Source organism: Nuphar pumila, chromosome 2 (genome assembly GCF_984573655.1).
Source record: "Nuphar pumila chromosome 2, dmNupPumi1.hap1.1, whole genome shotgun sequence".
NCBI classification, from domain to species: domain Eukaryota; kingdom Viridiplantae; phylum Streptophyta; class Magnoliopsida; order Nymphaeales; family Nymphaeaceae; genus Nuphar; species Nuphar pumila.
In genome coordinates this window covers 83702370-83774458 of record NC_143250.1, presented here as the reverse complement: position 1 = coordinate 83774458, position 72089 = coordinate 83702370, and the positions used below count along the sequence as shown (strand labels likewise).

Sequence of the window (72089 nt, the reverse complement as noted above, 5' to 3'; positions counted from 1 at the left end):
AACTCTTAAATTCTAAATTCAAAGTTCAATTTTATTCCAATTTCAATTCTAATTCTGATTTTCAATTTCAATTTTAAATTCCAAATTCAATTTCAAAATTCAATTTTTAAGTTCAATTCTGATTTCAAAAATCAATTTCAATTTCAAAATTTCAATTTCAAACTCTGATTTTCATTTCAAAAGTCAATTTCAAATTCCATTTCAGAATCAAACTTAATTTTCAAACTCCAATTTTGATTTCAACTTCAATTTCAAAGTTCAAACTCCAACTTTTTCAATTCAAACTCAAATTCATTTTAGTTCCAAGTTCAAAATTCGTATTCAATTTCAAGTTCAACTTTCCACTTTATTTGCAATTTTAAAAATTTTCAATTTCGATTTCAAAATCAATTTCAAGTTGTAATTTCAAAATAATTCTAAGTGATTTTAGATCAATTTTTAAATCATTTTGAGTTATTTCCAAATAACTTTTCCAAATACATCTTCAAATCCATTTCAAAAACACTTGAAAAATCCAAATTTCTGAAGTATTTCTAAAAGCTTAATACTTTCAAGTTCAAAAATCATAGCAAAAGCATGATTCTTTGTGCATTTCTAGGACTTAGAATAATTTCTTAGACAAATTTAGGCAAAGTAAAGGCATAATATTCGCTCATTGGTTCAATTACCCTTGGTAAAGGCACCATGAACGGTTGAACCTCGTACCGACGAGAGAGCCCTGTCACCCCATTTTTCTGCATTTTTTAAAAATAGAGGTGAGTTATTTTTTCAAAATCTTTTCAAAAGGTTAAGTGGACCGTGCGAGAGTTTTCTCTTTCCCTAAAAAGAAAAGGAAATTTTTTGCAATGATCACACAAAGTCTCCGTGAATCTTTCTGCTTTGAGTTCGATTTGTCATAAGCTTACTTTTTTAATAAACCAGTGTGGCACGACGGTTCTTCCTTACTGTCGCAAGCCTTCTTATCACTCTGTCATGGGCATAGAATTTCTTGCAAACCCGCGACGTGTCAAACTGCCCAATCTAAATAGCTTAACGGCCAAAGGCTACACACCAACACTTTTTCAAGTGTTGAATCATTTTCATTGGCCCTGCACACCACATCGTGCACAGCTGCCTAGCAGAAGCTAATCAAGTGCATCTTCAAATGCATATTCCATGTAGTCCATGTTGCTTAGTGCATAGTCGTCTCATACTAGCTATCACTTCTAAAAGGGGCACAAACTTGCCTTAGCCTTGCATGCCATGGAGCGCATTGTGACTCCATACACACGCCATAACAAAACCTTGCCACTGAAGAAACAAAGCCTTGTGGCCTTGAGTTCGAATACCAGTTGATGATTGAACACTATAGCGAAGAGCACCACCCAGACTCATTCGTCGGCACCTAGGCATTCACTCTCCTAGCCCCGAGTCACCATACTCGATTGGAATCACCTAATGTGATCTCTGGGGAATTATCTCTAACCCACACGCACCCCCGTGCATCCAACCGCTACGCATAGGACATGCAAGCCGAGAGGTTCTTAACCAAACCTCCAAAGGCAACATCCTTTGATCCACTAGCACTGCTTAACCAAACAATGCTCCACATCTGTGCCGCCATACAATGATGCACTAACAATGATATTATTGCCTATCGCATGTCATGCTACCACCGCACATCACCAGTCATGCCAACACACACCACAAATTCCTAGAGTCGATGCATTTTCCACTTGGTAGAGCTTCGCACTGCAACTTGCTTTATTCCAAAAAATTGGCCCGAGACATTCTCTCCCACCCAAAACCAGTGTCCTCCTCGACAATGCCGGTACAGGTAAGAACACAGTCTTCACTGATATGTCAATTTTCTTTTGTATTTATCTTTGATTTACTCTTTCTTCAGCCAACTCAACTTGTTCTATTTTGCATTCACCATCGCTATAAGTTTTAACACTCCAAGTCTCATTCCTTAACGCATCACCGATCACTTACACAATGGTCTTTTGCTTTATTAACATCGAGCATTCTTTGCTCGTGAGACCCCAGTGCAGTCTCATACACAAGCAGGTCATCATCGTCTGCACGATAAACTTATCGTCTTTATGCATATGGCAGAGGTGCCTTCCAACCCCAGCAAGGGAAATTGAAAGCCCTTCATGCTCCTCGTGGATAAAGATGACCACCAACGCGTGCTGCAGGGATATCAACTCTCTTAAGCACCAACTTGCAGTTTTTCAACGATCCAAACTAGTCTTCAAGTGGGGGCACACCATCTTGCGTATCACCCCAAAGTGGTCATTCAAAGTATTTTCCTGGGCACCCATCCTCACAAGGGCACCTTGGCCCAACACTGCAACTCTCCTCCAGAAGCCAGCATGCTATAACTCTCTCTCAGAGTTAGCAAAATGTTCTCACTGGAATCGATGAGCCACGAACAATAACTTTTTCTATACACATGATCCATAGAGGATCTACCAACTCAATGGACCAAAACAACGAGCATTCTGCTCAACATAGGCACCTCGCTATTCCACAATCTTGGAAAAAAATCTAGAAGTTTAGTTGAGTCTCCTATACCTAAAAGTGCAAATCCATCCAACCGAATCCAACGTGCATTCTCTGCATGCACAAGGCAAACGTTACGTTCCACTTGTAAGCCTAACACACAACTGGTAGGAATCCTTGTCTTATCTACGTTCCCTTAGCCAACTTAATAACAACCTTACACTTCTGCTTATCATGATCAAGATGTCTCATACTATCCTACCAACATTTTGCTTTTGTACTTGGTCGACCATACTTCAGTTGCGCAAATTTGCGTAACCAAGATAAATCATCTTTGTCCTCTTCAGTGTCGCACACAATGAACAATAAGGTCTCCGTGAATCGTTCTACTCTGAGTCCAATTTGTCACGGGCTTACTTTTTTAATAAGCCAATGGGGTGCGATGGTCCTTCCTTACTGCCGCAAGCCTTCTTATTGCTCTATTACGAGCATAAAATTTCTTGCAAACCAGCGATGCGCCAAACTGCCCAATCTGAACAATTTAATAGCCAAAGGCCGCTCACCAATACTTTTTCATGTGTTGAATCATTTTCATTGGCCTTGCGCACCACCACGTACGCAGATGCCTAGCGAAAGCTGATCAAGTGCATCTTCAAATGTATATTTAATGTAGTTCATGTCGCTTAGTGCATAGCCCTCCCATACCAGCTATCACTTCTGAAATAAGCACAAACTTGCCTTAGCCTTGCGTGCCATGGAGCGTATTGTGACTCCATGCGCACGTCACAACAAAACCTCACCACTGAAAGCACAAGGCCTTGCGGCCCCCAATCTAAAGACTAGTTCATGATTGAACACCATAGCGAAGAGCACCACCCAGACTCATTCACCGACACATAGGCATTCACTCGCCTAGTCTTGAGTGACCATACTCGATTGGAATCACCTAATGTGATCTCTGAGGGAATTAGCGCTAACCCACACGCATCCTTGTGCATCCAACCACTACACATGGAACATGCAAGCCAAGAGGTCTTTAACCAAATCTTCAAAGGCAACATCCTCTAATCCACTCGCAATGCTTAACCAAACAATACTCCACGTCTGTGCTACCATACAACAATGCACTAACGACGATATTGTTGCCTATCGTGTGCCATATTACCACCACACATCACCAATCAAGCCAACTCACACCGCTCATTCCTACAGTCGATGCATTTTCCATTAAGTAGAGCTTCACACTGCAACTTGCCATATTCCAAAAGATCGGCCTGGGATAGTTTTAATGCTTTTTTTAAGTCATATAGGGATTTATTGAGTTTGCAAACCTGAGGCTGCCTGTTGGGAGAATATTAGGGTGGCAACTTCATATAAATGTCTTCATCTAGATCTCTGTGCAAAAATGCATTGTTCATATCCAATTTATTATAATGGTCATTGATAGACAACTGCTAGAGAAAGTAAACATTGCATTGTGACAAGTTTTGCCATAGGGGCAAACATGCCATGGTAGTCCAAACCTTACTATTGTGCGTATCTTTTTGCTACTAGCTGCACTTTATACCATTCGATGGACCCATTAGACTTGTATTTAATTTTGAAAACCCACTTTAATCCAATGGCCATTTTCTCCCAGAGAAACTTGGCAATAGTTCAAGTATTATTTTCCTCAAGTGCCTTTATTTTAGCTTCCATGACATGTCTCTATTTCTCATCACTCACGGTCGATAGAAAATCTTTCGATTCATTGTGGGATGCAATGGATGCAAGAATTGCTAGGTGATTTTTTATTTTTTTTGAAAAAGATAAATAATTGCAAAGTGGAAAAGATGAGCCACTTGAATCAAAAGGTGATGTATGTGTGTAGAGTGTTGCATGTGGGCATTCATAATCCTTCAAGTAAGTGAGGGTAGATCTAACATGTGTTGATCTCCTAAGGTTGTCATTGGATCTATTTGTTTTAGAGAGATCATGATTTTCACAAGAGCTATTTTGATTTGAAGTTTCAGGATTGAATCTCGAGTTTGAATGTTATGATTTGGAGCCATATTTGGACCAATAGGAGAAGGCTCATCAATGGGAAAAGGAATCACAAAATCATATAAGGAATGATTAATACTTTGCTGATAAGGAAAAAAAATCATGGAATATTATATCACACCTTATAAATATAGATTGGGTTTCGAGGTCAAAGACTTTGTATTCTTTTTTACCAAATGGATACCCAACAAACATGCATTTACGAGCATGATTATCAAATTTATGCTTGTAATGGATGTTATAAGCATAATGAACACATCAAAAAACATGCAAGTGTTTATACTTGGGTTCAGAGTTATAAAGAAACTCATGAGGCGTCGTATCTACTTCTTTATTTAGAATGAAAGTGGGAATATGATTTATGAGATAGGTTACAGTGATGACATATTCACCCTAAAATTTTAATAGAAAACTAGATTGAAAACGCAAGGCTCTTGCAACTTCGAGTAAGTGTTTGTGTTTGTGTTCAACGATCCCATTTTGTTGGGGTGTTGAAACACAACTATGATGGTGTAGAATCCCAATTTCATGAAGAAAGGATTGAATATCATGAGAAAAAAATTCAAATTCATTATCTGATCGAACACATTTAACTTGTGAATGAAATTGAGTTTTAACCATCATGATAAAGGTTTTAAAAAAAAAAATGGGTCTAAGATTTGAAACACATGAGAAACACCCAAGTGGTTCAACCATAGTCATCTACCACAGTCAGAAAATAATAAGCTCTAGTGATAGATGGTGTATCATAGTCACTGAAAATGTCAAAATGAACTAATTCAAAAGGATACAATGAACGATTTTACTAAAAGGAAAAGGTAAATGTGTCTGGTTAGCGAGGGGGCAGACTTGACAATAACAACTATTAAAAGAAATAACATTATTAATCTCAAACAAAGTTTTATGATGCTTAATAGAAGGATGTCTCAATCTTCAATGCCAAAGATCGAACATCAGAGCTTGGTTAATGATGGTGGCAGCTACCTTATTCAAATCTACATCAAGATAATATAAACTTACACGCACTCTTCTCACTCTAATCTTCCTCTTTGAGTGAAGGTTCTGAATTTCACAACGATAAAAAAAACATTACAATCAATGGATTTAACAAGTTTATTGACTAAAATTAGATTGAACTTGAAGGAGGGCACGTAAAGAACATCAATGAGTTCAATATTAGTAGTGACAAGAGTTTTTCCTACATGGGTGACTAGAGAAAAAGATTCATCTAAAAGTTTCACAGGTTTGGACGATTTAACAACATAGAAAGCGAACAACGCATGTGGCTTGTTTCTCCTGTGTCGAGAATCCAAAAACTATATAGGAAAGAATATGAGATTAAGAGATTACTTGACATGTTGGCTGTGGGTTGCTGGTTACCTGCCAGTATGAGAGAAATGAGATTATTGACATGTTCCACAGTAAGTTGGGTTGAATAGCACTGCTTGGGGTGTTGTTTGGCACTTGAACTTGGGCTGCATTAACTTTCCATTGGGGATAATTGTGCAATGTGTAACATCGATCTTTGGTGTGACCTAGTTTCTCATAGTGGTCACATTTTGGGCATTCACGAAAAACTTTTCCTTTAAAACATCATTCTTTTTGAGATTTAAAACCTCAACTAGCACTCTTAACCATGGCAACTATGTTCACTTCCATGTTGTGTTCAACATGTAGTTTTCTCAGGCATTCTTCTTGCAAAACAAGTTGTACGTTTTATTGATTCTCAACAATAGATCTATTATAAGAATCAAGCTTTTGATGAAAGCATATGATTCATTCAATCTCATGAAGAATTGAATGAGTCTTTCTTGCTAAAATATATCAGTGATAGCCTTGGCAGTCCCACATGCACATGCAGGAAGGATAACATGCACAGACAACTCGTCCCATGGAATTTTCATTTTTGTATAGTATGCTGCCATTGAGAGATTTTCTTGTCGGAGAGTTACAATAGCCCTTTTGATTTAATATGTTTTGGGTCTAATGGTTTGTGAAAATCTTTCAGGGAGATCATTCCAAATATCAACAGTAGTCTCTTTTATATTATGGATTTGGAGTATTCATGGGATAAAGAGTTTAAAAGATGGGAAAGTACCATGTTATTGCAGCTAGGAGTGTCAACGGGTTAGGTTTGGTTCAGACCTAGGTGGAACCAAACTTGAACCAGTTTTTTGGGTATGGTATCGGGTGCAACCCTGGTTGTAATCGAGTCTGCTATAAGAAAAATCATACTCAGACCTGATAAGAACAATATGAACCAAACCCAGACCATACTCGGTAGAACCATATTTGTTATCATTTTTACATTGAAAAATTGAGGGTTGTAATCGAAACTCGGGTTGAGTCCATATCTGATATAAAATTTCACAAACTATACCTGGGTCCATATATTAGTTGGAGCTTTGGGTCCGGACCTGGGTCTTAATCAGGTCTTCTTACTTATCACCATACCTGGATCCTATAGGGTTTGGTTTGGGTTGGGTCTGGGTAAATCAGGCTCGTTGACACCACTAATTGCAGAGGATCCATGTTGCAAAATTTTGTGTCGTTGAAACCGGTTTTATCACAGAACCATCTATGAACCCCATCTTATTCTTTGGACAACAATGATAGCATGACTCCATGACTTATAGTTGTCTTTGGTGAGCACACTCGATACTAAAACCTGCTCTGGGTTGTCTGAGTGGTGCAAATAGAAAGGATTATCGATGGATTCCAAAAGGTAGTGAACTTCGGCATTGCTTTCACTGCTCATGGTGAAGAAGATGATGAATCGATCTTATTCATATAACGTCTACTCTGCTACCATGTGAAAATCAGAGAATGTGAGGATGAGAGAGTAAGACATTACGTGAAAGATGATTTCATTGATTCACGTGTGAGAACATGAGATATTTATATCTCAGTCAATGAGACAAGTTACAAAAAAATACAAAAGGAAAGAATAAAATAAAATGCACAGATATGAGCCATTTGGATCATCATATCGTCTGGGATCAAATGGTTGTTGCAGATTTTCTTGGGATATAACTTACCGATTTTATCTTGAGATATCCATGTAAATTGGTTGACCATTTAACTTACCGATTTCATCTATTTACCTTATCGATTTTATCACCTACTTTAAAAATGAGCCAATTTGAGCTTAGCTTAGCAAGTTTATAGTCCAAATTCTATTGTTTTCAATTTCAAGAAATGTGTTTTTTGTTTTATTAACAAGCCATCTTGAGCTCAGTTAGTTTAACTCAAGCTTTTCCATGAGCTCAAGCTCAGCTTAGCTCATCACAAGAATGAGCCTAGCTTGAATAGCCTCTCTTCAATTCATTTTATTATCAGACCCAACGGATCCAGACCAGTTCTACACATTTGGCGTGAACAGATGGATCACGATAGAGATAACACCACCCATATTTGTCATGAACAACTAGAGGTCGATTGGTCTCTCAAAGATATCGATAACCACATTTGGTCTCTCAAACATATCGATAACCACATTTGCTTAAGCGATAATTTTGGAGAGAGAGAGAGAGAGAGATTTTTCCAATAATATGGAGGAAGTTAGAAAAGATAAGAAGCCTATCTTATCTCATAGAAAGGATCATCAAGATACAAATATAATGTATATAACATGTAAAAACATTTAATACACTTAAGGAAGAATGCATTCTCAGCCCATGAACATAGGCATCATTGCCGAACCACATATATCATGTGTCTATTTTTTCTCTCTCTCCCTTGCTTAATCTTATTATTTTTCTTATTCATTGTTGGCTTTCAAATTTGTTTATGGTATCAGAGCTATAACCATGAATTCATACAGTTTATTTTCATGGTTGTTGTTGCTTCTTCAATGAAATTTTCATATCCTACAACTTTGAACGTTGCTAATTGTGTGTCATTAAAATTGACGCACACTAACTATCTACTCTAGAGGATGCAACTATTGGAGTTGATAGAAATTCAAGACCTTCAGGGACTCATAGGCCATGAACCCACGTCTCAGAGCAGTTCTGGTTGATGATAATGGAGCTCGTGCTAAAAATCCAAATTTCGTTGCATGGAGAAAATCATATCAGTTACTACATGGGTGGATAACTGACACCTTATCTGAGGACGTTCTCGGATTCATCGTTGGGCTTGACACTGCTGCACAAGTGTGGTCGACTCTTGAAGAGGCCTTTGCTCTTGATTCTCAAGAGCGTGAATGTTAATTACTGTAGAAACTTCAAACATTTTGGAAAGGTAGTCTTTATCTCTTCGAATACATAGCCGCCTTTAAAATTACCTGTGATGAGCTTTCCGCCATCGGCAAACCTATTGATGATAGAAACAAAGTATTCTTGATGTTAAACGATCTTGGACGTGAATACAAAGCATTCATCATATCCATGATGAAGCTGCCAATCCCTATATATAAAAAGCTAATTTCTTTGCTCTAGTCTTATGAGACTTTTAAAACTCTCTAGATGCCTGATCAAGATTCTCGTCCTAATCAAAATATGGTTTTCGTAAGCTAGCGTCAAGATAAAAATCAAAACAACAAGAGATGAGGTTATAAAAACTATTTTTCATCATGAGGTCATGGTTTCTCTTAAATGAGAAATCAATCATTGTGCCAAATGAATCAACAATTCCAGAATAATCAAAACCACCAAAACAAGCAAGGAAAGCAGTAGAAAGATAAGCATGTAGTCTGTCAAATTTTTTCAAAATTGAATCACACTGCATTAAAGTATTACCACATGTTTAATCAAATGTACCAAGTCGGCAACATTCTCCAAGCATGGGCAGTTATGACAGTCTTAGATAATCAAGATCATGCTTGGTTCCCTAACACAGGTGCAAGTTTTCATGTCACAGTCGACCCATGTATACTTTATAATCTTAATCCCTACTTCGGTCATGAAAAATAATGGTGGAAAATAGAGAAAAACTCTCGATAACCCATGTTGGCTCGGTTGATCTTAAAATTAGTCAGGAAAAACTTAGACTTGATAATGTTCTAGTTGTTCCTGACATGAAAAAAAAATTGATTTCTATTAGCCAATTAACATATACTCATCTTTTATTTTTTGAGTTCTATAATGATTGGTTTCATATAAAGAACAAGGTGACCAAGAGACAAATAGCTTCAGGGCTTAGAAGCAACAACCTCCACATCCTAGAATCGATGAAGAAAGAGGCTTTCTTTTCGAATAGACAGCACATTGTGAGCAAAGAAGAATAGCATCGTTGGTTGGGACACCCGAGTATGAAGATAGTTGATTTTTTGCAAAATAAAAGTTTGATTTTTTTTCTACAAATAAAAATAACAACAAAGCCATTTACTAAAAGATACTCCCATTTACTAATTCTGAAGTATCTTCTAGTAAACCTTTTGAGAAGATACATTATGATATTTGGAGGCCCGTACCCGAGGTTTCTCTCCAAGGTTTCAAGTATTATGTCATTATGGTCGATGACTTGTCTAGATAGGTTTGGCTATACCCATTGAAATTGAAATATGATTTTCTTAATCGATTTTATGAGTTTCATAAGTTGATTTTGAATAGATTCAATGCCTCCATTAAAAAATTTCAATTTGATGGTGGCAAAGAGTTTATGGGACATAAATTTCAACAATACTTAAAAGAAAATGAAATTCATCATAATATTTCTTGTCCTCACACACCTGAACAAAATGGACACACGAAAAAGAAACATCGTAGTATTATTGAACTGAGCCTTGCCATGATGTTTTATGCTACTTTGCCTACAAAGTTTTAGGTAGAAGCTTTTCTCACGACCGTTTAGTTAATCAATTGCTTACCCAGCTTCACATTAAAAATGGTGTCCCCATATGAGAAGTTATTCGCAAATGGCTTGAATATAGATATCTTGGTGTTTTGGGGACAATTTTTTCATATTTGTGTGATTATGCTAAGAACAAATTTTCTTCATGGTCTATACCATGTGTGTTTTTAGGCTATAACAATAACTATAAGGGATATCGCTGCCTATATGTTGATACTGGTCAAGTTTACATAAGTCGTCATGTGATTTTTTATAAAAGTTGCTTTCCTTTACAAGGCAATTTGTATCATGGTCATGATATTTATCATTGGGAGTGAGTCAACAAGCATCCAACCGTACATATTGATGATTAAAATCGAAGCACCATCCTCGATCATCTGAAGCACATTGCTTAACAGTAGTTGCCCATGGTGTCTTCACACACCAATCCCACAAAAACCTCAGCCTCCCCTGCCACTCCTCTACCGACCCCTGCCCATGTTTCCTCTCATTCTACTGCCCTCCCTAATAATGCTCATCCTATGTTGACTCGTGCCAAAACCTGTGTTGTCAAACCCAACCCAAAATATTTTTTAGCCAAGCTCGACATTCCTTTTGAATCCAAAAATGTTAAAGCGACTCTCTCTCACCCTGGTTAGCTTTGTGTCATGAAAGACAAAATAACTGCTCTTTCCTATACTAAAACTTGGGAACTTGTTCCTAAGACCCCTGACATGAATATTGTGGGTTGTAAATGGGTTTTTAAGACCAAACTTCATGCTGATGGTTCCTTAGATCATCTCAAAACTCACTTGGTCACCACGGGTTTTACCCAGCTTTCCAGAGTCGATTTTCTTGAGACTTTCTTCCCTGTTATCAAAACCACCACCATTTGCATTGTCCTCTCCGTTACCTTAACTTTCTCTTAGCCTATTCGTCAACTTGACATCAAAAATGCCTTCTAGCTCACTTATTGAACTCTTTTTCATGGACCAACCCCCCGATTTTCGTGATCCTTCCAAACCCATCCATGTGTGTAAACTTCACCATGCTTTATATGGGTTACGCGGATCCTCTCGCACATGCTTTGACTGCTTCAGCTCTTTTTTGCTGGGTATGGATTTCTTTTACAGTGTGGTTGATTCATCTCTTTTCATATGCTGCCATGCCCGTGGATGCATTTTTTATTATTGTATGTCGATGACATCATTATCACTAGGAGCAATCTTGCTTTTCTAATTAATGTTATTAAGCAGTTGAGCACAGAGTTTGCCATGACCAATTTTGGTGATCTTTGCCATTTTTTGGGAGTTCAGGTCCAATGGTTTGATGCAGGTATTTTCCTTGATCAGACTCGCTATGCTTATGAGATTCTTGATAAGGCTCAAATGAAGGACTGCCACCCCATCTCCACTCTTATGGTCGGCTGCCCGTCATTGCCTGCTTCTTCTCCTCCCTATGCTGATGTTCGCTACTATCAGAGTTTAGTTGGGAGCCTCCAGTATCTCACTTTCACTCGACTGGACATCTCTTACAGTGTTAATTATGTTTGTCAGTATATGTATGCTCTTACTGAGTTCCATTTTCAGCTTATCAAGCTTATTCTTTGATACATCAAAGGCACCATACATTTTGGCATCCGCCTTCTTGCTCATAATCCTATCGTTCTCTATGGGTTTTTGAATGCTGACTGGGTCGGTTGTCCCACCACCCATCAATCTACCTCCGATTATTATGCTTATCTTGACAGTAGTTGCATCTCTTGGAGTGCAAAGAAGCAACCAACGGTCGCTCGCTAGAGCACTGAAGCTAAATATCGCTCTTTAGCCTCTAGCACTGTTGAGCTCACTTGGATCATGTTTATCCTTCGTGATCTTGGCCTTTACATTTCACAAGCTCCTACAATTTTCTGTGATAATCTCTCCGCCTTACATATGACCATGAACCCTGTGTTTCACAATCGCTCTAAGCATATCGAGATCGACTACCACTTTGTGCGTGAGAAAGTTCAGCGTCAGCTCGTTACCGCCTTCATTTCATTCTATCTCTAGGTTGCTTGTATATTTACCAAGCCATTGACCAAGGTTGCCTTTCATTCTCTCTGACTCAAACTCAGCTTGTGGACCACACCATCGCTCAGATTGAAGGGGTGTACTATCGGATTCAGACCCGTTCTACACATTTTGCATGAACAGATGGATCACGATAGATATAACGCTACCCACATTTGTCGTGAACAACTAGAGGCCGATCGGTCTCTCAAAGATATTGATAACCACATTTGGTCTCTCAAAGATACAAGAGATAATTTTGGAGAGAGAGATTTTCTAATAACATGAAAGAAGTTAGAAAAGATAAGAAGCCTATCTTATCTCATAGAAAGGATCATCAAGATACAAATGTAATGTATATAACATGTAAAAATGTTGAATACACTTAAGGAAGAATACATTGTCAGCCCGTGGACGCAGGGGCCATTGCCGAACTACGTATATCATCTCTCTCTCTCTCTCTCTCTCTCTCTCTCTCTCTCTCTCTCTCTCTCTCTCTCTCTCTCTCTCTCTCTCTCTCTCTCTCTCTCTCTCTCTCTTAATCTTATCATTTTTTCTATCCATTGTTGGCTTCTGAATTTGTTTACGTTTGACTCGTTTATCGAAGCTAGTGATAGTAGTTACAGATAATTCAAAAAATGAAAAAAAAATGGAGTAATAAAGAAATCACAAACATTATATACGAGCTTGTTTCAGTTTTAATTTTATAAAGTGAGGTAAATAATGAACATTTATGTGACATTTTTCCTTAAAAACACTTGTTGGATTATAGGAAACTATAATCCACCTAAATGTGATTTGAACCCAGATCAAGTAAAACTGCATCCATATTAGATTTTTTTTTTGTCGTTTCTCAAAAGTTATCCTTGTAGATATGATATTTTTTTGCACTTATCATTTCCCAAAAGCACAAGTTTTCTTTTTTTCTTTCTTTTTGTATAACTTATGGGTGCAAATGGATTGGATAGGGCCTGCTTATGCAATATATGAATCCAAAAAATTCAAAGAGTATCGAGTCCAGATTCGAATCACAATTAATAATTTAGGATTGAGTTAGGATCCCAAATATAAATCCTGTATCTACTAAAAAAAAGATTTAAAACATGCTCTTTATATGTAAAAGTTGTAACGTGGTTGAACTTTAAGCCAATTAAATGCTGATCTGAATCCAATTCGAACAGAAAAAAAAAAAAAGAGTAAGAAATTTCAAATCCAATCCCAATGCACATTCAAATCTTATTTTGAATGTGAATCTGGAAATAACGTGCCAGATTCGAATACGATACTTTACTATATCCTATGTCACAAGGACACGAGACACACCATTTTTTGTGCAAAGTTCTATTAAAAATAGTATACAAAGTGAGACGACACGAAGGTAAGTTGAAGAATCCCCCTGTGAAATAGACTATACCCTGTCCTTTTGCACCTTAACTTTACAATAAATAAAAGAAACTTCCTTTTTTCGTTTTCAATCTTTTTATTCAAAAAAACGTGTCAATGGATTGGATCTATGTCGCAGTGATGCGCTACCAACTCGCAAGTTTGATGTTTTTTGACAAATAAGATACAACGACACGGATTATTTTTGGTTTTTTAATCAATAAGCTGTTTCCTGATATTTTATATTTAAAAATTTTTATTTTTCATTGAAATATTATGATACAAAAATAATATAAAGAACATCAAAATAGTGTATATGAACCTGATCTGGTTCAGCCTAGAGAAAAAGGAAAAGGAAAAAAGGTAAAATGGAAAAAAAATGCCGGGCCCACTATGTCAAATACAAGGTTCCATGCCATCCGATCAAGTTCACCGCCAAACTGAATCAGATACATATCAAAACCTAATCCAAGAACCCACATGATCAAGTCCAGACCTAGGCCCACTACGGTGTGACCTACAACCGAATTGGTAGGCTCGACAACACTTCACATCAACTTCGTTCAAGCGACCCCACCTTAAAAAGACGTCCAGATGATACCTGCACAGCGTCGACCTCACCCTGGCTCAGTGTCACAGATCTTGACATCGGGATTTTCACGAAGGAAAATTTCGCAATAAATTAGAACATTTTTTTTAAGTCTTGAAAAAACATTAGTAAATACGAAATATTAAAATAAGTAAATATGTGAAAAAATATAAACATTTACAAATTTTAAAACGGGATTTTTGTTGGGTAAATATCAAGCTAATTATCATGAATGCTTTCAAAAGAAACGTCACTTCAAAGTTATCACATTTTTTTTTTCGATTGTATTGGTGTTTGGAAAAGATGAATCTCTAGGGACAAGACAATCTCTCTTGCAAAGAGATGCACTTTTTCGTTAATTATAAAACTCCTAAAAAAAATTTAAGTTTTGCTCATCATTATTGAGGTCATGGATAGGTAAAATTTCCTCATTTATGCTTTTTCAATTTTTCTATAATAGGGATGCATGCAAGGGCTCTGCTCATCTGGTTGGGGCAACTCATGAAAATCACCAAGCTAGAGGGACGTCACGAGCTCAAAACCCATGAGTGTGCATCCCGTGGTAGGCTGCCAAAGGTAGGTGTACTTCCTGGTGGGCATGGAAAGCCGGGGGTTTCCATAACAATGAGGTCAATAGTCATCGAGGTGATTTTCCCAATTATCGAAAAACAAAAATTCCATTACTGTTTTTTTTTTATTTATAACCTGAAGAATATTATGGTTTTAAATAATGTATGTTAAATTTCAATTCATTGTGCAGTTCACTGTGTTTTAATAATATAAAAGATACAACTGTCTGACCTACAGGCGTGCAATTATATTAACTTTGGTAAAAGGCACATGACCCTAACCCAATCAGTGCACAAGTTACATTTTGTTAAATTGAGAAGTAGATTATTTTAACGACACATTCCATCTTTCTTTTTTGTGCTAAAAGTACAAAAAGGAACACCTTATTATGCACGCCTCACATCATATTTCTAATCTCTGCTTTTATCATTTTAATTTTTCATAATAAAGATTTCATTAGATACCTAATTTATCAATATTTCATGTAATATTACTCAGCCAATCTAGTTATAATAAAAGATTAATTTTAAAAAAAATGTCTTCCAACACAAAAAATACATTTTTTAACATCAAAGAAGTTTGATTTCATATTGAAAAATGCAAAAAACTTTCATTATCTAGAAGCAAGTTTCTCATGAAGTTTCAAAAATCTGAAAGAAACACGAGGCCTCATGTTCCTGAAGCTATCTTCCTAAAAGGCAAGCTTGACGAGTGGAGCACATAATTTTGTTTCTAAGTAGGGCCCACTATTACCGGCCATTGCAATGGGCTTGATCACCTGCTCAATCACAGGGTCATCTCCAATGCAAAAACTTGGCATTTGGATATCTCTTTGTGCCCCAGAGAAGATCTGCTACAAAATTTGGCCAGACCATTGAGACTGTTAGTTCCGATCACTGTCAGAAACATCGGCCAAAATTTTGAATTTACAATAATTTTCACAAAAAAGAAAGCCTTTGATATATCTTCCATTCATTTATCATCTTTTTCAATATTTATTGATTCAATCAAGATTTTAGAGATTTTATTATATATTTCTTTATTTTTTAGATTTTTATCTATATCATAAAGTGGACATGATTCTCCTTGCAAATTTCTGGAGTAAACAAAATTCGGGAAATAACATGATCTTTATTGTCACTGAACAGATTTATGACTATGGCTCCATTCTGATGGTTTGTTAAGGGCCATGAGCATCATAAACATTAATCACTCCTTTATTATTTATAATAATGCACAAATATTTATGCAGATTACTCATCACGTTGGCAGCTTTTCAACAGATACATGTAACTGCACATCTAAAATTATTATCTGAAATTTAAAAACAATATGGTAATGAAAAAGATGAACCTCCGAGATTAAGTGAACACCTGAATGGGGCCTGTGATGTTCTGAGCGAGAATAGGGTGTCCCCAGTTCCTGCTTTTTCATTTTGGCAGCAGACATTCCATGGAATTGGTAAGGCCCCAAGTTCGCATTCCCTGTTTACAATTCCTTGGCCAAGAGGAGGCAATTGACCGAGTGAGAGCATGCCAGCATTTGGACCTGGCTTTTAAATCTACCTCAGAGTTGGTCTAGCAAGAATTTCTCAGCAAGCTTCTCCTGACTACAGTTTGAATGAAAAATTGCACGTAGATGCATTATGGTTACCGTGGACTGATGAAATTATGATTAGTACAGGATACCTGTAAATTTTGGTGGCGTCCAAAGCGTTCCCCAATCTTGCCATCTTGAACTGTAATATACTTGGAATTTTTGTTCTGTTGAATGTAAATCCAGATCGCTATTAAACACACCAATTTAAATATGCATATCATTTATCTAACAACCATAAATCAATGCAAACAATACAAACAGAAATTTAGTAGCAAAATCACAGAAATAAAAATTTTGAAGTACTAAGAGGATAAAGATTAGTATATTATACTGGTTGAAGTAGGAAGTGTATTTAGATCTAAAACATGCAACAGAGATTCTGTTTCCTTCCAACAATTACACAAACCCTTAACCTCATGCTGACCCACTCTATAAACAATAATTGGACTTCATAGAGCACAACGAAAACCAAAAACAGCACTATTAATGTATGAGAATTTTTCATGTCATGCAACCGTAAGTGAACTCCAGACCACACCTTGTTGCCTTCTATGGCATCTTCTCCACTGATCAAAACAGTAGCACAGTTCCCAACCTTCTAAAGAGCAAAACTACACACAAAAACTCGATCAATTTAACGTGGTTTAGTTCTGCTAGAACCTACGTCCACGAACAAATAACTCCTCTCTCTTCTCTCAACCAAGGAGGTTCCATTCTCAATATATATATATATATATATATATATATATATATATATATATATATATATAATTACAAGAAGGATTTTACTTCTGATTTACACAGGGCAACTTTCTTTTAAGAGCACACATTTTCCCTATCACAAGGATCCTTAGCTTGGATCCCAAGTTGGAAACTACTTTCTTCAATAGAACTCTTTACAAGAGTTTCATTAGGAGAAGTCTAGGTTTCTTCAACATATTTCTTCTTGGGAGTTTCCTTAGTAGACGTCAATTGAGAATGGAAGGTGTGTGACTCAATATCCCCACGCAAGTGAAAAGGTGGCACCAAATAGTGGTTTGGTGAAGATATCAGCCAACTGATCTTTAGAGGATATGTGGCAGACAATGAGTTCACTTTTCTTAATCGTGTCACGTACGAAATGAACATCAAACTCAATGTTTGCTACATTGATGAAGTACAGGATTGGCTGTCTTATACGTGGTACTAAGATTGCCGCACCATAAAATCGGAGGAGATGGTAACTGAAGATGCAGTTCTTTAAGTAAATACTAAATCTAAATAACTTCAGCAGCAGCATTGGCAAGGGCCTTATACTCGGCCTCAATGCTGAACTGAGAGACAAAATGTTGTTTCTGAGCACTCCAGGAGAATATTAGATCCCAAGAGAACACCATAACCACTGGCAGATTTCCTATCATTGGGGGGACCCAGCCCAATCTGCATCTGAAAAGACACCAAAGGCAGAGGAGCGAGAGAGACAAATAAAGAGACTCATAATAAAAGTATGATTTAAGTAGCGAAGAATTTGCTTGACAGCATCCGAATGTTCCCCAGTTGGGCGATGCACATATTGGCATTCCTGGTTCACGGCACATGACAAATCCAGACGGGTGATAGTCACATACTGTAAGGTGCCCACAGTATTGAGATAAATAGTCAGGTCTAAGAACAAGATACCCGAGTAAGCAGTAAGATGGCAATTGAGCAGCAATGGTGTCCGAACTGGTTTGGCACCAAGCATACCTGTTTTAGTGAGAAGCTCCAAGATATATTTATGCTGGGACAAGAACAAGTTAGAGGAAGTGGATGCAATTCAATGCCCAAGAAAAAATGAAGTAAGCCAAGATCTTTAAGAGAGAATTCATGTCCCAACTGTGAAATAAGATGTTGGACCTTGGCTGATGAATTACCAGTAACAATAATGTCATCAACGTAAATAAGAATATACACGGTGGTAGAGGCCTCGAAAAATATAAATAACAAAGGATCGACACGAGAAGCTTCTCGATAGGGGAATATCTCAAGAGATTTTCAAAGCCCTTGTTTTTATCAGAAAAATCTTGAAAAAATACCAGTTTTTAAAGAATGATATAATTAATTGTGTAATAAAAGTATCATAAAAAATATGAATAATATATATATATATATGCAAGGTAGGTTATGTTACCTTAGCATACAAACATGCATACTCATACGATCGGACATTGAAGTAGAGGGAGAATGAATGCATGATTTTCATGGTATTTATATGAAGAGTAAAAGAAAAGGGTATGGTTTATATAGATTTTAATGTTAAAGACTAACAGTAAGGGAGAAAAGTTAGTCCCATATCGAAGAAGAGAGGGAATGACCTCACCTTCCCACCTCTATTTAAGAAGCCTCTACTCCCCACCCACGCACCCACCCCTTCAATTTTGTAAGTGGTTGTTCACGTGGAGGTATGTGAAAAGCAGCTTGAATTTATATTTCTTTTTTGAGAAGTGGTTTCTTTTTTGAGAAGTGTGTTGTTTAGCTTGCTTGAAAAAGCAGGCTTCCCAATGCCCTTGCTTATTTAAGTAATTGGTACTTTGGGTGTTTTGGGGTATTCAAATTGTGAAAAGGGCGCAATTAAATCGTGAGATTTTGAAAATCTTGCAAAATTATCAGCATTGTTGTGGACTGTGATTTTATCGCCATAATATTGCAAGATTTTCAAAATCTCGACAATATTTGTGAATATGCAACCAACAACATGGTGTGGAAGAAGAATAACCAAAGACCAAGTTTGATTATGAAGCAATGCATTAAACTCATCATCCATAGCAGCACACCATCATGGATCTTTATTGCGGTCGAAAAAGAAGTAGGTTGGGATCCTGGGTTAACTCAGCTAGATAGGCCACTGGGATAGGTTGCTTACTAGGGAGAAAAAGATGAGGTTTTAAAGAGCTGGTTTGGGAGCGGGTGAGCATATGATGGGACCGGACAGGGGAGTCATTTGGCTGAGTCACAGGAGGGGGCAAGGAAGGCTGGAACGGTAGAGAGCCTAGGTCCACAACTAGGTTAAGTCCAAATTGGGAAGCCGAGATGGCTGGGGAACTTGTTGTAGATGATGCAGGAGGCGAGCTAATTGATTCAACTGAGGCATCCAAAGATGAATCTTGAAGAGGCTCCGAAGGCATAGGAGTGGGAGATAGAGAAACTAAAGGTGGCAGCATAATGGGAACCACAGAACCATTGGAACTAGGTTGGGTGTATGGACAATCTTTAAACAGGAACCAGGATTCATCAAAGATAACATGACGAGAGAAACATTTTTATGGTTTTCATGTTAAGAGAGTAAAATCCACGATGTTGACTGCTATATCCAAGAAATACACACAATTTGGAACGATGATCTAACTTGTGCTCCCGATAAGATCTCAAGCAGGGAAAACAAGCGCACCCAAAACCTTTTAGCATCTTATAATCTGGTGTGGTTTTAAAAATCCTTTCAAGAGGAGTTTTAGATCCAGAAGTAGACAAAGGCACATGATTCATCAAATAAACAGCTGTAGTAAAAGCATAAGACCAATATTTAGTGGGCACATGAGCTTATGCCATAAAAGAGAGCCCAGTATCCACAATATGTCTGTGCTTCCATTCAATAGATCCATTATGTTCATGTGTACATATGAAACACGATGTCCAATACCACATGATGTCAGAAAGGAAGACAAGGATCTATATTCACTGCCCCAATCAGATTGAAAAATCTTTATTTTTCTTCCCAACAGAATTTTTGAAAAACAAGGATCACATCAGACTATTGTGAAATCATATATATCCATGTGTACTTGGAGTATGCATCCATAAAATGAACATAATATTTAAAACCAAGTTCACACACCATAGGAGAGGGTCTCCAAACATCAGAATAAATTAAATCCAAAGGTGCAGAAATAACAAACAAAGAACTATATAAGGGCAATTTGTGACAAGCCACACAAACATTAAAATCTACCTTATTCTCATAAGGCAAACCATGCTCGATCAAAATTTGATGCATAACATGAAGAGATGGATGACCAAACCTCTGATGCCATCTATCGACAGTAGCTTTCTGTGAAAATCTCTATAAAAAAGGATTTTGTGTATAAACACAATACTAGAAACACAAAGTGTGCACAAAGGCATAAAAGGAGAACTCTCACAAGTGCACAAAGGCACGGATACAAATGCACAAAGGCATAAAAGGAGAACTCTCACAAGTGCACAAAGGCACGGATACAAATGCACAAACGTAAAAAAAATATCAACTTCAATATGTTGGGTCCCAAAAGAGGGCTTTACAAAAGTGTAAGTTACAAGGGGGTAACACCTCATATTTATAATACAAGGGAGAGAGGGAATGAGGGAGTGTTGGGCTCCCAACGGCTGTTGGGAGTCCAACAGCTCTCTCTACTTTATGCTTTTTGACTTTGGTCAAAAAAGCATAAAGCTAAATAAGTCCAAAAACTAAACTAAAAAAAGAAAAAGAAACCTAACCTAGTTAAATAAACTAACCTAATCCTAACTAAACTTAAAAGTAAACTAAAACTATGAGATTACATATTGAATTATGTTACATTATTTAACACCCCCCCTCAAACTTAGGGTGACATAACCGAAAGTTTGCCAAGAAGGAAGTTAAATCTTGGAGAGCACAACGCTTTGGTGAAGAAGTCTGCTAGTTGGTATTCTGATGTAACATATGGAAGGTCTATAGTTATTCTTAAGTATTCTTCACGAACATAGTGGCAGTCCATCTCAATGTGCTTCGTGCGCTCATGAAATGTGTGATTTTTGGCAATATAAATTGCACTTTTATTATCACAACATAGTTTTGTGGGCCCTTGAACTTGAATATTCATATCTTCCAGCAAGTTGCGAATCCAAACAATCTCCATGGTAGTAGATGCCATGGCTCTATATTCGGCTTCTGTGGATGAAAGTGATACCTTATGTTGTTTCTTGCATCTCCAAGAAATTAAAGATTCCCCTAAAAAAATACAAAAACCAGTGGTGGAGTGACGGTTATTTGGGTCACCTTCCCAATCAGAGTCAGTATAAGCAATTAAATTCAATTCAGAAGAAGAAGATAGAAATACCCCATTGTTTACTATACCCTTTATGTATCTGATGATGCGGAGAATGGCACTCATATGAACTAAAGTAGGTGCATGTTGAAACTGACTAGCAACATGTACAGCATGAGAAATATCAGGCCTCGTAATGCTGAGATACGTTAAAGATCCAACCAGTTGCCGGTAAGGTGTGGGATCTTTTAGGAGAATCCCATCATCAATCTTCATCTTTGAACCTACTATTTCAGAAGTTTCACAGACCTTGTCATCTGTGATTCTTGATCTGTCAAGAATGTCACAAGCAAGTTTAGTTTGAGACAAAAAATAGCCTCTGTGAGAATAGGCAACCTCAATTCCCAAAAAATATGTCAGAAATCCTAAGTCTGACATTTCAAATCTTGAAGTCAGGATAGATTCAATGCTCTTGATTCCTTTGACATCATCACCTGTTATTAACATATCATCAACATATAACAGTAATATAACAATCCCTGCATCAGATTTCTTAACAAACAATGCAGTGTCAGTATAGCATGAAGTAAAACCATTTTCAGTCATTACATTGTTAAACCTATCGTGTCAAGCCTTGGGAGCTTGTTTCAAGCCATAAAGAGCTTTACGAAGACGAAGAACTTTATTTTTAGGAATTTCCATACCAGGTGGAGCATCCATGTAGACTTCTTCATTAAGATCACCATTTAGAAAAGCATTTTTGACATCCATTTGGTAAATATTCTATTTTCTAATGGAAGCAATGGTGACGAGACATCTAACAGTAACCATACGAGCTACTGGAGCAAATGTCTCTTCATAGTCAATCTCGTATTCTTGACTATACCCTTTAGCTACAAGACGAGCTTTATACCTCTCAAGAGATCCATCACTCTTTGTTTTGACTTTGAACACCCATCGGCATCCTATAGTTTTCTTTCCACTGGGAAGCGTTTGAAATTCCCAAGTGTTGGCTTTCCTAAGCGCTTTGAGTTCATTCTCCATGGCTTCTCTCCATTCAATACATCGTTTGGCATCTTCAAAAAAATTTGGTTCAAAATATGAGTGAATGGCACTTAAGAAAGCCCGATATTTAGGAGAGAAAGAATCAAAAGATACGAATCTAGAGGGAGTTCTTCTAGTTCTCTCGGTTCTTCTAGGGTTTGAATCATGTGAGGGGATAGATTCGCTAGGTTCACTATATTGCTCAATAGCACTTCTAAAGGGGAGTCTATCTCTATGAGTATAGGTGATAGGGTCTCTAGTTATATTTTCTTCTTGAGAGGTAGTAGGGTTAGAGTTATTGTTGATTTCAACCACTTCATTGTCACTGTTATATGTTGATTCATCATCACTAGAGATATCATCATCTTTAGATAAAAGATCAAAGAGAAATGAATAGTCAGCAATTTCTAAATGAGATTCATTCTTTTCAAAACCACTATCATTTTCTAAAAATGTTACATTCCTTGAGACATATAACTTATCATTTTTAGTATCATAACATCGAAACCCTTTTTGGGTTTCGGAGTAGCCAAGAAAAGCACAAGGAATGGCTTTAGGTGAGAGTTTATCATTCTTATCTGTAAGGACAAAGCACTTACAACAAAAAACTCTCAATCTATTATAATCGGGTTCTTTTTCATATAGAGTTTCGAAAGGAGAGATTTTATCTAAATTTTTGGATGGAAGACGATTAATAAGATAAACTGAAGCAAGAGCCGCTTCGGCCCAAAAAAAATTTGGAATACTTTGGGAAATAAGAAGGGTTCTAGTGGTTTCAATGATATGCCTATGCTTCCTTTCGGCTAACCCATTTTGTTGTGAGGTCTTAGGACACGATCTTTGATGGACAATACCATAGTCTTCAAGATATTTCTTAAATTCATTGGAAAGATATTCGCCTCCAGAATCGGTCCTAAAAATCTTTAAATTACTATTAAATTGATTCTTAATTATCATATGATATGATTTAAAACATGAAAACACTTCGTGCTTATGTTTAAAGAAATATATCCAACAATATCGAGAAAAATCATCTACAAAAATCACATAATAGGCAAAGCCTCCCTTGGATATGACGGGTGCCGGTCCCCAAACATCCGAATGAACAATTTCAAAAGGTTTTGTGGTAAACATAGATCTTTGTTCAAAAGGCATACTTCTCATTTTTCCAAGAATACAATCATTACAAGAGAAAGTATTTTTACAAATATTTTTAATAAAATGCAAATAGGATAACTTGGTGATGTTGGGATGACCAAGTCTTTTGTGCCAAACATTTATGTCTTTATGTTGGGCCACATTACAAAAAGGGGTTTTAGGGATTTGGTGAGAATCCACATAGTACAAGTCTCCCTTCCTAGAGCCTTCCCCAATCAACTTCCCGAACCGGTGATCCTGTATTAAACACTTATTAGATGAAAATTGAATGTCACATCCAAGGTCTGAGAGTTGAGAGACGAAAAGTAAGTTCAAATTCAATTTAGGTATAAATCTAATTTTGGGAATAAAAAAAAATTGAGTTTCAAAGTTTTCAATCCCCTTAATTTCAAGAGAAGTGCCATCCGCAGTTGAAACAAAAGATGGTGATAAACTTTTAGAATATTCAGAAAGAGAAGAGATGTTTGGAGACATATGAAAAGATGCACCCGAATCTAAAAGCCAAGAAGTTTTACCTGGAGGAGAAGGAGTGGATACGGCGGCACCGAAAATAGCTCCCTTAAGAAGAGGTTGAAGAGCTTCCATAATTTGATTTAGAGAGAGAGCTCCACTTGTAGATTCCTCTTTTTGTGATTGAGATGTGGTTGCCATTGCAAGTAGTTTCTTCCATTTAGGACAAACCGGTTTGATGTGACTGGGTTCCTTGCAAAAGTGGCACACAATTTTGCTATTGTCCCTTCTTCCGCCTTGACCACCATTGTATCCTTGATTTTGGTTTTTAAAGTGAGGAGGTTTATATGTCCTCAAGTTGTTGTCAGGCCTAGACACGGCATTAGCTCCATCACATTCATCTTGATTTGTGGGCATTGCAAGAACACTTGGATTTTGCTTGCTAATGCCCATACAAGTTTCCTCTCCACTTAACTTGGTAATAACATCTTCAATGGAAGGAGATGTGAAAGAAGATAGAAGAGAAGACCGAATTTGTTCAAATTCGGGTCGAAGACCATTTAGGAAGTTAAAGAAGTGATCTTCCTCTAATTGCTTGTATCTAAGTTCAATAGCTTCGCCACTCCACTTGGGCTCAAGCATGGCAAGCTCATCCCAAATAGAGGATAATTCAGCAAAGTACTCACGAATAGACATCTCATTTTGTTGTAGGGTCAAGGCCCTCTTTTGAAGATAGTACTTGTGAGATAAGTCTCGTGAAGTATACATCTTTTCAAGATAATGCCAAGCTTCGGAGGCTTTCTTGAATTTGATGATATTGGCATTAATCTTGGTTTCAACGGATGAGAAGATCCAAGATAGGATCTTGAAGTTTCTCATTTCCCATTCCTCATGTTTCTTTGAATATTCTTCAAGAGCTTTTTGTCTTTCTTCTCCTTCAAGAATTTTGATTTCTCCTCTTTCAACCATCGTAATTTTTGGTTCGGGTTCCGTTATGGAACCTTGAACATATCCCCAAAGTCCCTTTCCTTTAATATGAGCTTCCATATTTCCGGCCCATACATGATAATTGGAACCATTGAGCTTAAAGCCAAGAGAGAAATGAGAGTTTTTTTCACCCATTAGAGAGATAAGATGAAGGAGAAAAATACGTACCACAAAGAGATTTTAACTCTTACTTGTTGTAGTAATCTTCCAAAATATTTGATGAAGAGAAGTCTTCACGCCAATCTCGAAAAAATTGAAGGCATGCTTTTCGAGGCACTCAATATTGTGAAGAATCACAAGACTTTCCTTCTCAAGCAACCTTGCTCTGATACCATGTGAAAATCTCTATAAAAAAGGATTTTGTGTATAAACACAATACTAGAAACACAAAGTGTGCACAAAGGCATAAAAGGAGAACTCTCACAAGTGCACAAAGGCACGGATACAAATGCACAAACGTAAAAAAAATATCAACTTCAATATGTTGGGTCCCAAAAGAGGGCTTTACAAAAGTGTAAGTTACAAGGGGGTAACACCCCATATTTATAATACAAGGGAGAGAGGGAATGAGGGAGTGTTGGGCTCCCAACGGCTGTTGGGAGTCCAACAACTCTCTCTACTTTATGCTTTTTGACTTTGGTCAAAAAAGCATAAAGCCAAATAAGTCCAAAAACTAAACTAAAAAAGAAAAAGAAACCTAACCTAGTTAAATAAACTAACCTAATCCTAACTAAACTTAAAAGTAAACTAAAACTATGAAATTACATATTGAATTATGTTACATTATTTAACACTTTCTCACTCACCAACGCTTGCTTGACCCCCACATGCAGCTTAAGATCAAGTTGATAAAACCCATGACTAGTCGTACCTTTGGCTAGAACTCTCCCCATGGACTGATCCTTAACAAAGCAACAATCAGGTGTAGGACATCATGAAAAGGAAAAACAGAACTTGAAGTAGATAATTGAGATGAACCAGTATGAAGGATACACAAACCTGAGTCGTTGCCTATCTTAAGAGAATCTCTGCCTTGATATTCAGATTTCAAAGGTCATGAGACATGGTGAGTTGCACCTGAATCTGGATACCAACTTTCGTCACCAAACATAAATGGAGCGGCATGATAGGCTTGCAGTTCTGCTGGACCTTGAAAAAGTAGGGTGTACTGAGTGCACTGGCGTTCAGTGTGCCCAACTCTGTCACATGCTTGACAGATAACATTCTGTCCTTGATTTCCTTATTGACATGGAGCATTATCACTGTGAGACTGAAAATTAGAATGACCTTGTGATCATCCATAACCACTACCTAGGTTTCGTAGAACTGTCATTATCAGCCATCTGTGCTTCTTCACTCAAGAGCAAGGCATGCAATTCACTAATAGTGAAAGGATCTGCTCTGGTTGAAACAGAGGTCTTAAATGCTGAATATTCAGCCGACAGACCGCTCAAAATTTGAAGGGTGAGGTCCTCATTTGGACTGGACATGAAGCAACAGTTAGTTGACGTACAATCAACTTAGCTCTTTGGAAGTACTCGTCTATAGAACTGCTTCCTTTCTTAAGATTCTGAAATTGGCCTTTCAACTGAATAATTTGGGCTCTTGAATGTGCAGCATAAGACTACTTCAAGGCCTGCCAAACTTCAAACGAAGTGGTGAGACCCACCACCTAAGAGTGCACAGGTTTCATCAAAGGCGAAATAAGACAACTCAAAACAAGCTGATCTTGTTTGAACCAGGTAATGTATTCTGGATTGAGTTTAGAATGGGAGCCTTCCTTATGCTTGGATGGCCTTGGTTTAGTTCCATCAACATAACCTATGAGATCATAGGAATTTAACAAGGGAATGAACTGTGATTCCCATAACAAGTAATTTTCGGAACTAAGTTTGGTGGATAAAAAGTATTTCAGGCTGGATGTGGAGGGAATAACGGAGCTAGATGAAACAAAATTACCAGAATATTTGGACGTCTCCATCAATGAATAGTTGAGAAGATGATGAAAATAGAAACATGCACTGCCGAACTGACTTGAAGCTTAACACCAACAGGAGCAGAATCACGACTCAGGAAGAATAATCGAACACCACCACCAGTGATCATCAATGCTCTGATATCAGTTTAAAGAGCAAAACCACACACAAAACCCAATCAATTTAACATGGTTCGGTTCTGCTAGAACCTACATCCATGAACAAATAACTCTCCTCTCTTCTGTCTACCGAGGATGCTCCATTATCAATATATATTATTAATTACAAGAAGGATTTTAGAAGTCCTGCATGAGTAGTCTTCTGATTTACATGGAAACTTTCTTTTAGAGGCCACACATTTTTCCTTATCACAAGAATCCTTAGCTTGGCTCCCAAGCTGGAAACTACTTTCTTCAGGACTATTTACAAAAGTTTCCTTAGGATATGTCACCCAAGCTGCAAACAAGAATATCAGACCTTCCCAAAACATCAGCTTCCCCTCAAGCAAGTTTATGAGAGAATGATGCAGTTTCTCGGAGACTGAAATAAAAGATTAGACATTTCTGTACATCACAATAAATTCATACAAGAAAGTTAATCACAACAGCAGTCAGCTCTATGCAGCTATAGAAAAATTCCATGACTTTGTAGCTAACAAATACACCCTCCACTAACATTTAACAGAATGTAGATTAAATCTTGCAGTCATTCAAAACTAGAGACACCAGAAAACAAAGCAAGAAGAATTTTTGGGGAAAGTTCACAAAATCCAAGTACTAGATAGATAGACTTTGTAAAGAGTCCTCAATCTGAAAAGCAAAAGAAATATAGCACACGTATGAAATTCTGAATTTTCTGCAGTGCACAAAATACTTGAATAGGATTCATATATGGTTGCAACAGCGATCCATCAAAACTATGCACTAGTTTGGGCACGCAGAAGTATGCTTGTAAGTGGATGAAACTGTGCTTGTGAGTGGTTATTCCCCTTAACAGTATTGCTGAACCAACAAAAGAAATTCAGCCTAATAATGAGCCAGCATAGTAGCAGTGAAAGTAGGGTAAGGCCCCGATAAGGAAGATAAAAGTAGAAAAAGATCTACTGAACAGAAAACTATCATTTTGGCACAGATTAAGCAAAGCTCAGAGTGTAGCCTAAAATAAAGGAACTGCCATGAAGGAGTAAGAACCTGCATCAAAGAAAAGCAAATTCTTTAATTCAGTCACTTAGTGTTGCTTTACCATGTTGATGGCATAAATCATCCCAAGTGATAACGATATAATCAACATAGAATAAGAAAAGCAAACAACCTTAGATTGATAGTAAATTGAGAATACTAGAAATAATCTAATACATTCCACATAATTGGAAATCTTTTATGTTTGTGCTCATGTGTGACATAAGTTCCATTTACTTCATAAGAAATGGCAACTATCTCATTTCAAGCAATGTCTTTCAACTCTTAATTTCGCTTAAAGCAAATCCCAGAGAACTGTTCTAAATTCCTAGCCCAGAAAAGTCGACATGCTCCTTTAATGAAAGTCATTTGATTACATCTTATGTGAACAATAGCATAAGATAAAAAGAAAGATGGTTATTGGTAGACATCCAACATATACTGCATGAACTCTCGCAATTAATAATTCGTTAGCTTTACTATATTAAGTTCTATACTGTGTATCCTTTCAGATTGTTGATGAGTACAGTGTGCTTGAAATGTGTAATTGTGGAATCAACTTCATAAGGCCCATGCCCAAGTATTGGTAGATCCTGTCGTGAAGCTTGAAATCAGAAGGCAGTGCATGGTAAAAAAGCAAAATCTCCTTGCTAAGAATTCAGGAGAGTCAATTTTAAGAGTCGAAGCTAATTAGCCATCTTCACAAAAGCACAGAGAGAGAGAGACCCTGCAGAATAAATTCCAGACTCCATTTGCTTAAACTAATCATTTGAGAACAATACAATCCAGAGAGAAATGAATAAGAAAAAGTGTATCATGTATTCATTAGAGGATTGCAATGAGCCCACACTAACTGGCAATGCTACAATACGAGGAACTAGTGGAGGAAATCAAACACGAACCGAGCACTGCTACAGTCAGGAAAATTACAGGCACTATAGTCACCATGACAGGTAGAATTTAAAGGAAACTATACTCAGCATCACATCAGAATTATCACTAATCTAAATGGAAGATGTCTGGATGAGCCAAAAGAGACTGCCGAGAGAAGCCAATCCTCTTGTTTGAGAATTGTCTGAAAGTATGAGTTGGACCACGAGCTCATCCACAGAAGAAAGATAATCTATTAACCGATTCTCACCAACGTTCCCGTGGTCTGCCATCAGGGAAAACAGGGACAAGAACTTTCTCTTCTGGCTTAGATGAAGCCTTGGCATGGTTTAATGTTTTAACTTCAAAACTTGTACTGATGTTGTCATCAAAATCAGGTGGCAAGTCATCTTCTTCAACACTCCAACCATCGTCACCATCTTCTTCTGCATTTGTGTCATCATCGTCATTGTCAATGCCATCAAAGTCATCCCCCAATTCGTCGCCTATGATATTTTCAATTTCAGACCAGTCATCATCGCCTTCGCTTTCATCCACTTCTTCAGAGGCCACAAGTTTCTCACTCCCAACATCTGTTTCAGGTTTCTGAACTGTTCTTCTTGGGAACCTAGGTACAGCAACAAGTGCCCGAAGCCTTTCCTTGATGATCAACAACCGATCCTTCTCAATCAATTGTGACCCATGATAGGCTTCTCTTAAGAAAACTGAATCCCTGTCACCTTTCAGTGACACATAAAATATGTCTGGATGCCTGACAAGCATACCCCTCAACTGCTGAGAGAACCTGAACTCCTCTCTAAAATGTGTAAGGTGATCAACAAGTGTTCTTTTCTCCAGGCACATACTGAGAATCTCATGAACAACTCCACAAGCATGTTTCTCTTTCTCCGGTGAACCAGGCTTCAAATCCGAAAAATCAGCATATGGTGATATGTAAGGTATCTCATTGAACTTAACTAGTCTTCTCATCTCACCTTTTGAAAGTTTCAGTCCCTTTGGTAGTTTCACACGATTAAACTTAGGAGGCCTATCTATAATCAGGTTCATCTCCTCAATTTCTCTAGCCTTATTCTCTTCAGCTGTGACCTCAGCCACTGAAACAGCAAGCTCGGGATCCCAGTGTGTCAATTCCAATGCCGGCCCATGATCTGTGGAAACAACCGTAAAATACTGAGGATACCGTCGACAAGTAGTCATCCTAAAGTCTGTAGGAAGCCCGAGATCGGTTCGCAAATGTGCTATTTTCTCGAGAAGGATCCTCTTATCGATCGACATCATCAACAATTTTCGCAGTTTCACTACAGCCAACCCCTCCATCTCATTCCTAACCTTCAATTCCTCCATGTAAATCCTATCGGCTTCCGGTGTCAACCTAAACTTCAACGAGTAAACCCCTTCTTCAACCATTTCGAAAACGGACGGAAAACGCCTGAGAAGGGCAATAAACCTCCTCTTCTTAGTTAATCCCAATTCTTTCCTATACTTTCCAAGGTGCCTCAAAGCCATGATCCTATCCGGCTGGCTAACAAGAATATTCCTGATTTTCAGCACCAATTTGAGCTTCTTATCCCTCTGAATCACATTATCAAAGGCCATCTCCTTTCTTCTCTTCACAACAGAAACTATACGAGGAACAGGGTGATGGGTGTTCTCTAATCGGAAAGGTTTGTTATGAAGATCCAGACTCTGACCTAGAAATGAGTTAGCTGAGAAATTTGATGAAATAGGGACATGGGTTTTCTTAGAGAGATGATGGGTTTTCAGAAAATGAGGAGATGGGTAGTGAAGAATCACTGAAGGCATGGACAGGGAAGGTTTGGAAGCAGGAAAACAGAGTTTTAGGTCCATGATGAGTGTTCTTCAGAGCCCAACCAGTGAAACAATGGCCTACCGGATTATTGGTATTCCACAAACAGTAACTAAATAGCTACATGAATAAAATTGAGGCAATAAAATCGAGAGAGAGAGAGAACCTGCAAGACCGTCTGTGGTGTTTCAGAGGCAGGATAAAGCGTGCCGAGAGAAATATCTTCGCCTCTAACCACAGAGCTTTGATTTTTCCAATCTAGGGGAAGGATTATGTTACGCGGCCAAGATATGATTGAATGCCCAGCAAGCAGGGAAACTGGATGCTAGTCCAACTGGGATCCGTTTTCTAAGGTTTTGGACCTTTTGGTAACCAGTAAGCCTTGGTCGGACCTGGTAAAGGAATTTTAATCCCAAATCCGTTAAAATGGATATGTCAACACAGTTGTATTCTTTTACATATAAATTTCTATTAGTAATGGAGGTTTGGACAAATGGATGAGTTAGAAGTGGATATGATTTGGATCTCGCAAGGAGTCTCTAATCTAGGTTAATTATAGTTCGCATTAAGGCTGGTAAATGAGCCGAACCAAACAAACACAGGCTGTTCAAGCATGACTCATTTATTGTAGCGAGCGGGCTGGGCTCTGTCAAGCTCGAGTTAAACGAGCTGAGCTCCATCGGGCTCATTTACAAATAAATTATACTTTTAAATTGAAAATAATAAAACTTGTAGCCTAAACCTAAAGTTCAAACTGGTTCATTTGTAAAGTAATTGCATTATTTCAAAGCTATAAGGAATAAGAATTGAAATCTAAACTTATTGCTTGCAAGGCAAACACACACACACACACACACACACATATATATATATATATATATATATATATATATATATAAGAGAGACAGAGATTAATGTGTAACTTCCTGACTATGTCCCAAAACCTTTAAAAAACTCACTTGCATGTGTTTTGATTAATTCAAACCTATATCATTACTTATTCACTAAGAACCATTAGATCAAATCAATTTAACAAGAATTTTTATTTTTAGTTAATCAAGTTTTTAGTATAATATACATCATTGATATTTTTGTTGAGTTAAAAACACATCTAAACATGAAAAATGTTTAAACTAAAACATGATTTCTAGTAAATAAAGCATAGAGGTCACATTTACATATTTAAATTAAGTAAAAAATATATGCAAATATGTCTTTTAAAAGAGTCCTGGACAATATAAAACTTATACATATTACTCTATATATATATAGGATTTTGAAAACCTATCCAATGGAAAAGCCTCTCAAACCTACAAAATGGATGTTTTATTGGTTTTTTGGTGTTTTTTTTTTATTTCACAGATGTGATCTATATGCTTGTTTTTACATGAATCAGTTCTTGGAGCATTTGATTCAGATGCATGGATGTTTTTATAAGTTTCAAAAATCAATGGCATACAATTTTCATAAATTTTTGAGGCTCTAAATACTATTTTTTTTATCCAAAATTCATTATTCAAGTGTTGATTTCTAGTAAATCAATTATTTCTGTACAATCAGAATTTTTAAAAAAACATCAAAATTTTTTAATTTGGTAAGTTTGGGACCGTTTTCATTGAGGAGGTTTTCATATATATATATATATATATATATATATATATATATATATATATATATATATATATATATACACACATGCAAAAACACACAAAAAAAGGATGAGATTTCGAGACTGACGAATGGAGGATCCAATGATATATATAACGAGTTCTACACGCCTCAAGAAGCTCAAGCGCTTGGATAGGAAGAATTCCTTATGATCTCCGAAACTCTGTTAGGGGATCGAGGGGTGTTGCAAACCATTAATCATGAAGATATATATCCACTTAGACCATCTGGGGCTTCAACTGGATCGGCCAATATAGGTTTGATGAGGTAGTCCTAGAATCTAAAATGTCATTTGTTGATCGTGAATTAATTTGTTGACCATGAATTTTGTCACAAGACCTAGAGGGGTTGCGAGTTTCAATTCAAACAGTTGGTGGGAAGATCCCGGGGGCATCTTGGTGACGTGGAAAAACACTTGATCGGCTTCCACTCTGCATATTGGCTCCTACTTAGTGACTATGCTATTAGATTCAGCTTTAAAGGACTCCCCCCCATCATGCTCTCGGTTGTGCACGCCCCCTCTACCCATGTTCAAGTAAGATTTGTGGGAGGAACCATTGCTATTCTCAACTCTCTCTGACCTATACCTTGCTAGTGTCGGAAGACTTCAAGTGCATTTTGTCCCAAGATGAATGCAACAAACAAAACTTATATAAGATTTGTGGCTGGCTTCAAGCGATTTCTTGTGCACTCTCAGCTGGACTTTTGGAGCAGGTCCAACTGGAGGTGGCCCGGTTTGACACATGGCACACCAAAAGGTAAAGGAGAGTGGGGAAGGCTGTTAATTGAATGTGAAGAGCTCACATTCAATATGGGAATGTGAGTGGTTCACATGCAAGAATGACATGCATTTAACCCCCACTCTTTCTCCCCTATATAAAGAGATGCACGATTGCTTGAAAAGTGTAACCAAGGTGATTTCTTTCTCATTGGGTTCAAGGGTCTTGCTCACCTTTCGACCTGACGGCCTAGACTCATGGAGGGCATTGGTAAGTTGAGGAGAATGTCGACCACTCATGTCTACATGAGTTTTAACTAGACCGACGGCTTTCGGTAAGTAGCATTTTTTTTTAGTTTTGCATCAACATTGGGTTATGGGCACACACCGCGCTTTCACTACATGCATATTCGAGGTGTGGGTAGCTTGGAATACATGTGAAGCTTGCCAAAAAAATTTGTTGACATTATTCTCTATCGTCAGACTCTGGTTTGGTTTTGGAAAATCGATAATGAGGGAAGAAGCATCGACTGGCGATCCACCGCATGTGGGTCGATAGCAGTAGCTAGTAGCTATTGTTTTCCTGCAGAGTATGGCAGTGGTCACCACTGGCATGCTGGGACACCAGAATTCAGTTTTCAACTAGGTAAGCGGAGCCCCCTCTGCAAGAAGCCCTTTGCTAGCTTAGTTGGGTTGCTGCTGACCCTACAAGTCAGCTACCATCGCCGAAAAATGGTCGCCCATGTAGACGACTGGCTATCAGTGGATGGCTTCACAATCTGCGTTTGTTTTATAGTTTTGGGAGTCCACTGCAGTGGCCAGTCGACGGCTGGCCGCTGGTGGACGGCCTCATAGTCGGCATTTGTTTTACAGCTTTGGGAGTCCATTGCAGTGGCCAGACGATGACTATGTTTGACGGGCTCTGGCTGTCGGAGGCGAGCCGTCACCAATGACCACCATGGTCGGCCCCTGACAGACACCATGGTCGTCCACCAGTGGCGGCTATTGGCAGTGGAAGAATGCATAGGAGGGGGCATAAATCTCATTTTTTATCCATCGTTGGTGAGAGGCCATGCATGACGACGGCCGGCCATCACCATCGGTGGTTGTGGTCGGCCGACGATGGTAACCGCTGTATGGTGGCAGTGGCTGCATGTAGGCATAGGGGGGTGGAACCTGATGTTTCACTTTTGTGAAACATCAAGTTTTCACTCTAGCATTTAAGTTATAGTGAAAACCTGATCTGTTTGGACCCGATCCAAACCCAAATCCATTATTTATTTTTTGGGTGGACTAGGTCTCAGTTAACCCAATGGATCCGATCCAAGACCCAGATCTGTTAGGGGTCTCGTGTGGACCAGATCCATGCTCGTTCTGATTCAGACCTGGACCCAGTAGGTGGGTTTTGGATGGATCAGTTCTGAGATCCAACCTAGACCCATTGTCAAAACTAGTGGATCTAGTCTGAACCTGATCTGGTTCAGGATCCTGATCCAACCCAGGATTCAGTTTGGACCGGGTCTGGATCTAGATTGGGTATAGATCATGAGATCCAACCCAAAATCTGGTTTGGACTGGGTCTGGATCATGGAATATGATCCAAGATCCATTGAGACTGGATCTAGATCTAAACCGGGTCAGATCAGGTCTAAAACTGGATCCAAGCACTATTTGCCCCTTTTAAATGTGCAGGTTCAGTGACCGATTCAGTGTATTTTGAGACCAGTTTGGAGCTCCTTTTTAACGGTTTCAAATGGTTTTTTACCAGTTTCAAACTGATTTTCACCGGTTCCTGCATGAGGAGACCATGATTTCTTATATATGAGAAGGAACATGTGTTTTATCTTTCATTTTTAAGAGTTTATAGGCTAATGTTTTGGACCAATTCAGCAATTCTCAGACCAGTTTATGGTCTTTCTTGATGGGTTTGAGGTCATTTCAGACCGGTTTGAGGTCGTTTCATACTGGTTCAGAGTACTTTTTGGCCAGTTCCAGCATGAGAACTCTGGGTATTACCTGTAACAACATGTATTTGTCATTTTCTCATGCTTTAAGTATATTTATTATTATGAATGCATGACTTTTGCGTGAATCTTGCATGCATTTTATGTTATTTTAAGTTATTCATGATATTTAAGCATGAATTATGACTAAATTTATGGCATATATGGTGTGTTTTATCAAAATTTTATTTATGCATATGAGATAAAGCATGAATTTGTATTTTTGATGTTATTATATATAGTTTGTCATGAATATACATACATTATCATGAGTGCATTGGCATGCTCTATAATACAAATATATTTGCGGTAAAAGATCTTGATTAACTGACTCGTACAATCATAAAAGTGATTTGAGTCATGTTGACTGAGGATCTTTAGACTGTGTTAAGATTCAATATTGTGATTGTGTGTAACTTTATGAAACAATGATTCTACTCAAAGAAAGGCCATTGTATTCCAAACTCATATAGGGTGTAATAGCAGGTGTGTATACCAACTCATGAAGCATGTTTGTACTCAAAGATACAGTGTTAAATTGCCTTTGGTCACATGATCCACTAGTTTTGCCGATTAAAGTCAATTCTTTGATAATTGAGGAGTCGAAGCAGCTTTGAGTATTATCATTTCTACCAAAGTGGAACGATAGTGACCCTATTATCTTTGTCTCAAAAAAAGTGAACAATAAAGGGTCTCAATTTTATCTTTTCAACATGAGTCCTGTTTAAGCATTTATATAGTATTTTTCTTTTTGTTCTTATAGTATCAGGTTCATTGATTATTGGCAATTCTAATATATCCCCATCTTAGACATATCTAACTTTTTAGATTGGAAAGAATTAGTGTTATTCACTCTGGGTTATATGGACCTAATTTTGGCTCTTAGAACTAACAAACCTTCCGCTCTTACAGAGTAAGGCATAACTGATTAGAAGGTTGCCCATGAAAAGTTAGAGCGCTCGAATAGACGTAGCATGTTGCTTTTATAATCAAGAGTGACTAAAAATATTCGAGGCACCATCTTTTGTGGTGCCCTCAAACCCCGACCTTGGAGAAATCTATTGATTCTTGAGGATTTTTTTTTTTAAAGTTGGTTTTATGACAAACAACAAAAAGACAAAGAAAAGGGCTAAACAAGGGTAAAAAGGTTGCAAGTTTGAGCGGGCCACAACAAGTGATACATATACATCGAAAGATCTAAAATATACAAAACTTAAGTGTTTCAAGTTTAGAAAATGAGACAATATACATCCATTCTCCCAGTCTCTCAAAACAAGAGGGAAAAATCCTCTAAAACCCCAACTATATTTCTAAATCTACCAAGAGCCATGCATGCTACGAATGCAACCGGCCTCTTGGTTTCATGCTCATACTACATACTATTTTCAAAAAAAATGAAAATGATATTGAAGCTTCACCTTGATTTCGGTTGGAGGAAGAATATGCTATGGCTAAGAGGCTTAGGAGCTCCACGGATGGGGTGTGTTACACTCCCAAGCACCCACACCCACACGGTTTTGGGGAAGAAGAGAGTGAGAGAGAGAGAGAGAAATCGCCCTTTTTGGGCCTCTCACTCTTTCTTGGTGGGTTAAATATGGAGGAGGGCATGATAGACGGTTGGGAAGGGGTTGAAGAAGATGGAGGGCTGGGGGTGATTCACGCCCCTCCTATGGCAATGCATGGCCGCCCAACTCCTCCACTCGTCCTCTAGAATTCAAAAATTCTCAAAAGAATTACAAGGGTGCCATGGGGCTGCTGCCCCATGCACCCAATGAGGGCTCACCCTCCCTTATAATTGCTCTCTTTGGAATGTGGTTAGGGATTTCGAAAATCCCATGGGGCGCAGCCCCATGCAAGTGCCTTGGAGGGGCGCCCCACCCTCATGATGATGCCCCATACATCATCATGAGGTCAATGCTATGGGTAGGACCAATCGTGGCCGTCCCTTTTGATCTTGCTCCATTTCTTATGAGATTGCCACTGCCCCAGCTGGTCAACTTGACCAGCTGGTCTTCGTGGTTAGGATCATCCAAAGCAAAAGAAAAAGGGTTGACTAAGGGCTTGGGTCAACCCCTTAGTTGGACCTTAGGCTAAAACGAAATAATGAACAATAATTAAAATTTTATTTACACACTTGATTTTAACCAAATTTTAAGATAAATTCTTGTTTAAATTTTCAATTACAACTAAATTCTCAAAGCAAAATCTTTAAATTTTTATTTATTGTGAAAATTGCTCTCGTTATGACCCATATTCTATCGATGTACGCTTTTCAGTAATTCACATGAAATAACAAGAGTTTTTCCTCGTTTGGGTCCTAAATTCAAGGACTAGATATATATATTATGAATTTAACTTAGGATTCTCAGAAATTGATTCATCATAAATTATATTCTTGTCACTTTGTATATCTTACTTACGCAATTTTGTACCTCGCTCATCAACAGGTATATATATATATATATATTATGAAAAATCCTCATAATCATACGAAAAAATTTATCTACTGAAACACATCATATATTACATTATCTCAGAAATATCATGGGCCTTACATCTCTCACTGCAGGACAGTAAAGGAATTTCTTGAAGTCATTGAGGCTTAATTTGTCAATTCTAATAAGGCTAGGGCTAGTACTTTTATATCCGAGATGGTGTCTATGAAATATTCAAGTGATAGTCACATCCAACAACACAACTTAGAAATGAAAAACATTACATCTCAGTTGAATAGCATGAAGTTTGCCATTTTAGACTCTTTTCTAGTTCATTTAATTTTGACCTCAATGTCTATTGAATATGAACCCTTCAATATATCTTACAATACATATAATGATGAGTGGTCCTTTAATGACCTCTTGACCAAGTGTATTAAAGAGAAAAAAAGATTGAATGGTGAAAAGGTGTTGTGTGCACATATGGCTTCTCATAAGAAAAAATATAAGTGAGGGGTAAAAAAGGTTTCTTTCAAGAAGAAGGACAAGAACAAAACCTCTGAAAAAAGTTTCAACTCTCAGATGAAAGTCAAATCCCAAATATGAGGTTTTCTATAAAGTGTTTCTTATGCAAGAAGAAAAAACATAATAATGTGGACTGCCTGAAGCATAAGAAATTACTCAAGAATAGAGGTAAAGAGTCATTCCTTTCTTATGAGTGCAATTTAATCCATGTTTTATTATATAGTTGGTGGATTGATTCTAGTGTCACGGTACACATTGTCAACTCTTTGCAATTTTGGATTATTTTATCCTATAGTCAGAACCTCATTTCTATTTTAAAACTTGATAAGTTTGGGTTTGCATTTAATTTTGAAAACTCCAAGCTTATAATTGTATCAAAGGTTAGGCGATATCTTGAAATAGAGAGTCCAAAGACTTATGAAAAAGGGATTCTTGGATCCCTTGATTTCACGAATATAGAACTATGTGTTGATTGTATAAAGGCTAAGCAGTCTAACACATATAAGAAAAATATCAAACGCAATAATGAAAAATTAGAGTTTGTGCATACAGATGTTTGCAAACCTTTTTTTGTGTTACAAGAGTAAAAAATATTTTATCACCTTTAAAGACGATTACTCACGGTATATGTATCTCCACAGTATATGTATCTCTACTTATTATATGAGAAACCTGAAATCTTTTGGGTTTTTAAGGACTTCAAGAAAGAAGTAAAGAAATAGACTAGTGAAATTATAAAAGTTGTTAGGTTTGATAGAGGTGACGAATATCATAGTCATTTTACTGAGATAAGACAAAAGAAAGAGTCATTAGCATAGTTTCTAAGAGAATAAGGCATTGTATCTTAATACACCATGCCTGATAGTGCTTACTGAAAATGGTTTGAGTGTTGTTAAATCACATAAACCTTTCCTTGACCTTATGGGGTGAAGCTCTTAGGACAACAATGCATATATTTAATAAAGTTCTTACGAAGGCTATCCAAAAGACTCCTTATGAGTTATGGATTGGTAGGAAACCACCTGTAGCACATATATAGACATCCACAAGGATCCGAAAATTTGTTATCTATCAAGACTATATAGTGTATTTATGAGATCCTAACGATTTTATAAACATTGATAATGTTATCTTATCTTTTGCAATTGCTATTGAAAGAAAAAGATTGATACATTGGATCAATGCCATGAAAGAAGAGTTTGACTATATGGCAAAGAATCAAGTGTGAGATCTTGCACCTCAACTTGATAAAGTAAGACTTGTTGGTCGTAAGTGGGTCTTTAAGACCAAAACAGACTCCAAAGGGTGAGTGGACAGACACAAAGCTAGTCTCATTATAAAGGGATTTACACAAATTGAAGGCATTGATTAAAATAAAACTTTTTCTTATGTCTCAACTAAGGAATCACTGAGAATAATCATGGCTTTTGTAACTCATTTTGATTTAGATCTACATCAAATGGATATGAAAATGACTTTACTGAATGAGGATTTGGAAGAGGAGGTATATATGCAATAACCTCCTGCTTTCAGTGTAAATGACTCAAATAATTTAGTTTACAAATTGAACAAAATAATTTATTGACTTAAACAAGCCCCCTGCTAGTAGTATAAATAGTTCAATCAAGTGATTTTGAACTTTGTATTCATTGAAGACATTGTTGATTAATGCATATATCTTAAAACTAGTGAGAGTAAGTTCATAATTTTGGTTTTATATATTAATGATATTCTTCTTGCAACTAATGATTTGAGTATGCTATATGAGATAAAAGATTTTATTTTCTTTCATTTTGATATGAAGGACATGGGTGAGGCCGTATATATTTTTGGAACAGAGATCCGGCGAGATAGAACTAAGGGTGTCCTTGGCCTCTTTCAAAAATCCTATATTCTTAAGGTTCTTAAAAGATATGAAATGAAGAATTGCTTTCCTAGATCTGTACTCATAATAAAAGGGGATAAATTGAGTCTAAAGGTTTGTCTTTAGGATGATAATAAGAATGCTCAGATGACAAGCGTTCTGTATGCTTCAGCGGTTTAAAGTTTGCAATACGTGCATACCTACACATGACTAGATATCACATTTATTGTGGAGATGCTTGGTAGATATTAGTCTAATCTAGGTATCACGCACTGGAAGACAGCGAAAAAGGTCATGCACTATTTGCAAGAAATGAAGGACTATATGTTGACTACCTAGAGGTCATTGGATACTCTCAAGTGGATTTAGGAGGATGTCTCGATAGTAGAAAGTCTACTATTGAATATATCTTCTTACTAATAGGTGATGTCATCTCATGAAGAAGCGCAAAGCAGTCTATAATTGCAACACATAGCATGGAGGTGAAATGTATTGCTCTATGCGATACTTCATCTCAAGTCATTTGGACAAAAAACTTCATTACGAGTCTTGAGATTGTAGACTCTATTAAGAAACTACTGAAGATCTTTTATGATAATAAAGTTGCTATGTCCTTCTCGAATAATAACAAGAGCTCAACTTCATGTTGACACATGAAGTTAAAGTACTTTGTTGTTAAAGAAATGACTGAGAATCATTTAGTGTGCATTGACATAATCAGTACAAAGGAAATGACAGTGGATCCCTAACGATGGCAGCTTTCGGTAAGTAGTGTTCTCTTTTGGTTTTGCACCAACAAGTAGACCTTCCCCTCATTGGTGAAAGATATTCTTATCTAATAAGAGAGCAAACCCTTACTTATGCAAGCTTGACCGAACCTTGGTCTTCAATCACTTTCTCGACTTTATGTTAAACATTTAAGGCTTCATGTCATTGAGAACCATTTTCAATCATGGTCCGATTGTGGTCCAATGGGGTCCGATTTCAAGTCAAAGAGGCTCTTTAAGTTTGAACAACAGTGGACCCCACTTATGCACCAAAATTTTAAAATAGTGGTCGATATGGGTCAAAGATTGTAACCTATCTAATTTCCATAAAATCTCATCATGGGAAGTTCATATTTTCTCACTTTTTGCTGAGTAGAACGATTGTGCTACCCTTGACCAGACACCCAACTCTTCTATCACCAAGAAATAATAGAGTCTAGTGGGTCTCACCAAAGAATGGAGACTGTGGAACCAAATCCAATGGAAGCAATGATCCAGGGTGCCATGGCTGCATTGAGGGAATAACAACACCTCATTCTTTCACCAAATAGCCTTTGAATGCAAACATGTTATGGATGTGTTGATTTTCCACCAAAAATATGTTTTAAAAAAAGAAATAAGATTTTGAAATTAGATTTTGTGAAAGTGTGGGTACTTGGCCTACAAGTTGAACATATTTCCTCCTCAAGTGGTGAGGAATCAACTCCAACAAGATCGGATCTTCATGTATTCGGGTTGTGCACACATTCCAGTGGGCTTCTGGAAATACAAAATGAGACTGGTGGTGTTAGACACCACCAAAGATGGAAAAGAACACAATGGAATGCAAGACATAAGATAAAACCAAACTAAAATGATAAATAAATAAAAAAAGAAAAATCAAAGAGAGAGTGCTCACAACGAGCTTAAGTAGCCCTCTTAGACGGCTTGACAAGCACAGGAAGAATCTGGCAGAGCTAGAGCTTTATGGATGTAGGTTTGACAGGGTAGACCTACGAAGCTAACTCTAGGGGCCTAGAACTAAGTTAAATGGGTTCGGCTAGGCTTAGTCTGGCAAGGTCTCTGTACTCAAGTCTAGGCTCACCTCAAGTCTCTCTTTCTCTCTCTTAAAGTAGGGGTAGACCCCTATTTATAGAGTTTAAGGCATATCCTAGACTTTGAATCTCACATCCAAGATTCAGTTTCTATAAGTTTTGGGTCTAGATATTTAGATCCAGCTGTTGTGCAACAACTGTATCAGATTGGTTGGCTATTTGAGGTGTCAAGCCCTAATTGGCCCAAGCTGGGTGTCTTATCTTAAATGATATTTTGGTAATTGGGTAAAATCAATTTAAGGAAGGTTGGGTGGGCTTGTTTTTCATTTAGGAAAGCCTTAACCATGATTTTTTATGATTTTGAAAGGTGGGATATGCCTTATCTTTGTTTTCACGTGTGTTCCAGGCCAAAATGGGCAACTCTCTAACGACAAGTCAAAATTCTCAACTAGTCTAATTTTGTCTAATAACAGGTTGAAAATATCATACAATAATTGATTTAGTCTAATGACAAGTCAAAGTTTTAGCCCCTTGTCTCATGAAAATTCATCTTTTCTAACAAAAATTCACAGGTCCTTGAGGACAGGTGTGACAATATCTAATGACAAGTTAGATTTTCTAACTTGTCAAACAGAACCAACAAAATTACTCTAACAGGCTAACTTGTTTTGGTTATAACTCTCTAACTGTGCATCCTTTTGAGATGCAGTGTGGTGTGTTAGAAAGCTAACAAGATAACATCCTCTACTTTATATAATCTTTTGAGTAAAAAACAAATCCAATCGATTTGAGGATCAAAATCATACTTAAAGTAGACCCTACCTGAAAATAGGTTTTCAGTCAAACAAATCGACTTGTTTTGACTATAACTTTGTCCTCCGATATCAAAATGACTTAATTTTTGTCCTATTTGAAAGTTAGACTCTTTAGTCCAAACTTATTTTGGGATTCAAATCTTGAGGATGCTATTTTTTTGGCAAGAAATACAGTAAAAGTTGAGAGTAGGCTAAAAAGATTTGAGGCGACTGGCTTTTCAAAATATAACCCTTGATGTAAGATAAGTAGGTCAAAATTAGGGTTTCTACATATTTTTTATCTTTGTTATTGAGCGTGTAAAACTTGGTTGATGATAAAAAAGTAAACACATCGATTTTAAAAAATGATAAGATCGTCACTAAGATCAAATCCATTTTGAAAAAAGATCTTTTAAACAAAAGACGAAGATGTGAATGCAAATATTTATCTTAACACGAGGGTCTATCTATGATGTCTTTCTATATAGACAGAGAGGTCTAAGTTGAACGACACTAGGTTAAAGACTAATTTGGTACCTTGTTTTATGCGAGGGGCCACCCTTAGACTCTATAAATGAGTGAGGGTCTTTGTCGATCATGATCGACAAGAGACGAAACAAGGGCCTTGCTGCATAAGATTGCACCGATAGCTTAGAATTTTTTTTTTTTGAAGAATAAGAGTCATTTTGGAAAAGAGATGATATGTAAGACAATCTTTCTTTGAAAAGTTGGAAAAACCATTTTGACACATGTGGCAACGGGATTTAGAAAAAGCCATGAGTTAACATGGTAATGAATACACTCACTATGGGTTTTTAGATTGCTTCATCAGTTTGTGTCCCACTATGGGATTGGGTAGGTTTCCTACTAGGACAAATGGGCTCTAACTATGAAAGAAAACAAGTTAGTTTAATGAAAAATGCATGTGAATAAATGGGAAAATGTATAAGAAAAAAGACAAAGGTTATCCATCAAAAGGCAGGTATGATGACAAGATGAGTTTCATTGTCGGACAACAAGTTATTTTGTCTAATAACAAGTGGAGCTCTGATGACATATATAAAGGTTTCTTGATTTTGTTGCTGGGAAACTCCAAATTCTTTTTTTTTATGACAAATCCAATTTTTTTTAATTTTATCTGATGAGAAGTTTAAACTTTCTTGTCTAACGACAAGCCTAAAAACTTTCTTGTCTAATAACAAGTAGGCCAGATTTAGGCAACTTTCCTCTTAAAATGGGGTGTCTGACGATAGGTAGAACCTGTCTGACGATAGGCTGTCATGTCTAGCGATAGGTGGTGCACTTGTTGTCAAACACTGCAGCAGTTTTTTAACTGAACGCCCAGTCTGAGCCATTCACACTTTCTTTCCTTTTGTTAGAGTTCTTCCTGCACTTCTGCATCGAAGCAGGTTATATGTCCCCCCCCCCATGGTTGTTAGCTACATCGCGTGTTTGGGGGTCCCAATGAGCGCCACATATGTAAGCACATGCAGCTCATATCTTAATGTTTGTTAGCATCAGTTAGCGTCAGAGTCCGATGCGGTTGCAAAGACTTAAGTACCCTTTCCTCCATTGGTGCCATAAAAATGACGATTCTAGAAAAGGAGCGGTTGCAAAGACTTAAGTACCCCGAAGATGGTTATTTAAGACCCAGTCCCTGCACTGTAGAATTATCTAAGAAAGGAATCCCCCTTGAAGAAGGCCATGAACATCAACCCTCTCTCACTCTCTCCCTTCTCTTTCTGCCTCTGTGCACATCCAGCAGACGATTCTACACTGTTTCATCAAGCACCGACTGACCTGCACACTGCCTCTGTGCACATCCAACAGACGATCCTATATTGTAGCATGGTTTAACTTGATGAGTTGTGGAGCTTGATTTAGAGTTTTTTCCCTTATAGAAGGAGGGTCTAGGGGCTCCCCCCAACGCGGGTCCCGCTGTGCGGTCAACGGGCGGGGGGGGTCTCTAGGGGGCAGCGCCCCCCAGAACAAATTTTTTTTAGGGCCTTGTATAAATTCTTTCTTTTCTTTCCCTCTTGTAACTGTCGAAAAAGAGCAATAAAGTGTTTTGTTTGATCATGACACTCATCTGTTTCCTTCGGTTGTTTCTTGCTCGAGGTTTTCGTAACATCCTTTCCCGTGATTTTTTGTTTTTTTTTTACTACATGATTTTCATAAATCGCTACTCGATTTAGCGATTTTCTATTTTTTTTTTTGCTATGCAATTTTCGTAAATCGCTACTCAATTTAGCGATTTTCTGTTTTTTTTGCTACGTGATTTTCGTAAATCGCTACGTGATTTTCGTAATACTTGATTTAGTGATTTACGAAAATCGCATAGCGATTTTCTATTTATTTTTGCTACACGATTTTCGTAAATCGCTACTCGATATAGAAATTTATGAAAAACACATAGCGATTTGCCATTGATTTGGTGGGGAGGTGGGTCCTATCGGAGAGAACGGTGCCGAAGGTCGAGATGAGAACCTCGCAGTGTCAGAACCCGATGAATGCCCACCAAGACTTGAGGGTGAGAACGCCCGTGTTGAGCAGCGTCAGGGTGGCCTGGAAGGCATAGCCCTGATCGAAAGTATTGCCAATGTAGGGGTAAACGGATTGTACTTTAAAAGACTCCGTTGTAGGTGTACTGGAGGAAGATTCTGTTGTAGGTGTCCCTCGAAGGCGGTAGAGGGGCCGCCACAGTCGGTTGCCCGCTGGACGAGGGCAGCATTCCGACCACTGTTAGCAGAAAGAGAACGACGATCACCATCGGATAGTCAACTCTTTGCCTCCCTTAATACAGTGTTTCACGGAGAAGGAAGAAGATGACGACGAAAAGTTCAAACGGAAAAGAAAGAGAGAGTGTTTCAGGTTTGTTTCGCTGTTTGGACTTTGAAGAGTTAACATCATCCTCGACTTTCTGGATGGAGGATATTTTTGTCCTTTTTTGAACCATCGTTTTCCTTTTTTTTTTGAATGGAGGATATTTTTGTCATTTTTTCGAACCGTCATTTCATGGCGAGAATAGCAAGAAAGGGTACTTAAGTCTTTGCAACCGCACCAGACTCTGACACTAACTGATGCTGACAAACATGGGGATACGAGCCCCATGTGCTTACATACGTGGCGCTCATTGAGACCCCCCGAACATGCGATGTAGCTAACGGCCGTCTTCAGGGGAGAACACACACTGGTTATTAAAAACCACATGTTTCATCATTTTTTAGCATCAACCTTGCTCCCTTTTTACATTATTCTAGTGATTTTGCTTACTTTTTGCTAGAACACCAATCAAGTTCTTCCAATATTGAAGCTTTCAGAGTGGCACAACGGATGGGCTGAGGACTTCGTCTCATCATCATCAATGTTTGAAGGATTTTAACTTGCATCGGGTTGTTTTTTTGAAGGACTTCCAGATGGATGGGAGCTTGATCATGACTATGGCAAAGAGATGGAATCCAAGAATGAACACATTCTGGTGAGTTTATCATTTACTTTGGATAAGACCATTGAACTTCTAAGGCTCTTTTCTCCTCCCCAATGCAGATCAGTGCCTGAGCAATTCATTCTCAACATGGGGCATATGATTACAAGATGGCTCTTCGTAGTCTCATAAGGAAGGCCGATTGGGACTTGGTGAGCCTAAGGGGAGTTCCATGTTTATACTTGAAGGATCTGTGGCATGATTTTAGTGTGATGACAACTTCCACCAACTTAGTAGATTGCTGGAGGCAGAATCTTTATGGGGCCTTCACCATTTTTTACCATTGCTTTGATCTTGTTCGGTGAGGCCAGTGAGATAACCGACCTCAGGCTTGTGAACCTACTGAAGGTGTGGTTCATCTAAGGCAAACACCTTTCTTTGGGCATGGCACTATAGGCTTGCCTGCATTAGGGCCTAAGGCTGTTTTGTTATAGGCAGGATACACTCTTTTCTAGATGCAAAGTCCTTTTGATAATATGGTTCTATGAGCATGTCCCTTTGGTGCATCCCGAAAACATTCCCATGGATCGTCGTCTTCACTGGAGGTACCACTACAAGAAAATACGTTGTTAGCGACGGACGTTAGCGACGGAAAGATTCCGTCGCTAACTAGCGACGGATTAGCGAGCGACAAATATTCGTCGCTATAATTAATGAATCTTATGAAAATAGCGACGAAAGATAGTCTGTCGCCTAGTCCGTCGCTAATTAGCGACGGACTAGGCGACAGACTGTTTTGTCGTTACGATCACACCATTTACCGACGACGTTAGCGAGAGAATCTAGTCCGTCGCTATTTAGCGACGGATGTGGCGACAGAATATAATCCGCCGCTATTTTCGTAAATTTGATTTTACGTTGGCTTAGCGACGGAATTAATCCGTCGCTAACTTTCGAATAACCCTAATCCCAGACAGCTTTTCCTTTTCTTCTTTCGCTGCTCCTACCGTTCGCCGCTCCCGCCGTTCGCCGTTCGCCGGTCCCGCTCCTGCCGTTCGCCGGTCCCACCATCCGCCGGTCCCACCGTCCGCCGGTCCCACCGTCCGCCGGTCCCAACGTTCGCCGCCCAGAGAAAGGTAAAGGACGCCCGACGCCCCCATGCCGTTTCCGGCAGGGGGTTAACGCCCTCCCGGTTCACACAGAGGGTTAACCCCCTGTCGTTTCCGGCAGGGGGTTAACCCCCGTTTTCACGTAGGGGGTTAACCCCCTGCCGGAAACGGCAGGGGGTTAACCCCCTCTCGGTTCACGCAGGGGGTTAACCCCCTGCTGGAAAACGCAAGGGATTAACCCCCTGCGTCCCCTGCCGTTTCCGGCAGGGGGTTAACCCCCTTCCGGAAAACGGAGGGGGTTAACCCCCGCATTTTCCGGCAGGGGGTTAACCCCCTGCGTTTATTGCAGAGGGCTAACCCCCTGCGTTTTTCGGCAGGGGACCCTTGCCCCCTGCCTTTCCGGCAGGGGGTCGACCCAGGCAGGGGGTCGACCCCGGCAGGGGGTTAACCACCTGCCGTAATAGGCTGGGGGTCGACCCGCTGCCCGAACAGGGGGTCAGTTAACTCCCTACGTTCCGTAAGGGGGTTAACCCCCTATGTTCCGTAAGGGAGTCGACCCCTTGCCAGAACAGCTTTTTTTTCATGGTGACTTCATTTTAAAACAGTGTTTTTTTGTGCAGATTTTTCAACGGAACTCGCTTGTGCCTCGCCACCCGTGGTAAGTGACAAAAACAATGCAAATTGGGTAAATACCCCCTGGTGAGTAAGTGATGCAAGTGTATCACATGTTATTTAATTTATTAGATGTAACACTTTATTGTTCACACACTCACTTAGTTGTTGATATTTAGGGTTGCTTTGTTGGAGTTCGGAGATCATGCTGAGCATGATTTTAATGTATGAATATGGAAGTGTTCTTATTTTTGGAGTACGGAGTCCATGCTAAGCATGGTAGTAGTTAGTGAGATATTGAAGTGTGTTTGCTGCAGGTACATGTTTGTCATTTGTTTGATATGAATGATTACGATGTATTGCAATGTTTGATGTAATTATATTCATGCTTGCATGTAGTTACTTTCAAATTGATTTTGACTTCCATGTGAAATTTTATAATAAAAGCATGCTTCAAATGATTGTATCGTGTCATTAATAGTTTGCACATGAAAATATTAAGTTATCAATGCATGTATCGAAATTCTTGTTATTGTTTGACATAGTATATTGCATGATAAATTTGATATTTTCTTCATCGTAGCATTCTGATTATTTTCTTTTAATTCGTTAGGATACTATTCGTAACATCATACGACAGAATGACTGCAAACCGTGAATGGATGTACCGTAGGATAGTGAACAATGAGTTATCGCATGAATATATGGATGGTGTTGACAGTTTTATTGAATTTGCAACCGCAAGTGTCAGTACAGTGGATCCCACAGGTCAGATTAGGTGTCCCTGCAAGATTTATAAGAATAATCGATTTGTAGAACCTCATAGCGTTAGACATCAGCTATACAGGAAGGGTTTTGTAAGTGATTATCAGAACTGGACGTTTCATGGAGAAGAATTTAGAAACGATTTTGATGCACGGGTGAATGTGGTGCACGATAATCCATATACGGATTTGATATTTGATGCCGCAGGAACAGAACTGGGTTCTGCTATGAGTTCTAGTGATGTAAGAACTGTCGTAGATGAAGAATCACCAAACGATGCAGCTAGTAGATTTTATGATTTACTTAGAGATGCTGATGAGCCACTTTGGAACGGTTGTAAGAGTCACACTATCTTGTCTGCAGTTCTTCAACTAATGAATTTGAAGTTCGAGTATAATTTGAGTCAATCATGTTTTGACCGTTTGTGCATGATTGTGAAGAGTATGTTGCCCAAAGATGAGAAATTGCCACAAAGTTTCTATCGTGCGAAAGTTATGGTCAACGCTCTAGGTATGGATTACAAAAAGATTGATGCTTGTCCAAATCACTGCATGTTGTATTTCAAAAATCAGGAAAACGACATATCATGCCCGTCATGTGGGCATCCTCGGTTCAAGCTAAAGACAAGAGGCAATGGCAGCACGAGATCAAAGGAAGTTTCATACAAGTCGCTCCGCTACTTTCCTATCACTCCTGGATTGCAGCGATTGTATATGTCTTCAAGGACAGCTAAACACATGAGATGGCATGCAAATAAAGTTTGACACGATGAAAACAAGATCACGCATCCTGTTGACGCTGAAGCTTGGAAGCACTTTGATCGTACTCATCAGAACTTCGCAATGGAAGTGCGAAATGTTAGACTCGGTCTATGTACAAATGGATTTAATCCATTTGGGGGTAGATCAACTCCATACTCATGTTGGTCAGTATTTGTAACTCCATACAACCTTCCACCAAGCTTGTGTATGAAATGTCCAAATCTTTTCTTGTCTCTGTTGATCCCTGGTCCGACCTCACCTGGCCAAAATCTTGATGTATATCTAAGGCCATTGATTGATGAACTAAAAGTACCGTGGGATGACGGTGTTACCACGTATGATGCCCACAAAAAACAAAATTTCAACATGAAGGCCGCTGTTCTATGGACAATCAGTGACTTCCCTGCATATGATATGTTATCTGGTTGGAGCACACATGGGAGGTTGGCTTGTCCGTACTGCATGGAGGATTCCAAAGCTTTTAGATTGAGGCATGGAAGGAAGCCTTGCTGGTTTGAGTGCCATCGTCGATTTCTACCCAGCGATCATCCGTTCCGACGTCAAAAGAATGCATTTAAAGCAGGCACAACTGAAATGAAAGGTCCATCCTCAAGATTGTCCGGCATAGAGATTCTAAGAAGATTGCGATACTTTCATGATGTATTAACAGATGCCCGCAGTCCTACACCCTTCCGTGGATTTGGGAAGGATCACAATTGGACAAAAAAATCTATTTTTTGGGAACTACTGTATTGGCCGACCCTATTGATACGACATAATTTGGATGTGATGCATGTAGAGAAAAATGTGTTTGAGAATGTGTTCAATACAGTAATGAATATTAAAGGAAAAACGAAGGATAATTCGAAGGCTCGTATGGATTTAAAATTAATATGTAAAAGACCAGAATTGGAACTCAAAGAGTATAATGGCAAAGTACTGAAACCAAAGGCGAAGTACGTGCTCGGACCTGATCAAATAAAACATGTATGTCAATGGTTGAGACAACTGAGATTTCCAGATGGATATGTCTCTAACATTGCTCGGGCTGTGAAGATTGACGATGGACAGTTATATGGGTTGAAGAGCCATGATTGTCATATCTTTATGCAACGATTGATACCCCTAGCATTCCATGATATGTTAGACAAACCTATATGGGGGGTATTGTCTGAGTTGAGCAGATTTTTCAGAACATTGTGCGCATCGGAGGTCGTTGTATCAGATGTAAAGAATCTCGAGGACTCTGTCATCATCACTGTTTGTCTGCTAGAAAAGATATTTCCGCCAGCATTTTTCGATGTTATGGAACATTTGATCATACATCTGCCATATGAACTAAGTGTTGGTGGCCCTGTGCAATATCGATGGATGTACCCATTTGAAAGGTATATGTTTTTTTATATTTGTCTCTTTAATGACAGATATTTAAAATTTGAAATATATATTATTGTCAGATGCATGTTCGACCTAAAAAAAAAGGTTCGTAATAAAGCCAGAGTAGAAGGCTCTATTTGTGAGGCGTACACTTTAGAAGAGATTTCAAATTTCTCATCTATGTACTTCGAACCTCATATTCCAACATGTTACACATGCCCGCCCCGTAATGATGATGGAGAACAAGTAACTGTAGCTGACAAGTTGTCGATATTTCAACCACTTGGGCATGCATTTGGTAGTTGCCGATCAAGGCTATTGACAGATCGAGAGCAAGATGCAGCACACATCTATATTCTTTTTAATTGCTCAGCGATCGACCCATACATCGAGTAAGTATATGTATATGCAACTCAATTATAAATCCTTTTATGTTCTATATGTGGATACATGGCTCGGTAATATAAGTATTTGTGGTTTGCAGACGATTTGATCTGGAGTTGCAAAGCGAAGTTTCACATCTCACTGATGCAGAAGTACAAAAAGAACGTGAAACTAAGTTTGTGGAGTGGTTGAAATAGTTGGTAAAGAAGCTAACATAAATTTTGTACTTATAAACAACACTAAGTTACTTAATTGATCGTGATCACAATCATTGTTTATGTCTGTGCATAGGTTCGCCATGGTGATGTTAAAGATCAAGGAATATGTGATTTAGAAAATGGTTCGACCAAAGTTGTGCAATGCTACAACGGGTATATCGTAAATGGTTATCGATTCCATACAAAAGACTACGGTATAAACAAATCAATGATAAATAGTGGCGTGTGTGTCAAGGGTAGCAGCTACGGTGAAAATGAACATGATTACTATGGTGTTATAGAGGAAATAATGAAGTTGACTTACTTAGGCATGAATAACAGGGTTACGATATTCAAGTGTCATTGGTTTGATCTAACTGCAACAAGACTCGACAAAGCTTCAGGCATTGTGGAGGTGAATCATAAATCCAGGTTTGGAACATATGAACCATTCATATTAGCCTCGCAAGCTCAACAAGTTTATTATACTTTATATCCGAGTATAAAAAAGTCAGATAGAAATGAATGGTGGGCAGTTTGCAAGGTGAAATCTAAACTATACCCCGAGTATGATCAGTTACAGGAAGATGAGTTAGCTGAAGACAGTGATTACTATCAATCAGATGATGTCTATGACTTCGCTTATGGTCACGATGTTGCGCATGATATGCATGTCATATCTCCATTGGCTGATGAAACATTCATAGAGGAATGCGATCCAAATGATGTACCAAGTGGATGAGCAAACAATGAAGAAGAAGAAGAAGAAGAAAGTCAAACTAGTGACGAGGAAGAATTCTCAAGCTAGTGAGCAAAATCTTATACTACAAACCTCTATTTAAATGCATTGTAATACTTGATGTGAGTTGTATTGCAATACTTGGTGTGAATGATTAAAAATTTTATTTGAATGTATTATAATACTTGATACGAATGATTCGAATACATTGTAATACTTGATGTGAATGATTTTAATTATCTGAATGTATTATAATTTATGCAACGAATGATTTGAATTAGTGCAATACTTGATGTGAATGATTTGAATTATTTGAATGCATTGCAATGCTTGATGTGAATGACTTGAATGCATTGTAATACTTGATGTGAGTTGTATTGCAATACTTGGTGTGAATGATTAAAAATTTTATTTGAATGTATTGTAATACTTGATACGAATGATTCGAATGATTCGAATGCATTGTAATACTTGATGTGAATGATTTCAATTATTTGAATGTATTATAATTTATGCAACAAATGATTTGAATTAGTGCAATACTTGATGTGAATGATTTGAATTATTTGAATGCATTGCAATGCTTGATGTGAATGACTTGAATGCATTGTAATACTTGATGTGAATTATTTGAATGTATTGTATGGCATATGTTATTTGTTAGAATATGGTTCATGGAAGTTATAGTGGTCGCTCATCCAGTAGTAGCCAAGCTCAGCCTTCATCTTCATGGGCTCCTGTGATAGGTATATCATATAACTAATTGGATGCTTGATTAGTTCAAATGCGTATTCTGAGAATTTCTAATATATTTTTTTACAGATGATGTTGCGCCTGTACACGACCCACCTACACTAGTTGATCACACAAGTCAACAGCCAACACATGAAACAGGGTATTCTCAGACTGGTACAAGAAGACTCATTCGAATAGTGTATATCGATAATCGACCGTAAGTATTTTATTTTCAATTATTGCATATCTTTTAAATATTTTATATTGATATTTACTGTGTAACAATTCATGTGCAGCACGAGGTTTGAGCCACAAGAAGTAGTACGGGAGATTAGGAATTCACTTCTTCAACATCTATCAGGACCAGTTGCTCAATGAAAATAGTACCCAAAGGAGGTGTTAGACAGATTGTGGTCCTCATTCATGGTATACAGTTGTTCCTCATAGTTAATGTGTTTCATATTTAATTTATTTAAGCAATGTCTACTAACTTTTTGAAAATATTTGTAGGCTTCGAATCGCTTCGCAACTACGGTGGAAGAAAATGATGCAAGGAAGGTGTGGCAGAAGGTGGCTGCCAATCGATTTGCAGACATACTGCACACTATGAAGACTGCAACAAAAAAAACATCTGGCGTAGTAGATGATCCATTACTGTGGAAGGGCCATGGTCCTATTACTATCAGAAGAGATTACTGGGATGAAATGTGCGATAAGTGGGTGGGAGATGCATTTAGAAATCACTCTGCGAAGGCTGCACAAAATCGATCGAAGATGCCCGAAGCCCATCTACACACAGGTGGATCTAAGACATTTGGGAGCCACCTAAAGAAAATGGTAACTCATCAATATATAATATTAATTTTATAAGTATTGTTGCAAACTTGTGTACTAAATCTTCTGTCATTTAACTTCGCAGGAAGCAGAAAAAGGAGGCAGTGTACCATATAAGGATGTATTTGTAGAAACACATAAACGGAAGACCACGGGAGTCTTCGTATCAGAGAAGGCGAGAACGACAACGGTATGTATTAATTCTATTAATAATCATTGCAATATATATGCAAGTTATCATAATGTTATCATTAATTATTAATGAATACCTTAAACATTATTTTGTAGGAGGCATATGAGCAACAGATGGTAGAGCGATATGGCGATGACGCTACTCAGCATCCATCATTTGATCCTACAGCATAGGTGACTGCAGCAGGTGAACCCAAAAAAGGTCGCGTGTTCGGGTTTGAGAGTAATATGAATACTTCACCAGTTATTGGTTCTTCCAGTTACGGCTCACCGACTTCTTGCGCCGACATAAGCTCCAAGCAGCCGACTATTCTTTCCGGTGATGATGTACGCCAGATCGTTAATGAATCACTGAATAACTACTTCCAATACATCGTCGCCCCCTTTCTCCGAAATGAGATCAAGGCCGCTATTCAGGATAGGGGATCTTCGATTCCAGGTCCCTCTCAGGTATAATCACATATTCAGTTTTTTGTCTGCCTTAGAACACATATGAGCATAATCGAATCACATATATAACTTTTTGCCTGCCTAAGAACACATATGAGCATGTTATAATCACATATTCAGTTTTTTGACTGCCTTAGAGCACATATGAGCATGCTATAATAACATATAGACTTTTCTTATTGCCTTAGAGCACATATGAGCATGCTATAATCACATATAAAGTTTTTTTGCCTGCCTAAGAACACATATGAGCATGATAGAATCACATATAAAGTTTTTTTGACTGCATTAGAACACATATAAGCATGCTATAATCACATATTCAGTTTTTTGACTGCCTAAGAACACATATGAGCATATTATAATCACATATTTAGTTTTTTGACTGCCTTAGCACACATATGAGCATGCTATAATAACATATAGAGTTTTTTTACTGCCTTAGAACATATATGAACATGCTATATATCATTTATGATAGAATCACATATAAATTTTTTTGCTTTGCCTGCCTTAGAGCACATATGAGCATGCTATAATCACATATTCAATTTTTTGACTGCCTTAGCACACATACGAGCATGATCGAATCACATATATAGTTTTTTGCCTGCCTTAAAGCACATATGAGCATGGTAGAATCACATATAGAGTTTTTCTAGATGCCTTAGAACACATATGAACATGCTATAATCACATATTCAATTTTTTGACTGCCTTAGCACACATATGAGCATGATATAATCATATATATATATATATATATATATATATATATATATATATATATATATATATATAACTTTTTGTCTGCCTTAGAGCACATATGAGCATGATAGAATCACATATAGAGTTTTTTTATTGCCTTAGATCACACATGAGCACATGATAGAATCACATATAGTGTGTAATTTATTTCAGTATATTTTGTTTATCAATACTGACTGTTCTTTTCTTGTGTAGGCTGCTAGCGATAATCAACGTAGTGGAGCTGAAGGGACAGATAAAGACAATGAACAAGAAGACGCACAAAATCTTGGCGATGATTACAGGACTGTGTTGAAGAAGTTCTATTTTTTTATGTTTCCTAATTGTAATTGTTGAATTGTAAATAATTAAACTTCTTAATTTTAAGGTGGAATGATTAATTGTTGTAGATTCTTGTTATATGAAATTTTTTTGTGGTTTGTTTTTTATTTACAGGAAATATAAATTGTACAGGAAATAGAAATTGTACAGTTCTCGGTATTTAATTTTCAAATAATTTTTTTTTAATTTTTTTTCGTGTTTGCGACGGATTAGCGACGGAACCATCCGTCGCCATTCATATTAATCTAGCGACGGCATAGCGACGGAACCATCCGTCGCCATTCATATTAATCTAGCGACGGCATAGCGACGGAAGTAAATCCGTCGCCAAGCCGTGGTCGTCGTTTAGTACTGGCGGATTGACGACGGAATATAGCGCTCGTTATTCCGTCGCAATTAGCGACGAACCTGGCGACGGAATAATTCCGTCGCCAGTTAGCGTCGAAATATTCGCGACGTAAGCATACTGTCGCCTCGTTGTCGCTAATCCGTCGCTACCCATGTTAGCGACGGATTAGCGACAGAATGTAGTCATCGCTAATCTACTGCTTTGTTGTAGTGTACAGTGGATATTATGGGTATGACAATCGCAGAACCACATTCTTCTACCAACATTTCTTGGAGACTATGGGTTCGAGGAATGATTGTTGGGACATTCTTCCTTCTCCACTGTGTCATAAGGTAAAATTGACCAAATCTTAGATCTGTGGCACAAATCTCTGGCGGACGGGTCTACATTACCGACTGGCATATCGTCTAGACTGTTGCTATCATCAGTTCTCTCTAAGTCCATGCGTGCAAACACACTGGCTGAACCTCAACTTGGTACGTGCTTATTGGTTCATGATTTGGATAGGGTGATCAGCTCTTGGGAGAGCAGATCTTCCCTCATTTAGTGTGAGAATCTAACTGTGATTGAGAGCTATCAAGTGTGGTAGAGGGATCCGGCCTGCCCTCGCTTCGTTCCTACCATTGATGTTTGATTTTTTATACATGTTCTATTTTTGGATTTTCAATAAAAAGAAGCAATTTTTTTTATTTTTGCAATTTTTTGGGTGTTTTTCTCATGAACATGGATGCTTGCATGTATGGATGCACACATAAAAGTAGATTAAGTATAAAAATAATCTAGAACTTGCAAGAAAATTCAAAATTTTAGAGCCTCAAGAAAGACTCGGGAGATCTCAGGAGATGACGAGTCAAAATTCGTGACTTGTCATCAGACACTGTTTAACAAAAAGTAAAAAATCTTGACTTGTCGTCAGAGACTCGTGCTCAAGTCCAACGACATGCTTGATCGGTACGACTAATGATAGGTCAAATTTTTTGACTTGTCATTAATTAGACACAAAAGACTAAAAACACACAAACTTATGTAAACAAATAGACAAGAAACACATTTTAAAGTAGTTCGATATAAGCTAACCTACATCCACTATAAAGCTCTCTCTCTCTCTCTCTCAATTGACGTTGAGAGGAGAGGAGCCTCTGAATTGACGTGAGGGAGATTCAGAGTCCAACTAAACCTCTTATGATTACAACCATAAGCGGATTAAACTCTATAGTTTCCTATCACCTTACCTTAGAGTCCAGAGATACAATATTTAAAAGAGGTTTATCAAGCAAGGACTTCTTCTCAACACGGGTCTTCTTATCCTTGGAACTCTCTACAGTAGAAGTTGATTCAATGTGGGAGTCTGAAGCTGATCCAACGTGGGAGTTTGTGCTCACGTTGAATCTTGGATTGGATCTGGAGTCTTGTGTATATGGACTTAGACTTAGATTTATTTGATCCATCTTCACATGCCCCCTCAAGTCAGATTGAGGTTGTCTAAAAAATACTAAAATTTTGGTCCAGGTAAGGCTTTAGTAAGGATATCTACAATTTAGTGTTTGGATCAGACGAATTGGACTTCTAAGTCACCACAAGCAATCTTCTCTATGACAAAGCGATAGTTGATTTCATTGTGTTTCGTTTTAGAATGAAACACTCGACTAGTTGACAAGTACGTAGCTCCCAAATTATCGCACCACAAGGCTGGAGCTTGAGATGAATTGAAACCCAAATCTTTTAAGAGTTTTTTAAGCCACATTAATTCTAAGGTGGATTCAACAACAGCCTTGTATTCAACTTCTATACTAATTCGAGCAACAATATGTTGTTTAGAAGAGATTCATGAGAGTAAATTGGATCCCAAAAATGTTAGGTAATCGTGGTGGATTTACAAACATTTGGGCATCCAGTCCAATCAGCTCATTGGTCTAATGTGAAGCCCATAACTGAGAATTCCTTTGAGGTACCTTAGAATTCACTTCACATGAGTCAAATGGTCTTGCATGGGATCATGCATGAATTGACACACTTTATTAATACCAAAAGCAATATTTGCCCATGTAAAAGTAACATATTGGAGTGCTCTTACAACACTTTTGTACTTGGTAGGATTCTCCAAAAGTTCTCCCATAAATTTGGAAAGAAAAATATTTGTTGTTGCATGAGTCACAAGACTTTTGCAATCTATCATACTTGTCTTCAGTGATAGGTCTGTAATGTACTTCCTCTGAGATAGGATGACTCCTAAAGAGTCCTGATCCCAGGAAACAATGCAATGTCCCTAAGTCCTTTATGTATAATTCTTGGCCATAAGCATAGATGACATTTTTGACCACCTAATGAGAGATTTTTCTTATAATAATGTCATCCACATATATTAAAATGTACATGTATAAAAAAAGCATGCCACCTAAGGCTTTAGAAATGATTATTTTAAAGGACTATCCTTACCTACAATTTTAAACGTAAAATACAATGATTTTTTAAAGGACTACTAGTTACACATGATTTCAAAATTGAAAATGCATTTGGATTTCGGGTTGATACTAATTGATTTATTGATTGAAAATATACACACATTTTTAAGTAAAATGGCTTTCAATTTTAAAGTTTTTTGTGAATTTAAGAATGTTTAATCACTTCTACAATGTATATGTATCAAACCATCAATTGGTTAAACTGATCCTCAATGCATCTATCGAAGAAGACCTCTAGTGTTGGGTGTTAAATGTTATATGGCCCAACAACTCATCATTGAAATTCTCTTAACCCTGTGAACTGGTCCCGACTAGAAGGATCCTTGGTCTTGGGATTAAATATTACCCATTTTGTATATTGCCCTCATACATTGACTCCTCTTGAGTTCTAAAATTTTAGAAGTGAACCCCTCACTAATTGGTAAATGTTGTCCAATGAGATTGACATTAAATGTTTGACTCATCAATTGTAATTAAGGGACCTTGTTTGAACCTCGAAGCTTCGGTAAGTAGTGATTTGGATATGATGCAGTGCATTTGGGCAAGCTTGATAAGAATGTGAAGGCACATCCTAGAAAAGAATACCGACAAACCCGAATGCACCAACCTAGCTCACACTCAGCTCAAATCTAGCCCACAAGCCAAAACGTTTTGGGCATTTTTAGAACTTACAAATTTTATTTTAGAAAAAGTAAACATTTTTTGTCTAAAAATTATTTTATAGAATGTAAATATTATTTAAGAATTTTGACTTTTTTATAGGCAAAAATTCAAATATTTTTATTTTATTTTTATTAACTCTATGAATCTAAATCTAGTTTCAGTAACCTATTAGGATTCATTTAGGCTACTCAAAGGTGTAGTGGGTTTTTGGATAGGGTTTTTATTTTGGATCTACAAGTATCATTTTAGATTTGGATCCTCATTGATTTTTTCAAGAAAATTTAGTTGTTGGGAACTTCTAAAGCCTATTGGGTCCCCAACTAGCTACTGAAATTGGATCCTTATGATTGGGTCCATGGGGCAAAAACCTTAGGGCCTCTAGAGTAGATGTTTGGCCATCTCTCTTTTGCCGGCATATATGAAACCCCAAGAACGTGTAGAAGAGAGACATCTTTGCTGCTACGAAAACTATCTCTTGAATGTGCATGTGACGTGGAATCGCCCTCCCCACTCATCCTTTGTGGTGGTTATCCAGAATGTGTTCTACCGTAGAGTTAGTTGGTCAGGCATCGACCTACCATGGGTCTGTTCGTGTGCTGTGGAGTGAGAATTGAGTGAATCTCGCATTGGCTAGCACTGTGTCCCCGAAGCTAAGCGGCTTCTCTTCTTTTTCACTATCTTAAATGTTGTTTCGTATTTTTCCTTTGATTGATTGAATACATAACTATTGTAGAATTAAATCTATTATAAATGACTGTTATTAAATGAAACAGAGCTTAATTTTTGAGTTGAATATCTATTTTGAATATGTTTCAGGACATGTACTCATTTCATGATTTATTGTTTTTGTTTATTTGAATTTACACCAAAATAGCTTAGACGTTGAATAAGTTTTGGTGTCAAATTTAAATTAGTTAAGGACTGTTTTTTGTGCTTGATTTGATATGTATTGAATCCGAATTAAAATAGGTAATATCTATTTATTTTTTTGCTAATTAAATAAAAATTATTGTTTCACTTTTTTGTGTTGTGACTAGGCAGTCCACACATTGTTCGTGCATTGTTTGGGGGAACACTCACCAACTGTTTGGTAAAATGTCTAAGGAAGTGATTGCTATTTTTGCCATCAGATCCGGATAGGCTGCTTAAGTCTTCAATTTTTTGTTTGCAAATACATCATTAAACATCAAAAATAGCATATTAGAACCCCCTCTATGAACACTCAAACCGTATGAGGTGGTGTGTAAACTACTTTTCAGCCTACCTAGTGACGCCGACTCCTGTGTTCGTTCATTAAAAAAAATAACATGATTATTATTATTAGAATTTATTTTTTAATTATTTTTATCAATTTAATTTGTCACATAAACCATTGATTGAACATTTTTTAACATAACACTCACATTAAGCATATTTTGCTTGTCCCCTAGTGTCTCCGCCCTGTATGCATCGTCAGTTTGGTATCAGAGATTGACATGTTGAGTTCCCTGACTTGTTACAGTCTTACTTGACGTGATGCCTAGTGAGAGGAGTGGACATGGTTCACACACAAAACACAATGAAAGTGTTATTTGTGCCATACACGCGCAACACCAGGAGCTCCAGAAGCAGCTCGATGTGCTCATACACTGAATGAAAACTTGAGGCACGCCGACATGCCAAGAGTTAGGAGAAGACCCACCAGAAGAGGTCTTCTAGTAGAGCAACCCTTGTGACTAAAATTCCTATCTCTGTGCACTTCCTGTATAACCTATTATGGTTGTCCCACCTAATCGACCTACTCATGAAACTAACCAAGGTAAGACCCCAGTTCATCCCAACTCCCCGACAAGAAATATAGGATCTAAGAATATTATGAAGTGTTATGCATGTGGCGTAATGGGATACATGGCATATGGATGCCAGCTCAAAGCCCTATTCATAGATTAGAAATCCCTAAATGAATTTGAGGGCAAACCTATCTTTGATGAAGAAGTCGAGTAAGAACCCTTACATAAATTTAAGGGTGAACGAGCATATGATAATGATCTTGTAGAAGAAATCCCATCTGAGGACTTGGGAGAGGCCATGATTACCCATCACATTTTTTTGGCTATGAAACAAGATCTAGGTGATTGTTGGTTGAAAATCAATAATTTTCAGTCTACATGCACCATCGGTAGGAAGATCATTTTAACTCTATTTAGAGACCTACCTTCATCTTCTACACAAAAAACTAGCACATGTGAACCACCTCTTGCAGATTTAGCTCGACATGAGATTAAAGAACTTTGTTTGAAATCCTTATACTTTATACTCTCTTAGTGTCTAAACCACCCTTGGTAGAACATAAGATGAATCCTCGAGTGCATATACTTTTGGATATGTTTTCTCAGGAGTTACCATCTAGGTTACCTTCCCTGCCAGAGCTACAACCCCACATCAATCTTTGTAATGAACTAAGGAATGAATATAAAATTGCTTTGAATGAATGGCTGAGTATATTTTTTGGCTTATCAAACTCACCATCTATTCTTATATGCATCATGAATCAAGTTTTAACTCTATGCTTAAATTTTTTTTTTTATAATTCTAATAACATTTTGATAGATGTCTTGGAGCACTCATTTAATTTGCAAATTGTATCTTCTGTTGAGAGAAAAAAATAATTACATGTTATACCTGTTACTAGAAATTGTCTCTAGTTGAATTTGATTTGTTCCAATGACTAGATCAGTACGTGAGTCAATCCAGGGCCATACAGATTCTCTTGAAATTAGAGAATAGGTAAATCCAATTTTTTATGAAAATACAACAAGGTGGAGTCAAGTAATCTTCAAATCTGATAATTTTATTTGGATTATTTCATCAAAAGAGATATTACCTTAACAAATACAGGATAATCATTATTTTGTTTTTCTTGTAACCGTTAATGACTATGCTTATAGGTTGAATCTGTCTTCTAGTTATTATACTTTTGATGAATTTCATGTTAAACTTATTTTCAGAAATCAAGGTGATTCAATTGACAAGGTGCAGACTCCAAAGATGAATCCTTTTAACCCCGAGAGAACTGATGTAGTACATCCGAGTGAGCACAAAGAGAACTTAATAAAGACACGTTCAGAAAAAGAATACCACTACAAAATAAAGAGAATTAAATGTACTTATTAACTATACTTTAATAGAGTTATAATTAATAATGGGTTCTGCAAATTTTAAGAAAGAATGCCCTTTGCCTTTTAACTAAGGCTTCAACTACGACTGCAAAGAAAAGAAGCGATAATGAGATGATCATTTTCAAGTATGAAGGCTTCTTCCCGCCAAACTTTTAGCGGTTAAAAACAAACCCTCTTGTAATATTAAGGTTTTCTGATTTTCGATGGATCAATCGCTGCAGGAAAGAACTCCAAAGGGCGAGGATAGAAGGATGGTTAGCTAACCGAATCCCCAAGAAGAAGAAGAAGATGATGATGAAGAAGAGGAAGAAACCCTAAGAAAACCAGACGCCCTTCACTTCGTTTGCTGGCGTGAAAACCGGCCATTTGGACGGGAGTGCGAGGTAGAAACTCGCCATGGACGAAGAAGCTGCCGTCGACGTCTACCTCCCTGTGGAATTCAATATTTTGTCGCCTCTGGAGCTGGCGGAGGATGAGGATGCCCTGCTGCATTCAGGTTTTCTGCCTTTCGAAGGCGTGGACTTGGAGGAGCTCGTTCCGTCTCCCGTCCGCGAAGTCGGGGGCTCAACTGTGGAGGACGCGCCGCCGGATGTGGAAATGGCCGTCGCTAATGCGGTTGAGGCGGCGAAGGCGGTTGAGGATGGTGGTGCCACGAAGTTGAGCCGGACCGGGAGCGGGAAATGGAAGAGGGGGAAGAAGGGGGCAAGGGCTCAGCCGAAGGCCCAAGCAAAGAGGAACGAGGAGGAAGACATGTGCTTCATTTGTTTCGATGGCAGAAACCTTGTGCTCTGTGACCTAAAGTAAGTCCTCCTTCTCTCTCCTGTTATGGCATGCCCACCCTTCTTTTTCTCCAATTGTTTTCTTGTTTGTTTTGTTTTCTTTCTCTTCATTTTCTCCATTTGTTCTTTTGTTTCACTTGTTTTCTTTTCTCTTCTTTTTTGTTTTATTTAGATTCTGCTTGAAGGCTTATCACCCAACGTGTGTTAATCGCGACGAGGCCTTCTTTCGAAAGAAGGGCCGCTGAAACTGCGGTTAGTCCTCTCTCTCTGTCTCTCTTCATGTTGTGAACAGGAAACTTGATATGGGTGTTCTGCATTTTAATTCTTCTTCTGCATGATCAAGGTGATGAACCTTCTATATGTCCTGCATTTGTTAATTGCTTATTATTTTTCCCTGAAGAGAGCGGCTAGAGAGTCTCTGTTTAATTGGAAATTGCAATTGCTATTTTGATCTTGATGTTTTATTTTCAATCTTTTCCAACTGGATTCAGTAAGAAGTTAACAATAGACATGGGAGTTTATATTTTCTTAGTCAGCAATGACAATTTGGTCATTTATCGGGTGTAGCGGTAGTTATAAAAAACCAGGACACGGGGACAAGGTCCTACACACATATAGATGTATGTATGTGCAAAAAACATGAATTCTAAATTGCTATAATTAGCAACATAAATAGTTAAGCTAAGTTGAAATTGAAATGTAATGTAATTGATGAAAAATTTTAAAAGAAAAAAAAATTAAAGTAAATACAAAATAAGTAATAAGATCATAATAGAAATAAATAAAGTTAACGAGACAATGCTGACTGTGAAAAACTGGTTTTATTGAGTCCATGAAGTGTTGAGTGTCGTGGCGTGTTGATACAAGATATGCATACTTAGTGAAGTGTTCGTGTGACATAGAAGAAAACATGTGAACAGTTAAGAGTCCGATCCTTTCATGGTCGATCCGTGATAGATGACACCTGGCCATTTAAGTACTGCACAAGCATAGATGTCATTCCATATGAGGTATTGGACAGTAAAAAATGTTTATTCCCGCTTCCTTAACCTTTAAAATCTGGATAAGAACCGATGTAGATGCCCCTGATTTTGAGGAAAAAATAAGGGCATTACATGCCATACAGTTTCTTATTGTATTTTTTACAAATCAAACAGCGTTTCTCCAGTCTAATCCTACATCAACTTGATATTTGAATATAGTCTCTCTCTCTCTCTCTAAATGAAAAAGTTATTTGGTTAACAGGTTAAATCTTTGTCATTTTGCACTTTTTGTATTAGATTAGCACTGTGTTATATTTGCTGTGTGTCACTTGTAGGCATTAACTGATATTGATTGTAGTTCCATCTGATGCAGGTTGGCATCTGTGTAGCATTTGCGAGAAGGCAGCCCATTTCATGTGCTGCACTTATACATTCTCTGCAAAGAATGCATTAAGGAGGCTGATTTTTTTTGAGTACCGTCAAACAAAGGTCTTTGTGTTAATTTCAGGAGATTGATTGTACTCATAGAAGATAAGGACACAAACAAGGAGCCAGTATGTTCTTGCTAACGTTGATGCTGGCACTACTTTTCTTTTTGTGGTGTAAATAATATAGGATATAATAATGCAATAATAATTTTTTTTCTTGAATTAATCTGTGGGCATGTTTTCTTATCATATGCTTTGTCTGGATTTTGCATTAATTATGTGAAAAGGTTATACTCGTTCAAGACGAGTGTGCAAGCAAGGAACCAATATGTTCTTGCTATTATTGGTGTGGCTGGCATTACTTTTTGTGGTGTAAATCATATAGGAAACAATAATGTAACACTAATATGTTCTCTTTTCTGCAGATTGCTCCTATTGTGAGCATGCTCACTTATCATATTCCTTTTTTTGATATAGCCTACTAGTACTTATCGTGGATATTACAATAATATGGATTTCCCTTGATCCTTTGTTTTTCAAGTTTTATCAATCGGTTGTATAATCAAAAGCTTTCACTGAAGGGGATGAATTAATTCAATGTGGAACTTTTTCTTTGATGGATCCTGAGAGCGTAAGCTCTCTCAAAGGCCTTGTTCTGCTTGAAAATTGATTCATGAGAGCAGGTCTTTCCTAGGTCTTGTTCTGCTGGAAGATTATATATCTACGTATATATGTACGTATATATATTTATCAATGTGTAGCATACATATATGTTATACATGTATGCGATTTAACATTCTGGTAATATCGTCACCTAGGTGTTCTGTTTGTCCTATGTACTTGTCTCCTGCTTTTTGAGTATCCTACTCTTTAATAGAGCTGTTTTTCTTTCAAAAAAAAGATTTTAGGTTGTTGTACAGGTATTGGCAAATGCTTTTCTTTCTTTGTGATTAATGTCTTCTCTTATCAATCTGAAAAGGAAAAGAAAGAGACAAAAGGAAAGGTTATTCACTAGTCCTTGTCAAGCTAGGATTGGATGCCATCACTGTTATCAATCTTAACCATAATATCTTCAGAGGCCAATACTTTCATCTTACTGCATATCTGGTGTCAACCTATAGTAATTCACTTGAGCAGTGTTTGTTAACAGGTGCTTCTATTTCTAATGTATTAAGTCAACCCAGCTTGTAGCTATGACTACCCTTCTGCCTATTCACTTGAGAAGTGTTTCCTTTAGGCTTAAAGGACATGACTTAAACCTTTTGCATTGTCACTTTGAGATTAAGTGCCATCTAACAAACTTGGGTTCCATCTTTGTGGGGGAAAAGCATGTCCACCCGCAAAATCATTTTCATGTAAGGGATGCTCTATTACCTATAAAAATCCTTCTTCCATAGCAACATTTGGAAGACGGCTTTTTTGGTTTTGGTAACTGGATCAATTTTTTGGTCAGAGGAAGAATTGGCAATTATCTCTTCCTTTTGGAGAAATCCAAAATAGTGGAAATGAAAGAATTTGTGTGGGCAGATTTCGTGCCTATTTTTTCATTTCCTTCAGTTCTTTTATTGCAAACAAAAAAAATGATTTAGGAATCCTTGATTCCGGCAACCACTCTCCTCTGTTTCCTTCTGATGCCGAATTCCCAAACAGCCCTTAGTTTTTTTCCTTGATTCTAGTTTCAGCCATGCCTTTCACAAGCTACAAAAACAACATAATTCTTTTGTTTTGCATGCCCTTTCATGATTGCCATGTGAGGCTTTTATAGGTTTAAGTTACATGATGATGATGATGCTTGTTTGTTTATTCTTAAGTTACATGATAGAGTCAAGTGTCAAAGTTCAAATTCTTAAAATACTTTCCTCAAACAATTTAACTTCTTGAAAAGAAGAAATCATATTAATCTTGAGAGAGATTGAAGTTTTTTTCCTTGGTATAACCTATAATTATCTTGCTACTCTTGAAATCTTGACAGTCATGCCTCATCTAAAATTTTTGGATGAATAATATATTGCATTGTGTTTATAACTTATGATTATCTTTATTATTGTCTTAGATTTATCATTTTTTATCATTTCCATAATTAGCTACTTTAGAATTCTAGTTTTTTTTTTATTAATATGTTTTGTTTGTTTACAGTGTAATTGAAAAACTGGATGATGTAGGTATTCTTTCCCACTTGGATTCGTTTTGTTTGTTTTGTTACTTTTACTTTTAGATTTTCATACTTGTAGAGGTGAGGATATATGATGGTTTTATGCGCATGTAAAAAAAAATACCATTAACTATGGCCCATAATCATCATCAGTGATTACTGTCATTAACTACGGCTTCTGGCCTTACTTCATAGTAATTAGTGACTACGGTCTCTAGCCATAGTTAATAGTTTGCCATTACCGGGTTAGTATCTTCATTTGCTATGGCTATCTGCTGTAGTTAATGCTGTGCTGTCATTTACGCTGGCTATATTCATTACGACTCAACCATAATTAATAGTTATTAGGTACGGTACTATCCACTACAGTCGATGACTGTATTTAAAGCTTATTTGCTACAACTTTTTTATCATTGACTATGGCCAGCGGCCGTAGTTAATAGCATGACATACCCAACTCAAATCAAGCTCATAGGCCAAAGCATCTATTTTTAGGTATTTTTGAAACTTCTAAATTTTATTTTATAGAAAATAAATATTATTTTATCCAAAATCATTTTATAGAATCTAAATATTATTTATGAATTTTGAGAATTTTTGCAGGCAAAAATTCAAATATTTTTGTTTCTTTCAGGAATGGGAACAACCCTACATATCTGGGTCTAATTCCAGTAGCCTTTTAGGATTCACTTTAGCTATTGGAGGGTTTAGTGGATTTTAGGGTAGAGTTTATTTTAAATCTAGAAGTATCATTTTAAATTTGGATCCTCGTTGATTTTTGAAGAAGATATAGTTGTTGGGAACCTCTAATGCCTATTGGGTCCCCAAGTAGCTATTGGAACTAGACCCTTATGATTGGGTCCCTCAGGAGACAACCCTAGGGCCTCTATAAGAGATGCTGGGCCTTCTCTCTCTTTTGGATGTCTATATGAAACCCCCAAAACATGCATAAGAGAAACATCTTTGCTGTTGTGAAAACTATCTCTTGAATGTGCTTGTGAGGTGAAATTGCCCTCCTCACTCATCGTTCGTGGTGGCCATCCAAAACGTGTGCTACCATGGAGTTAATTGACCAGGTGTCAACTTACCCTGGGTCTGTCCGTGTACTGTGGAACGAGAATCGAGCGAATCTTGCATTGGCCAGTGCTGCATTGCAGAAGCTAAGCGGCTTCTCTTCTTTTCTCCCTATCTTGAGTGTTGTTTTGTATTTTCCCTTTGATTGATTGAATACCGAACTGTTGTAGCGTTAAATCTGTTATGCGTGGCTATTATTGAATGAAACAGATTTTGGTTTTTGAATTGAATATTTATTTAGAATCTGTTTTAGGACAGGTACTCATTTCATGATTTATTGTTTTCGTTTCTCTTTGAATTTATGTAAAAACAACTTAGATGTTGAATCAGTTTTGGTGTCAAATTTAAATAAGTTTAGGATTGATTTTTGTGCTTGATTTGATATGTATTGAATCTGAATTAAAATAGGTAATATCTATGTATTTTATTGTTGATTGAACAGGGAATATTATTTCACGTTTTTGTGTTGTGTCCGAACAGCCCACACATTGTTCGTGCATTGTTTTGGGAGAACGCTCACCAACTGTTTGGTGAAAAGTCCCAATGAAGTGATGGTCTTTTTTGCAACCAGATCCTAATAGGGTGCTTAAGTCTTCAATTTGCTGTTTGCAAATACATCATTAAACATCAAAAATAGCATATAGAACCCCATTTGTAGAATGCTAAAACTGTGTGGGGGTGGTGTGTGTAAACTTCTTTTGGGCCTCCCTAGTTATGCCGGCTCCTGCGTTCGTTCGTTCAAGAAAGTAACAACATTGTTATTATTAAAATTCTTTTTAAAAATTGTTGTTATCAATTAAATGTCACACAAACCATTGATTGATGATTTTAAAATAGAACACTCATGTTAAGTTTATTTTGATCATGTCCATGAATAGGCACTTTGCTAGGGCATCTCCCCGTGTCCCCACACTCTACGCACCATCATGATATGATTTTTGGATAGTAAGTTTAAATGTATTATTTATATTTGTTCTGGACTGCCATGTTTTTCACCTTTTTGTTTCTGATCTATGTACCTCTTTGGCATTCTTGAGTGCCTCAAATGACCTTACGGCTTAATAACCTCGTGTATTCAGACCCTCTCTCCTCTTGATATATTTTGCTTTCAAGTATCTATAAAGAAGCTTTTTGCATCTTTGCCTCTTTGTGATTGCATCTTTGCCACCAAATTTGATCATATGTTAGGTCGATCAACATTATGACTGTTGAATTGGATGTTGTCTGACAGAAGAATGAGCAGTTGGAGCGGCAGTTGAGGACTGCCCTAGCTGGCATTGCTACAACGCACGTGGATATATCACATTACAGGCTACCTGAGCCTACAAAGTATAAGGGCACGCATGACTCAAAGGACCTCGATAACTTTATCTACGAGATGAATCAGTTTTTGAAAGCTGTGAGAATAGAGGAAGATGCAGATAGACTGCGAACCGCAATAATGTACTTTGCAAATGAAGCGACTCTTTGGTGTAGATATCGCTTGGGTGATGTTTGACAGGAGTTGGTTGCTATAGTCTTATAGGAAGACCTCAAAAAAGAATTACGAGACTACTTTTTGCCTAAAAATCAAGAGAAAATGACCCGCAAAATGTTGTTGTCATTGAAACAGAGAGGGTCAGTGCATGACTATGTCAAGGCATTCTCTTCTGTAATGCTGAAAGTCGAAAGAATCGATGATCAAGATTGGTTGTTCTATTTCAGTAACGGGCTACAAGGATGGGCAAACACATAACTTATTCAGCATGATTCTTCAATACTAGCTGAAGCGCTAGTGGTTGCAGAGAAGCTTGTCGAGCTTGATAGGAACAACATGACATTTCAAGGCAGACAACAGGGAAATGACTGTAATAATTAAAGGGACAATCAAAGGAACGATCATACGCAAAATGCTGGCTGTGAGAACCAGTAGAATCAAGGCCGACAAGATGACTAAAATAATAATCAGAATCAGAATAACTTTCAGGGCGACAACTATCGTTGTTGTATCTGCCATGGTGATCACTGGGTCGATACATGTTCCAACATGAATGAGGATAACCGTGCACCCCGAGCTGCAAATGTCGTTCAGGGTGAGAAACTTCATCAACCTGCAGATGTGCCAACAGTTGGTGCAATGTAGATGATGATTGTAGTGAAGGTGACAACTACTATAGAACCAATTATATGCAAAGAACTGATGTACTTGAAACTTCTACTCAACGGAAGACTCACCAAGGCATTGGTAGACACAGGTGTCACCCATAATTTCATCTCGCGTGAAGAGGCAGAACGGTTGGGACTATAGTGAAAAAAGAATGAGAGCCACATGAAAGCTGTTAACTCGAAAGCAGAGCCATCTACGTTGTTGTTTATGATACACTAGTGCGGATCCATAACTGGTCAGGAAGGATCACGCTATCAGTCGCGCCTATAGATGATTTCAAAGTTATCATCAGAATGAAATTGTTAAAAAGCAATAAGGCAGTGTTGATGTCTCACCTCAACGCTGTCAGCTTTGAGAGTGAGAATCAACCCTGCATGGTTATTACAATATCGATGAAGATTTGTGAGCGCTTGGTGTTCGCACTCCAGTTGAAGAGAGGCATGAAAAGTTGTGATGATACTTTTCTTGTCACAATCTGTGTCACAAATGAAGCAGGAGAAGACACTGATGTCCTAAGGGCCTTAGTGCTCGTATTGAAGGAGATCAGTGATATTATGCCTGTCGAACTGCCAAAGAAGCTACCTCTGAGGCATGAGGTAGACCACCAGATTGAGCTAGTGCCGAGTGCACGACCACCCGCAATGGCTCCCTATCGTATGGCAATTCTCGAGTTGTAGGAATTACGCAAGCAATTGGATGACATGCTCAAAGCAAAAAGTATCTAACCATCTAAAGCTCTTTTTGAAGTGCCCATGCTATTTTAGGCAAAGTACGATGGGTCAAAGCACCTGTGCATCCATTATAGGGCATTAAATAAAATGACTGTGAAGAACAAGTATTCGCTTCCTTTGATTGCAGACTTGTTCGATTAGCTCAGAAAGGCGAAGGTTTTCTCTATGTTGGACCTGATATCTGGCTACTGGCAAGTTAGGGTTGTGGAAGGGGACGAGCCAAAAACTACTTATGTGACGCGATATGGGGCGTTCGAATTCCTTGTGATGCCATTTGACTTGACGAACGCGTCTGCCACCTTCTCAACGCAGATGAACAAGATTTTCTACCTGCACCTTAAAATTTTTGTCATGTACTTGGATGACATAGTTTTTGTACACCGATTCTATCAAGCAACATGTTCGACATATTGAGATTGTGTTTCAGACTTTGAAGGACCACAAGCTATATGTCAAGCAGGAGAAGTGCCTATTTGATCAGAAAGAAGTTCACTTCCTTGGCCATATTGTGGGATGAGGCACATTGAAGATAAACCATAAGAAGATTGAGGTTATTCAAGCTTGGGAGCTGCCTACTAAGGTTCCTAAATTATGCTCTTTCTTAGGGCTTGCAAATTACTATCGACACTTCATCAAGGGATATTTACAGATCTGCTTAAGAAAGATAAATCATGGTTATAGTCTGATGTATGTCAGAAGGCTTTTGACGGGTTGAAGTGCATCTTGACAGAGGAACCTGTGCTAAAGTTGTCTGACTATCGGTAACCGTTTGAGGTGCAGACTGATGCGTCTGACTTTGCTATCAGAGGGATGTTGCTCCAAGAAGGACATCCCATTGCATTTGAAAGCCAAAAGCTTAACAACGCTGAGCGCCAATACACTGTGCACGAGCGCGAGATGTTGGTGATCGTGCATTGTTTTCGCACATAGATACACTATCTTTTGAGGTCACAGTTCGTTGTGCGCACTGACAACATTGCGACAAGCTACTTTTAGACTCAGAAGAAGCTGAGTCAAAGGCAAGCGCACTGGCAGAATTTGATATGATCCATGAGTATAAGCCTGGTAGGACTAATGTTGTTGCCGACGCCTTGAGTCGGAAGGCGAAACTTGCAGCTTTGCTCGCTTGGGATGACAGTGTGAGCCAACCAATGAGCGATCTTCTTGAGCAAGTTTAAGGAGCTTTAAAGAGTGACCCGATGACTCAACAACTAATCATATTGGTAAAGGAAGGAAAGACACAAAGATTTTGGCTTGAGGACGATCGTCTATATATCCTGCGATAGGATACTCTACGAAGGAACTTGATGCACGAGTGCCATGATACTACCTGGGCGAGTTACCCATGACAACAGAGAATGTTGGCGTTATTGGAGTGCGCATTCTATTGGCCACAGATGCATGATGATGTTGATGCATATGTGCGAACTTGCTTAAATTGCCAACAAGACAAGCCCATCAATCAGAGACCCACTAGACTACTGAAGCCCCTACCAGTGCCGAGTCATCCGTGGGAGTGCATAACCATGAACTTCATCGTGAGCTTGCCAAAAGCTCAAGGTTGTACTTCTATCTATATGGTTGTGGACAGGTTTTCAAAGTATGCTATCTTCGTGGTTGTCCCTGCCACTTGCTCAACTGTCGATACTACTAAGTTGTTCATGCAAAATGTAGTCAAATAT

General features: G+C 37.8%; 2 protein-coding genes and 1 long non-coding RNA gene across 3 annotated transcripts; 1 reads left to right on the top strand and 2 right to left on the bottom strand.

Annotated features, from left to right (window-relative positions):
• Positions 1-16100: 16100 nt before the first annotated feature.
• Positions 16101-31254, bottom strand: LOC149845883 (uncharacterized). Its single transcript, XR_016430235.1, has 2 exons — positions 31173-31254; positions 16101-16661 (listed from the first exon to the last, which is right to left on the bottom strand). It is a non-coding gene; the product is annotated as an uncharacterized LOC149845883 (long non-coding RNA).
• On the bottom strand, positions 29039-31260 carry LOC149845882 (protein WHAT'S THIS FACTOR 1 homolog, chloroplastic-like). Its single transcript, XM_089996059.1, has one exon. The coding sequence runs from the start codon at positions 31045-31047 to the stop codon at positions 29446-29448; it is 1602 nt and encodes a 533-aa protein (XP_089852185.1). The 5' UTR covers positions 31048-31260; the 3' UTR covers positions 29039-29445.
• Positions 31261-62146: 30886 nt separating this feature from the next.
• Positions 62147-64436, top strand: LOC149845881 (uncharacterized). The gene is made up of 4 exons (XM_089997770.1): positions 62147-62239; positions 62336-62914; positions 63066-63145; positions 64250-64436. The coding sequence occupies exons 2-3, from the start codon at positions 62511-62513 to the stop codon at positions 63136-63138; spliced, it is 477 nt and encodes a 158-aa protein (XP_089853896.1). The 5' UTR covers positions 62147-62239; positions 62336-62510; the 3' UTR covers positions 63139-63145; positions 64250-64436.
• The last annotated feature ends 7653 nt before the right edge of the window (positions 64437-72089 follow it).

Coding starts and splice junctions, on each gene's coding strand:
- LOC149845882 (XM_089996059.1), bottom strand. CDS start 31,047: ATGGACCTAAAACTCTGTTTTCCTGCTTCCAAACCTTCCCTGTCCATG.
- LOC149845881 (XM_089997770.1), top strand. CDS start 62,511: ATGGACGAAGAAGCTGCCGTCGACGTCTACCTCCCTGTGGAATTCAAT. Junction 62,915..63,065: donor CTTGTGCTCTGTGACCTAAA/GTAAGTCCTCCT, acceptor TGTTTTATTTAG/ATTCTGCTTGAAGGCTTATC.